At 42.3% G+C, this 61,116-nt stretch overlaps 6 protein-coding genes and 2 non-coding genes across 15 annotated transcripts in view; 6 read left to right on the top strand and 2 right to left on the bottom strand.

The window, feature by feature from the left end:
• The window catches only part of LOC112230801 (ceramide transfer protein-like), a 36,451-nt gene extending 27,328 nt beyond the window's left edge, over positions 1 to 9,123 (top strand). For both annotated transcript variants that reach the window (XM_042311141.1, XM_042311140.1), the window contains 12 exons: positions 2,626 to 2,733; positions 2,811 to 2,946; positions 3,826 to 3,909; positions 4,101 to 4,351; positions 4,497 to 4,583; positions 4,706 to 4,798; positions 5,328 to 5,423; positions 5,587 to 5,719; positions 5,823 to 5,893; positions 6,027 to 6,155; positions 6,392 to 6,521; positions 6,978 to 9,123. In XM_042311141.1, the coding sequence (XP_042167075.1) occupies positions 2,626 to 2,733; positions 2,811 to 2,946; positions 3,826 to 3,909; positions 4,101 to 4,351; positions 4,497 to 4,583; positions 4,706 to 4,798; positions 5,328 to 5,423; positions 5,587 to 5,719; positions 5,823 to 5,893; positions 6,027 to 6,155; positions 6,392 to 6,521; positions 6,978 to 7,105 (1,446 nt within the window). In that variant the 3' untranslated portion in view covers positions 7,106 to 9,123. The remainder of the gene's footprint in view (positions 1 to 2,625; positions 2,734 to 2,810; positions 2,947 to 3,825; positions 3,910 to 4,100; positions 4,352 to 4,496; positions 4,584 to 4,705; positions 4,799 to 5,327; positions 5,424 to 5,586; positions 5,720 to 5,822; positions 5,894 to 6,026; positions 6,156 to 6,391; positions 6,522 to 6,977) is intronic.
• A 4,535-nt stretch (positions 9,124 to 13,658) lies between these two features.
• On the top strand, positions 13,659 to 25,368 carry atp6v1g1 (ATPase H+ transporting V1 subunit G1). The gene is made up of 3 exons (XM_024397125.2): positions 13,659 to 13,834; positions 23,652 to 23,752; positions 24,593 to 25,368. Exons 1-3 carry the CDS (start codon positions 13,753 to 13,755, stop codon positions 24,764 to 24,766), a joined length of 357 nt encoding a protein of 118 aa, XP_024252893.1. The 5' UTR covers positions 13,659 to 13,752; the 3' UTR covers positions 24,767 to 25,368.
• Positions 25,369 to 29,063: 3,695 nt separating this feature from the next.
• Positions 29,064 to 42,179, top strand: slc31a1 (solute carrier family 31 member 1). 4 transcript variants are annotated; one of them, XM_024397122.2, is made up of 6 exons: positions 29,064 to 29,285; positions 30,497 to 30,605; positions 38,794 to 38,920; positions 39,190 to 39,262; positions 39,417 to 39,585; positions 40,042 to 42,179. In XM_024397122.2, the coding sequence occupies exons 3-6, from the start codon at positions 38,807 to 38,809 to the stop codon at positions 40,241 to 40,243; spliced, it is 558 nt and encodes a 185-aa protein (XP_024252890.1). In that variant the 5' UTR covers positions 29,064 to 29,285; positions 30,497 to 30,605; positions 38,794 to 38,806; the 3' UTR covers positions 40,244 to 42,179. The 4 variants fall into 4 exon arrangements, with proteins under 4 accessions (XP_024252890.1, XP_024252889.1, XP_024252888.1 ...); XM_024397120.2 differs by lacking the exons at positions 29,064 to 29,285; positions 30,497 to 30,605 and adding exons at positions 33,255 to 33,414; positions 33,649 to 33,722; XM_024397121.2 differs by lacking the exon at positions 30,497 to 30,605 and having other exon boundaries at positions 29,065 to 29,285.
• Positions 42,180 to 42,263: 84 nt separating this feature from the next.
• On the bottom strand, positions 42,264 to 43,693 carry cdc26 (cell division cycle 26 homolog). The gene is made up of 3 exons (XM_024397124.2): positions 43,553 to 43,693; positions 42,976 to 43,076; positions 42,264 to 42,809 (listed from the first exon to the last, which is right to left on the bottom strand). Exons 2-3 carry the CDS (start codon positions 43,054 to 43,056, stop codon positions 42,624 to 42,626), a joined length of 267 nt encoding a protein of 88 aa, XP_024252892.1. The 5' UTR covers positions 43,057 to 43,076; positions 43,553 to 43,693; the 3' UTR covers positions 42,264 to 42,623.
• Positions 43,694 to 43,835: 142 nt separating this feature from the next.
• On the top strand, positions 43,836 to 56,085 carry prpf4 (PRP4 pre-mRNA processing factor 4 homolog (yeast)). Of its 4 annotated transcripts, none has more exons than XM_024397116.2 (14): positions 43,836 to 43,973; positions 50,838 to 51,044; positions 51,131 to 51,317; positions 51,587 to 51,674; positions 51,784 to 51,863; positions 51,976 to 52,069; positions 52,152 to 52,246; positions 52,648 to 52,706; positions 52,839 to 52,962; positions 53,225 to 53,314; positions 53,513 to 53,635; positions 54,517 to 54,624; positions 54,808 to 54,926; positions 55,502 to 56,085. In XM_024397116.2, exons 2-14 carry the CDS (start codon positions 50,885 to 50,887, stop codon positions 55,693 to 55,695), a joined length of 1,521 nt encoding a protein of 506 aa, XP_024252884.1. In that variant the 5' UTR covers positions 43,836 to 43,973; positions 50,838 to 50,884; the 3' UTR covers positions 55,696 to 56,085. The 4 variants fall into 4 exon arrangements, with proteins under 4 accessions (XP_024252884.1, XP_024252883.1, XP_024252880.1 ...); XM_024397115.2 differs by lacking the exon at positions 43,836 to 43,973 and adding an exon at positions 50,291 to 50,435; XM_024397112.2 differs by lacking the exon at positions 43,836 to 43,973 and adding an exon at positions 50,361 to 50,511.
• LOC112231528 lies at positions 54,226 to 54,361 on the top strand. The gene has a single exon (XR_002950487.1). It is a non-coding gene; the product is annotated as a small nucleolar RNA SNORA47 (small nucleolar RNA).
• Positions 55,246 to 55,379, top strand: LOC112231527. The gene has a single exon (XR_002950486.1). It is a non-coding gene; the product is annotated as a small nucleolar RNA SNORA47 (small nucleolar RNA).
• Positions 55,879 to 60,603, bottom strand: rnf224 (ring finger protein 224). The gene is made up of 3 exons (XM_024397118.2): positions 60,138 to 60,603; positions 58,966 to 59,242; positions 55,879 to 56,910 (listed from the first exon to the last, which is right to left on the bottom strand). The coding sequence occupies exons 2-3, from the start codon at positions 59,239 to 59,241 to the stop codon at positions 56,611 to 56,613; spliced, it is 576 nt and encodes a 191-aa protein (XP_024252886.1). The 5' UTR covers position 59,242; positions 60,138 to 60,603; the 3' UTR covers positions 55,879 to 56,610.
• Between the last annotated feature and the right edge of the window lie 513 nt (positions 60,604 to 61,116).

Genomic DNA, 61,116 nt, shown 5'->3' with positions numbered 1-61,116 from the left:
TGTGTCTCTCTCTCACTCTGTCTCTCTCTCTCACTCTGTGTCTCTCTCTCACTCTGTGTCTCTCACTCACTCTGTGTCTCTCACTCACTCTGTGTCTCTCACTCACTCTGTGTCTCTCACTCACTCTGTGTCTCTCACTCACTCTGTGTCTCTCACTCACTCTGTGTCACTCACTCACTCTGTGTCACTCACTCACTCTGTGTCACTCACTCACTCTGTCTCTGTCTCACTCTGTGTCTCTGTCTCACTCTGTGTCTCTGTCTCACTCTGTCTCTCTCTCACTCTGTCTCTCTCTCACTCTGTCTCTCTCACTCTGTGTCTCTCTCTCACTCTCTCTCTCTCTCTCTCTCTCTCTCTCTCTCTGTCTCTCTCTCTCACTGTCTCTCTCTCTCACTCTGTCTCTCTCTCTCACTCTGTCTCTCTCTCTCACTCTGTCTCTCTCTCTCACTCTGTCTCTCTCTCTCACTCTGTCTCTCTCTCACTCTGTCTCTGTCTCTCACTCTGTGTCTCTGTCTCACTCTGTGTCTCTGTCTCACTCTGTCTCTCTCTCACTCTGTCTCTCTCTCACTCTGTCTCTCTCACTCTGTGTCTCTCACTCTGACACAGACGTTTTACTACTGTAGCTATGTGTGTGTTTAAGTTATATTCAGACTGGGGCATTGCATATTTACTCTCTCTCTCTCCATCTCTCCCTTCCCCATCTTTCTTGGTCCTTGAGTGGCGCAGCGGTCACATCGTCTCTCACCATTACACAAGCACCCCTGTGTGTTTCAGGAGTGTGTGCAACATCACCCTGACCACACAGTTCTCTCTATGAGCCTGACACAGCAACACAGTGGGACCATAGCAACAGTGACCACGGCGACCATGGAACACTGTCACAGAATGGAGTATTGGGTGACTTCCTCAAACAGAGGATAGAATCCTGGACTTCTTACCGAACCCTGACACTTAAAATAGAGAGAGCGAGTGAGGTGGGAAAAGAGGGAAGATCTGTCTGGAGAGGACATAGTGATTCACCCAGTGTGAATTAGCACTCAGAAAAGAGTACAGACACGGTGTGGGGCCATAACACAGGGTTAAGGGTTCAAGTGGAACCGAGCGTGTAGCCTAGTTAAACGAAGATGAAGACGGCGTCACTACAGACCCAGGTTCGATCCCGGGCTGTATCACACCTGGCTGTGATCGGGAGTCCCGTAGGGTGGCGCACAATTGGCCCAGCATCGTCCGGGTTAGAGGGTTTGGCCGGGGTAGGCGGTCATTGTAAAATAACACCTGACTTGTCTAGTTAAATTAAAAAATAAATACAATTTCTGGTGAATGTGTTTGTATAGACTGATAGCAAACACACTGCTTCTTTGATCTTGTGGCCGATTTTGTCTTTATCAACCAGCCAGATAAGAAACTGCATTATATTCATTAGCAGCTCTGTGATTTGGCAGATAGCGGCTGTATTGAATGGTCATTGTTGAAATGGGTATAGCTGAGAGGGCGACAGTAGTATTGAAAGCCCTGGTGGAGGCAGGAAAATGGTTACTCCTGGTCATTGACCGATAGTAAGCTCTGGGTGGGTGATGCAGGGCCAGGCAGCGGCCATGGGAACAGTCTGCCACCTGGTGGTGAGGAATGGAAGCACATGCAGTCTTCATCTTCGTTTAACTAGGCTACACGCTCGGTTCCACTTGAACCCTTAACCCTGTGTTATGGCCCCACACCGTGTCTACTCTTTTCTGAGTGCTAATTCACACTGGGTGAATCACTATGTCCTCTCCAGACAGATCTTCCCTCTTTTCCCACCTCACTCGCTCTCTCTATTTTAAGTGTCAGGGTTCAGTAAGAAGTCCAGGATTCTATCCTCTGTTTGAGGAAGTCACCCAATACTCCATTCTGTGACAGTGTTCCATGGTCGCCGTGGTCACTGTTGCTACGGTCCCACTGTGTTGCTGTGTCAGGCTCATAGAGAGAACTGTGTGGTCAGGGTGATGTTGCACACACTCCTGAAACACACAGGGGTGCTTGTGTAATGGTGAGAGAGGATGTGATTCTCATTTAAGTTAAGACGTTGTTTTTAAGTTTTAAAAATATGCGTTATAACACATCCTCTCATACAAGATGTACTGGCTAAACCTTGTTTACCACACCCGTAGAACCGTGGTCGTATGAAAAGACACGTGAATAACATGTACACAGAGGAAAGAGTCATGTGAAAATGTGTCAGCATGACCTGTCAGAAACACGGGTAGTGATAGGGAGGGGAGGACAGAGCTAGAGATGGGACACACGGAGAAAAGAAATGGGGTCAGAGAGTGTTCAACGGTTCACCTCATACTCTGTCCCAGTGTGACAAGTAACGGTCAAGGTGCTTGGGGATCAGGAAGTTTACTGTCGGGAGTGTTTGACTGAACACACCGTGGGTCTGTCTGTGACTGTGTGACAGGGTGAGTTGAGATGCGTTACATGTGGTGGTAGATGTAGTGGCGTGATACGGTGACTTGTATGTCACCTCCCCTTGCTGCTGCTGACGAAGCGCTTAGGACACTTCATGTTTTGGCTAATGTGTTAAGTTGATAGCGATGTGGATATATACTTAACGTTATCGTCACTCTCTTCCCTCCCTGTGTCTAGGCGGAGTCTGGGTATGGGTCAGAACCCAGTCTGAGGAGACATGGCTCCATGCTGTCTCTCACGTCTGCTACCAGCGGCTACTCTGCCACATCCACATCCTCCTTCAAGGTGAGACCTAAACACACACCACACCACACACACACAGTGTTTGCTGACTGTGCCGCTCCTCTGTTTGGACCCGAAAGGGTCACAGCCTGAGAGAGAAGCTGGCGGAAATGGAGACGTTCAGAGACATCCTGTGCAGACAAGTGGACACGCTGCAGAAGTACTTTGACGGCTGCTCCGACGCTGTCTCCAAGGATGAGCTGCAGAGAGACAAAGGTAAGACGATGAATGAACCTGTCAATCAATCACATGCTTATGTCAGACAATAAATTCCTAAGTGCTGGACAGCCACAGGTCTACAATCCTTTGTGTAACTGTGGAGGAATATACTTCCACATGCACTCTGTGACAGCAAAACCAATACGTTCCTTTCTACTTATTGCTTAACTTGCAAATGAACAGAAAACACCACAACAGCTACCTCCAAAAAACAATGGCAAAGTGCCACAAAAATGTCTCTAAACATTATTTGGTGTTCCCAGCAGAAATGCTAAGTGTGTGTGTGTGGATCATGAAAATATTCAGAGCTTTGGGGAAACATTTGCAGAATCTTCAACGGAATGTGTTCCGTCAACCCCCTCGTTGAGATGCAGTCATTTCTCTGTCCCTCTCTCTCCCTTTCTCACTCTCTCTTTCTGTCTCTCACCCTCCCTCTCATTCTCTTCCTCCACCCCCTCTCTCTCTCTCTCTCCCCCCCTTCTCTCTCCCCCTCTCTGTCTGCAGCCAGAACATTTGCTCATGGTGGAGTTTGCGCTTTGTCACCGTGCCGAACGATGGCTCTGAATGACCACGAACAATCAAACCGTTCCTTTGTTACCCATCAAATCCCTTCCTCGTTCCCTCCTCTCATGCCCCCTCAGTCCATCCATCCCTTACTCCTGAATAAGAGGCCAGGCCATTGTTGTTCTGAGGACAGTAGAGTTCTGTTAGCGTGCCGTGCTGGGTGGCTGCATAGGCAACTCTTGGCACTACTCTGGCTCTATTGATGACTCTTTGCAGGGGCTTTATAGGGACTGGTGTACTACTGTTTGACTGATTTCTATCTCTCTTTTGCGCTCTCATTCCCTCTTTTTCTCTCCCTCCTTCTCTCTCTAGTTGTTGAGGATGATGAGGATGATTTCCCCAACACTCGGTCAGACGGAGAGTTCATCCACAACAACAACGGCAGCAAGGAGAAGGGTGAGTACAGCAGAATCACTTCTATAGAAAGGTTACATAGCTCAAAGGTTACATTAGCTTTTGAAAACTATTTGTAGTCCATGTGTGTGTGCATGTAGTAAACATGAAATAGGATTAGTGTCCTGAAATGTTTCAAAACACCTAGCTATGTTTAAACGTGTGTTTTTACACGCACATTCTTCTCTGTTCAGTGTTCCGATCTCTGAGCCCTAAGGGCATCAATGGAATAGACTTTAAGGGCGAGGCGATCACGTTTAAGGCCACCACAGCTGGGATTTTGTCCACCCTGTCCCACTGCATCGACCTGATGGTGAAGAGAGAGGACAGCTGGCAGAAGCGACTGGACAAGGAGACGGAAAAGAGGAGGAGGATAGAAGAGGGCTACCATTCCGCTCTCTCTGAGCTCAAGAAGAAGTCTCACTTTGGAGGGCCTGATTACGAGGTGAGACGAGTGAGTCGGTTCTATGATGGTTTTGAGCCAGGTGGGAAAAGACACCCGTCATTCCCGTTCTCAGTAGGTAATGAGCGCCGTGTTGCTCTTCCCTTTTCTTATCCTTCTTTTCCTCCACCCTCTCCTCTTCCTCCAGGAGGGGCCTAACAGCCTGATCAATGAGGATGAGTTTTTCGATGCCGTTGAAGCCGCTCTTGACAGACAAGACAAGATGGAGGAACAGGTACAGGAGCCAGGGCAAAACCCCTCCGCCTCTATTGATAGAGATGAAGTCCAATTCTATGATGATAATGATCAGTCTTCATATTAAATTGAGTGTTTCATCCTGGCCGCGTGTGTCTCTAGTCTCACACCGAGAAGTCGCGGATACAGAGATCCAGTCCAGTTCCCCCGGGAGATGTCTACTCCACCATAGGATCACACAGATTCGCTGACAAGGTCATTCGCCTCATTTAGTCCATGAACACATCACTTTAACAGTCACCCTCACGCTATGATCGCTCTCTCTCTCTCTCTCTCTCTCTCTCTCTTCCTTTCCCCCTCATCTTTTTCTCCTTCCTTATCTCACTCTTCCCGTTACCTCGTTCTCTTTTTGTTTGGTCGTGTTCTCTTGTTTTCCTTCCTCATCCCTCTCTCTTCTCATCCTCCCTGTACCCATAGTCACTGCCCCCCCCAAATCAGTGACACCAATCCTCGAGGACTGGAATTGCCCACCCCTGCATTATATTATTGGTTGCCACCCTGAGTCACTACACTATATTTAGCTAGCATGCTTTTGTCTTTGTCTGCTAGTACAGAGATTGACTGGCCTTTGCAGTTTGCATGTCATAGCTGTTACCTCACCACAGTACAATCAGTGGTTTGTCTTTCCTTTTAACACATTAGTGTTTGTCAGTGAGCTGTTATTTCCATCTGACATTTAACCCCATCTGTCCCTCATGTTCCTCTTCCTGGTTGCTTTTAATAGGTGGAGGAGATGGTGCAGAATCACATGACCTACTCGCTGCAGGATATGGGCGGGGACGCCAACTGGCAGCTGGTGGTGGAGGAGGGGGAGATGAAGGTAGGGGGAAAGGAGAGAGAGAGAGGAGTGATTTGATTTATGCATGTGCCTTATGTGAAAGAAAGAACCTTTGTGTTGCCAGCACTTCAACTAAGCCATTCTGTCTTCAATCCCATAGTTGAAGTAAAGTAGTAACCACGGTACCCCTCTCTGTTTTGTGTAGGTGTACAGGAGGGAGGTAGAGGAGAATGGTATTGTCCTGGACCCCCTGAAGGCCACCCATTCTGTGAAGGGAGTCACGGGACATGAGTTGTGTCACTACTTCTGGGACACAAACGTACGCAACGACTGGGAGAGTAAGTCTCATCTGAACATTGTAAACATTAAATTCTGTCATTTCTTGTTCCTTATTTTTAGTGGACATGTTCTAATCTCTTTCTCCGTCTCTCATTCATTCAGCCACCATTGAGAACTTCAACGTTGTGGAGATGTTATCGGACAACGCTGTAATCGTCTATCAGACACACAAGGTAAGAGGGAACGTGTAAAACACACACACAATCTATGGGCTCTGAGAAAAGATTGGGTTTTTAAAGGAAGGAGACAAAGCCAAAACCTGAAGACTTGTGATGTAAAGCAGCATACATGTGAACTGTATTGCAGAGGGTGTGGCCAGCATCCCAGAGAGACGTGCTGTACTTGTCTGCTATGAGGAAGATCCTGGCTAACAACGAGAACGACCCAGACACCTGGCTAGTCTGCAACTTCTCTGTGGACCACGACAACGCCCAGGTCATTTGACCCCATCCTACCACTTATGAGCTCCAAGATTTTTGGGGTGTTGTATTGATTAGTTAAACACTTATTCAGGTCCATCTTTGACCAGGTCTCTCTGGCAATAAATATTTGTGTCTCGGTGAGACAACCCAAATAATGATAACAAAATGATGGTTAATTAAAATATTCAACTTGGTAAGAATCTCCTATGCTTGTAATTGATCTTCCTCTATGTCATTGTCGCCCTGCAGCCCACCAACAGGTGTGTTCGTGCCAAAATCAACATTGCCATGATATGCCAGACCCTGGTTAGCCCACCAGAGGGCGATCGAGAGATCAGCAGAGACAACCTTACCTGTAAAATCACCTACGTCGCCAATGGTGAGCTCATCTCTTTAACCGCTCTAATAGGCACTAGAGATGGCCATGTTAGAACGGGCAAAATAAGCAGTATTACAATGGCCATGTAGTACATTGCCAGTAACTACGTATTCTTCAATTAGGATTTGAGTGACTTCCTTTTCGGAATAATAAGGTTAGGGTCCGGGTTAATGTTATAGGGTTAGTGAATGTTAGGCAAGCCAACAAGTGCAGAGGCAAGCTAGCCTACTACTAGCTATTCCTGCCTCCCCGCGGTGGCGGTGTACGCACCCACTCCACCAGGGGTGACTATAGGAGATATTTGTACTGCGGCAAGTAGTTAACCACAGAAAACCATGTGACTAACTCGATTCTTTATCGTTTGACAGCCCTAATTAAATATGAAGGTGTTGTGAATGAAACTGTTCTCTGTGATATCCTGTGTAACGTGCATTTTCTCTTCCTTGTCTGTCACAGTGAACCCAGGAGGCTGGGCTCCTGCCTCAGTTCTGAGGGCTGTGGCCAAGAGGGAGTACCCCAAGTTCCTCAAACGCTTCACCAGCTATGTCCAGGAGAAGACAGCCGGGAAACCTATCCTCTTCTGAGTTTCACAGGACTCGCAGCACCCCTGTCCACACAACAGACTGTTCCGAACATTGTGTACCATTTCAACCCAACTCTAGCTAGCCATCATGCTAAGTGCTAGGGTACAGCTAGGCCTTTTCAGACTAGCTTCCATGCGAGCTCTCTTGCTAGGTCTTCAGCTAGCTTCAATATAAGGCCTCATGCTAGCTTCAATGCTAGTTTCCCATTCTATACCTCATGCTAGCTTCCTATACTAGCTCTCATGCTAGTTTCCTATGCCAGGTCTTATGCTAGGTCCTTTGCTAATTCTCATGCTATTTCTTATGCTAGCTCCCATGCTAGTTTCATTAGCTAATGCAGAAAGACCTATAAGAAAATGTCAATTGTGAGATATATTAATATAATATATAAATGTACGTATGTGTTATAAGAAATTTATAAGAAAGCAGTTTAAGACTGGAAGACAAAACATTACTCTGTTTTAGTCCTGCTTTTTGTAGTCCTTTTTTAAGAGATGGAGTTTGTTCCTATTTTCTGTTGATTTAGCTTTTTATAATAATCAGTGGTGTTGCTGCTAATTTTCTTAGTACAACTAAATCAGATTGCCTTTTTTCCAGAATGATCGTCTTGTTTGTAAGAAACAAAAAAACGACAAAATTCCAGAGGGCTGTCATTGAACTATGACCCCTATGACATTGTCTTCTGTCTCTCTGGTGAAAACACTACTTTGCTGGTGCTGATGGAGGGACGAGGCTAAAACTTATTTTATTTTCAAATGTTGAAAATGTATTAAATCTTCACATGTCTTTATTTTGGGGTTGTACTTGGGTTTCAATGTTATACTATAACACAATTTTGATTTGTGATTTTAGATATCTGGATTATAACTGTATATAATGTCAACAACCATTTCTGCTTCACAGCCAGCTGTAAAAATGTTTGCAAATGCTTTTTGTGACTGAATTGACTCTATGCCTTAGACTGGGGGAGATAATACAATACGTTTTGGGTAGGGGAGAGGGTGCTGATAGACAGTACACCCATATGAAATCACTAGAGACGTGCCAAGGGCCTAGTTCCAATACATGATTATCGTCCCTTTCTCTCCTGACGATCCCTGATATGACTGAGTGAGAAACTTAAACTTGACCCTTACTTATCCAATCAGGATGATGTCAGGGCAGTTATTAGTAGGAAGGGAGGAAGTAAGGAGGTCCTTTTTAAGCAAGGCATGGGGTAGCAAACTCATTCCATGGAGGGCCTAGTGTCTGCAGGTTTTTGGTTTTTCCTTTCAAATAAGACCTAGAGGACCAGATGAGGAGTTCTTTACTAATTAGTGACCTTAATTAATCAATCAAGGGAGGAGCAGAAAAACCCCAGACACTCTGCCCTCTGTTTAGACAGTTTCTACATTTTACAGCAGACTGATGCTTTGTCGCCTGCTGGGTACTTCAGTGAAAACAATGATGGTCTCCACATAGTGAAGACTTGTCTTTAATTTCAGATAGTTTCATATAAATAGGTAGTCTAAGGGGTTAATACGATGACTAATTCATTTCAAACATTGTGATATTGCAATCAGCAGAAACTGATGTTCACCGAAAGGCCAGGTCATTGGAGGAGCTATATGCCAATCAACTTTTCTGTCCAATGGAGAGATTGGTTCAAATCCTTAGAGGATGATGGTGTGGCCTGTATGCTGGCTTTCATTCCAACTGATCCTTGATTTGGTCACGTGATTTTAAGTTATGTTCACCCCTTTGTGAAGAAGTCCAATAAGTTATTTCTAGACTAATTTATAAAGCCACGTGGAGAAATACCTGGTTAGAAAGACATACTAAAGGCTGGTTTCCCAGACTCAGATTGAGCCGACTTCTGGACTAAAAGCATGTTCTACATACAATTTAGTCCTGGAATCCGCATAATGTGGGTCTCGCAAACTGTCCCAATAAGTTGTCCCTCTCCTACGAATGAAGATACATTTGCACTGAATGTAAAATGTTTGTAAAATCGTGTAAATAAAAGTGTTCACACTAAAGCTGTTGGGATTGACTTAACTGTACTGTGAAATTCTGCCACTTATTTAGTCCTGTTTAGAAAGAGAAGTTTGACATTTCTCCAGTCTGGTATGCTTTGAATCATTGTTTTCCCTCTTCTCTCAGGTTCTCAAAACGCAGGATTTCACTAATTATGCAGAATGCCAAACAGTCAAGGTTTTGATTGGAAACATATTGCATTAGTGTTTGTTTTTGTGACTAAATACATTTGAGTAGAAAACCAGTTGACAGTGACATGGATTCCAACACAAGCCGTAAGGCCAAGCGTCCCAACAATCGATAGGCCACTAGCGAGCTACTTTGTAATTTATTTTATTGCAAACATGAAACCTTGTAATTTTCCAATAAATAAAGTAAATGTCTATTGTTGGAGCCAATGTGGGTGTATCTTATAGTCTGGTAATATTCAGGCAATTACACTACAGACAACTAGGTGCAAATAAATGGTGGTGGTACACACACATCAGGTGATGTGTGTGTGTGAGCTCATGGTTTTCACAGCCAGGGTGGCAACTCACTGGGTACATGCCCCCAGCCCCCCCCACACGCGTTCTGAAATTGCATTTGTGTCTCCCCCAGTTCTATCATTGGAATGTGATCCAAAACAAGGCTGCGGTGTGCTTTGAGACGGTGCGGACGACCACCGAGCGGTCAGGTAGACTGTTCGGAGTGTTTAACCGACTGGATTTAGGACCACACGGACACCTGAAGGCAAAGCTTCTGGAAGGCTGGCTGGACCAGAACGGGAGAGCACTGCACTCTTTCACGAGATGTAAAAAGAACAGAAACATGCTACTCTGTAGTTGACTGATGTAGCTGGCAAGGTAACTGCTGTTTAACTTAACAGAAGAAAATAACTAAACTAGTGTTTGCAATGCTGAGCTAGTATTGTAACTGACATGTAACTTTAGCTAATGTTTCTTCCACTCTTGACTGAGGTGAAGGAATAGGCTACGCTAGTGAGAAGCTACCACAGCCAGGTCAGCTCTAGCCTCTTATCAGTCAGATGGTGATTATTGCTGTCTAACAGCCGTTGTTTGTATGGACATTTTGTAGCTTTTTTGTTGTCACATTTCAGAATGAAATAAACTTGGCAAGCTTTCGCCAGTTGATGTACTGTTAGAGAAAGCTGGCCAAAAGTTGGCTTACATTTGCTATTATTTTTGCCTCAATCAAACTAGACCTGAATCAAACGATGTAACCATCAGCCATTCGATTGAAGATTTGATATTCTGATGTTTTTTCAGTGCAGTGTGAGTTGTGTTACTCAGTATGCCAATGTAACGTCTGTCAGTTTCCCTAGCTAATTCCCTACTTTTCACAGTGACCCAGTAATAAACCGCTCTAACGTTACAGGCTTCACTGTCATGGTGCCCAGTAGAAGTCTGTGCGGGAAGATTTCTTCATCCTGCCTGCACCCGCTAGCTTTCTGTCCAACTCGCACTTTCTCTTGAGCTATTTTTATAACCTACCTTTTAGGAGTGGATGATTTTCAGACAGAAATATGGGTGACCAATATTTAGGCCTATTTCTAGGCAATGTAGTAAACTATAGCCTAATCATAGGCCTATTTAGGTCGGACTTTTCCTTGGAAAGATGACTGTCCCGTGATTCTCTGCCCATGTACAGTGCATTCGGAAAGTATTCAGACCCCTTCTTCCACATTTTATGTTACAACATTCTAAAATGAATTGTTTTCCTCATCAATCTACACATAATATGCTATAATGACAAAGCAAAAACAGGTTTTTAGAAATGTTTGCAAATGTATAATTTAAAAAAAACAGAAATCCCTTATTTACATAAGTATTCAGACCCTTTGCTATGAGACTCGAAATTGAGCCATTGATCATCCTTGAGCTCTTTCTACAACTTGATTGGAGTCCACCTTTGGTAAATTCAATTGATTGGACATGATTTGGAAAGGCACACGCCTGTCCTATATAAGATCCCACTGTTGACAATGCATGTCAGAGCAAAAACCAAGCCATGACTAAAGGAATTGTCCGTAGAGCTCCGAGACAGGATTGTGTCGAGGCACAGATCTGGGGAAGGGTACCAAAACATTTCTGCAGCATTGAAGGTCCCCAAGAACACAGTGGCCTCCATCATTCTTAAATGGAAGCAGTTTGGAACCACCAAGACTCTTCCTAGAGCTGGCCGCCCGGCCAAACTGTCAGGGAGGTAACCAAGGATCTGATGGTCACTCTGACAGAGCTCTATAGAGTACTTCTGTGAAAATGGGAGAACCTTCCAGAAGGACAACCATCTCTGCAGCACTCCAACAATTAGGCCTTTATGATAGAGTGGTCAGAAGGAAGCCACTCAGCAGTAAAAGGCACATGACAGCCCGCTTGGAGTTTGCTAAAAGGCACCTAAAGACTCTCAGACCATGAGAAACAAGATTTTCTAGTCTGATGAAACCAAGATTCAACACCTTGGCCTGAATGCCAAGCGTCATGTCTGGAGGAAACCTGGCACCATCCCTACAGTGAAGCATGGTGGTGGCACCATCATGCTGTGGGGATGTTTTGCAGGGACTAGGAGACTTGTCAGGATCGAGGCAAAGATGAACAGAGAAAAGTGCAGAGAGATCCTTGAAAACCTGCTCCAGAGAGCTCACCTTCCAACAGGACAATGATCCTAAGCACACAGCCAAGACAATGCAGGAGTAGCTTCGGGACAAGTCGCTGAATGTCCTTGAGTGGCCCAGCCAGATCCCGGATTTGAACCCGATCGAACATCTCTGGAGAGACCTGATAATAGCTGTGTAGTAACGCTCCCCAGAGTTTGAGAGGATCTGCAGAGAAGAATGGGAGAATCTCCCCAAATACAGGTGTGCTAAGCTTGTAGCATCATACCTAAGAAGACTCGAGGCTGTAATTGCTGCCAAAGGTGCTTCAACAAAGTACTGAGTAAAGGGTCTGAATACTTATGTAAATGTGATATTTCTGTTTTTTATTTTTTATAAATTAGCAAACATTTCTAAACCTGTTTTTGCTTTGTCATTATGGGGTATTGTGTGTAGATTGATGGGGAGAAAAAAAACAATTTAATCAATATTAGAATAAGGCTGTAACCTAACAAAATGTGGAAAAAGGCAAGGGGTCTGAATACTTTACGAAGGCACTCTAGGTCAGATAATATGTCTATACTTTAAAGTATTTTAAGTGTGCTTGATATACATTGGAGTTTGCACTTTTGGGACTATTCCGTTAGTTCCATTACACAGCTAAAATTGTTATTAATCAAAGAAATTGAAATGATGTCAAATATGAAATAATTAAGTTAATCCTGTCTCTACCAATGGGAATATATCCCTTCGTTTCCAGGCTTGATCACCATCGGTCTGTTTTTTCAGGCTTGTAAAAGTCATGAGCTGACTAACTGAACGTAAACTGTAGGCTATAAAAATAAAAAGTCACACACTATGCTCCCAGAAATGTAGTGGGTGAACCACCAACATTTCAGCATCACATTGCCTGCTTCAGGCTTAGAGTTCTTCACCCTCCCTGAAGAAAATGTGAACATAAACAAACATTTTATGCTAAAGAAAGTCAAGGGAAATATTGTTGGAACAATGTGTGTTACTCAGGCTATTTTTCTGCCCCAAACTGATGTAATATGGCACCTGCACCCACTGAAGGGATGTCAACAGTATCCAGCTGCAGCCCCTTTCCAAGATTCCTTTACTCCTTTCCTCACTCCCTTTCTTTTCTTCCTTTCCTAGATTCCTTTCCTCCTACACTAACTTCCTTTCCTTCATCCTTTACATTCCTCTTTACTGGCCATGGTAAAGACCACATACATCCTACCACATACATTTGAACTCTTCCTTTTCTTTCCTTGATTCCTTTTCTCCTTTCCTAGATTCTCTTTCCTCCTTTCATAGATGCCTTCATTTTATTCCTTTCATCTCTCCCTTTCCTATCCTCCTTTCATAGCTTCCTTCCCTACCTCAATTTCCTCTCCTTCCCCATCTTCCTTTCCTTCCCTACCTCCCTTTCACACCTATCTTCTTTGATCTCCTTTCCTAGCTCCCTTTACTTGCTCCTTTTCCTCCTTTCCTTGTGCCCTTTCTTTTCCCCCTTTCCTAGGATTAACCACAGGTAGTAGAGATGAAAGTAAGAAGGAAAGGAAGTTAAGAAATTAAGCTAGAAAGAAGGAAAAGAAAGGGAGTTAGGAAAGGAGGAAAGTGAGTGAGGAAAGGAATCTAGTAAAGTAAGAGTTCACATGTATGTTGTAGGGATTAACCACAGCCAGGAGAGAGGAAAGGAAGCTAGGAAAGGAAAGGGAGCCCTGAAAGGAAGCTATGTGAGGAAAGAAATGGTAGTGTTCACATGTATGTGGTAGGGTTTAACCATTGTCAGTATATGGTTATAGTATTGGTTTTAGTGACAAGGCTAGATTTAGTCACAGGCTGCTGCGGGGTGCATCTCGGATACGCCGCGAGGCAAATCGACCGCACTCCCAGTCACGTGGTTTGAGCATGACAAAGGTATGACGCGTTGTCAGCTGACTGCAGTAAATTCCCCGACCTCTGCAAACACAGACCAGCAGCTGAAACCCCATCTTCTTTTCCATCTAGACCTCTCTCTCCTAACCGAATAATGGCTAGCCAGTCCCAAGGTATCCAGCAGCTACTGCAAGCTGAAAAACGAGCTGCAGAAAAGGTAGCAGAAGCCCGTAAACGTAAGTTAAAATCTGATATTCAACGGTTTGTGTAAACTAAACTAGCTAGATAGCAGTTAACTATCTGACTTTAGCTTGATTGGCTAACATTTTGCTGGAAGGTAACGGTAACTAGCTAATGGCACAACCAACATTTGATCAATCGATAACTACTCGAATATACCCCAGATAGGAATAAATTCATTGATTGGGTAACGGCAGAATGTGGAGATGGTAAGGCATACAAAGCCTTATTCAATCCAAGCTAACTAGCTAGCATCATCTGATGACTACGTTAGCTACCAGCAGGTAAAACAAAAACAACAAAAACATACTAACTGGCTTATTGTCAAGGTCTCTCTTTTTTTAGCTAATTATTGCCACCTGTAGTAACTGTTAGCTACTGTTATTTCTAGTAAATGTCTATACTCAAGGGTGTCGTGCACATGATGGATGCCAACCAAATTGGCCTACTGCTGTGTTTTTATTTTTTACAATTGGCATTGGCTGGCTGTTCCATATCATACACAACTGAGCTAGTAAGATGTGAAATGTTCCATAGTGGTGGCAATTAAGCGATAGCAATCGGTGTGTAGGGTAACTCACCTATACTGTCCCCTTAGTAAATTATCTTGGGAAAGACACAGATTCGTAGATATCATCTGATCTCACACTTACCATAGGCCTAGCTCTCAAGAACACGGCAAGAGGCCTGTCAGACCTAACGCTTCGATCACACCGACAGCGTCATTGCATTTTGGTATACCGGATCGTGGACTATAGGAAAAGGCGGGGTGAACAGACCCCCATTTTTTTCACGTTTATTTAACCAGGTAGGCCAGTTGAGAACAAGTTCTCATTTACAACTGCGACCTGGCCACGATAAAGCAAAGCAGTGCGACACAAACAACATCGAGTTACACATGGAATAAACAAACATACAGTCAATAACACAATAGAAAAGTCTATAAACTGTGTGCAAATGAGGTAAGATTAGGGAGGTAAGGTGATAAATAGGCCATAGTGATGAAATAATTACAATTTAGCAATTAAACACAGGAGAGATAGATGTGCAAGTTAACCATTAACATCGACAGGGCTGTAGTGGAGCGGGTCGAGAGCTTCAAGTTCCTTGGTGTCCACATCAATAACAAACTATCATGGTCCAAACAAACCAAGACCGTCGTGAAGGCACGACAAAACCTTTTCCCCCTCAGGAGACTGAAAAGATTTGGCATGGGTCCCCAGAAGGCCAGCATCCTGGAGTCGCCTCTTTACTGTTGACATTGAGACTGGTGTTTTGCAGGTACTATGTAATGAAGCTGCCAGTTGAGGACTTGTGAGGTGTCTGTTTGTCAAACTAGACACTAATGTACTTGTCCTCCCACTCTTTCTATTCTGGTTAGAGCCCGTCTGCAATGTTCTGTGAAGGGAGTAGTACACAGCGTTGTATAAGATCTTCAGTTTCTTGGCAATTTCTTGCATGGAATAGCCTTCATTTCTCAGAACAAGAATAGACTGAAGAGTTTCAGAAGCAAGTTCTTTGTTTCTGGCCATTTTGAGCCTGTAATTGAACCCATAAATGCTGATACTCCAGTTCCTCAACTAATCTAAAGAAGGCCAGTTGTATTGCTTTTTTTAATCAGAACAACCGTTTTCAGCTATGCAAAAGGGTTTTCTAATGATCAATTAGCCTTTTAAAATGATAAACTAACACAACGTGCCATTGGAACACAGGAGTGATGGTTGCTGATAATGGGCCTGTGTAGACATTCCATGAAAAAAAACAAAATAACAGCCGTTTCCAGCTACAATAGTAATTTACTACATTAACGTCTACACTGTATTTCTGATTAATTTGGTGTTATTTTAATGGACAAATTTGCTTTTCCAAAAAATAGTTTTCTAAATGTCCCCAAACTTTTGAACGGTGTACATTTTTATTTATCATAATTGTCTGTGATCACACTAAAGAGGGTTTTTATTCTCTCTTACCGCAGAAAACACTTTGTTCGGTCTTTTCTGTTGAGTTGAATTTCAAGAGCTGGATTAAAAACTAGCTCAGTTTATGGTATAAGCTATTTTCACATTAAGTTGACTAAAATGGTGCAGATCTCTGATCCTTAAAGCTTATGTTCACTGCTCCTATGTTTTTGACTCATCCTGCAGTTTATACTTTTTTGTCATTGTCTATAGTTTCTCTTAATGCTAGGGGGTTACGAAACAATGTGAAGCGCAAGGCGTTTTATTTGCTAAACAACTTCGAACAGATTTGATGTATTTTTTTCCCCAAGAGTCTCACTCAATTTCGGCTGATGTCAACTTCTGGAAGTCACATTGGGGCAACGATATTTGTCTTTCTCGTGGCTCTGAACTCTCCACTAGGGTCATTACAATGAAAAATACCTTTGGTGATATTCTACACTTGGATTGTGACCCCTTTGGTCACTATTTGTCTAGTGATCAGTTACAATGACATTATGCTTATTACTGTCAACTTCTACGGGTACAACACCAAACATGAGAATGAAGAGTTCCTTGAATCTTTAGAGAAACAAACTGAATTGGTTTATCTAAATTTCCCAATTTGTTATCGTTGATAGGAGAGGACTTTGATATTACTATAGATAATTCAACTGATAGATGGCCCCCTGGTACTTTTTATGGGAAAGTTTAATCTTACTGATATATGGAGAGAGGTTTCCGGCAGACGGATCATTCACTTGGAGTAACAAAACGGGTTCCACACAGTCCAGAATCGATTTGTCTTCTGTCGAAATGGATTGATGGTGAGTGTTTTGCTACACATATTTGTACTACTCCCCTCACAGACCATAGGGACATTTTATATTGATGTCAAAATATTTACCCCTGATACTACACTTGGTAGAGCATCCTACTGGAAGCTAAATAGCTTCTTATTAAATAATGATATAGTTAAGTTTGAGGTTAAAGATCTGCTCTCACACTTTTGGGAAAGAGCTTGTGGTGAGATCTTGCAAGAACTGGGAGATCTTTAAATTTGAAATGGCCAAATACCTTAGCAAGATTACTACCATATTTTCTAAGACCAGAAGAGCTGAGAAGGGAAAAGGTGATCGTTTAACTTCCCTTTTCTCAGAGGTCCCCAGCCAGCCTGTCGGGGAGAGGACATGGAACTGAGTTACAAAATAAACTGGATTTTATTTATATATTAAAAGCAGAAGAAGACTTTTATTAGATCTAGGGAAAAATGGCTTGTGGGAGAACAGAATTCATCCTATTTCTTTAGACTTGAGAAATGCCACTCTACAAATAACACTATCCATAATTTAAGCATTTATTACAGATGACCAAAAATTAATCGTTAACTACTGTACCAATTTTTACTGAAAATTGTATAGCTCTATGTACTGTAAGGAATCCAGATGTTTTTTGTCGACCTGAATAATGTTAACTCTAAGTGATATAGAATCTAAACTGTGAGATTAACCCATCATAGTTGAAGAGATTATAGAGTCTATCAAACATCTAAAGAACAATAAATCACCAGGTGTTGATGGAATTACGGCAGAATTGTACAACTTATTTTCTGAACAAGTAGCTCCCTTCCTACTTGAAGTCTTTTTAGAGTGTTAAAACAATGTTCTCCCTCCTACAATGAATCAGGGGTTAATAACACCGGTACCTAAGCCTAAAAAATAACTGCTGCTCATCGATAGCTGGTGTCCAATTTGTCTTTAGGTATTATTAAAATATTACATTTACTACTTGCAAAAATACTTCAAGAACTCCTGGATGCAATCATTGAAATACACTCTGGCTTTATGAGGAACAGACATTTCTAACAATAGCAGACTAGTATTACACATAATTGACTACACTAGCCTTAAACAACCTCTTGTAACTACCCATCCCAGATCCGGGGGCGTAATCATCAACTGACACTAATTAGCATAATGCAACAGACAAATATTACTAGAAAATATTAATATTCATGAAATCACAAGTGAAATATATTGAAACACATCTTAGTCTTTTCTTAATCACCCTGTCTTCTCAGATTTTGAAAATGTGCTTTACAGCCAAAGCAAGACAAGCATTTGTGTAAATGTATCAATAGCATAGCTTTATGCCTAGCTAGCAGCAGGCAACCTGGTCACAAATCAGAAAAGCAATCAAATTAAATCGTTTACCTTTGAGCTTTGGATGTTTTCACTCAAGACTCCCAGTTAGATAGCAAATGTTCCTTTTTTCCAAAAATATTATTTTAGTTCTTCACATTTGGCTGAGAAAACGACCGGAAATTGCGGTCACGACAACGCCGAAAAATATTCCAAATTAGCTCCATAATATCCACAGAAACATGGCAAACGTTGTTTATAATCAATCCTCAAGGTGTTTTTCAAATATCTATTCGATAATATATCAACCGGGACAGATGGCTTCTTAGTAGGAAAAAGAGAAACAATGACCGCATTTGTCCCTTGTGCACAAAACACTCTGAGAGACTCCAGCTGACCACTGACGCAATGTTGACGTTCAGGCAAATTTTTCAAAATAAAAGCCTGAAACTATGTATTGTAACACTAGACACATTAGGGAAGCCATAGAAAAAGGAATCTGGTTGATATCTCATTCTTTGCTCAATAAGGACGCATGGGAACACACAGGTTTCTAAATAAGAGTCACTTCCTGATTGGATTTTTCTCAGGCTTTCGCCTGCAATATCAGTTCTGTTATACTCAGACAATATTTTTACAGTTTTGGAAACTTTAGAGTGTTTTCTATCCTAAGCTGTCAATTATATGCATATTCTAGCATCTTGTCCTGACAAAATAGCCCGTTTACTTGATTCAAGAGGTTATTAATAACTGAGCATAGCTTCATATTTTATAAAGCATTTGACAGTGGAGCATTTAGTTTCTCTTCCACTCCCTTGAGAAATGTGGCTTTGGGGATTTTTCTTCTGTAAGGGTAAGACTCTATAGTCTATACGAATGGTAAACGCTCTATCAAACTGAAACATGGCACCTTGCCTAGATTTAATTTTTTAATAGAGGAATTAGGCAAGGTTGTTCTCTCACCGCATCTATTTTTATGAATCACCCAACTTCTTACAAATGCTTAGTAATAATCCTGTACACGGTATTTCCATAGCTGGTAAAGAAATTATTATAAGCCTGTTGGCTGACGATGTTTTACTTATTTATTTTTGTATTTATTTTTTCTGAAAGACCCTAGTCAGATTACTGTATCGATCAATGTGATAGACCAGATGCTTTGGAAAAGGATTCTATGTTTTAACATGAATAAATGTGAACTCATGGCTGTCAAGGATTGTGACACCCTCATTTTATGGTATTCCAGTGAAAGAAGAACATATATTTAGGCATAACCCATTACTAAGGATCAGAAGTCTAGAGGCTTACTAAATTTTAAACCTCAAATAAAAAAACAGAAGCTAAATCAATGGCTACAGAGGGACCTACCTTCAGCCTTGGTTATTAGGGCTCTTCCTTTTAAGGATATCTCTAGAGAGCGGCATGTTAGTCTTTTATATCTTGAAGGTAAAATAAGCAAAGAGCGAGACCAGATGCTTTTCAACTTTCTGGGACTTTATTCCCCATGTCTTTACTTTTGGTGGCCTTCATGTTGGTTTGCAATTTTAATATTGACAAAGTTTCAGGAAAACTCTGCTTTTCATCAGCAGGTGTTCTTGTTATGGTCCTTAATTTTTAAGCATAATTTTCTCCACACAGATATTATAAAGAGAAATGTCCCTTTTTCAGGACCGACAGATAATTAGTAAAATTCCAAATAACTCCACAGATCTTCATTGTAAAGGCTTTTAAACACTGTTTCCCATGCTTGTTCAATGAACCATAAACAGTTAATGAACATGCACCTGTGGAACGGTTGTAAAGACACAAACAGCTTACAGATCTAAGGCAATTAAGGTCACAGTTATGAAAACTTAGGACACTGAAGAGGCCTTTCTAAAAAGAAGCCCAGGGTCCCTGCTCATCTGTGTGAACATGCCTTACACGGAACCCAAACTGGCTGCGCGCGTGCATAAATGTATTTTGTCCCCCTACACCAAACACGATCACGACACGCAGGTTAAAATATTAAAACAAACTCTGAACCAATGACATTCATTTGGGGACAGGTTGAAAAGCATTAAATATTTATGGCAATTTAGCTAGTTAGCTTGCACTTGCTAGCTAATTTGTCCTATTTAGCTAGCATGCTGTTGCTAGTTAATTTGTCCTGGTATATAAACATTAGATTGTTATTTTACCTGAAATGCACAAGGTCCTCTACTCCGACAATTAATCCACATTAAAACAGTCAACCGAATTGTTTCTAGTCATCTCTCCTCCTCCCAGGCTTTTTCATCTTTGAACTTATATGGTGATTGGCATCTAAACTTTCATAGTATTACCACGACAACCGGGGAAACAGTTCGTCTTTCAATCACCCACGTGGTTATAACCAATGAACAGATGGTACATGGGTGCCTGCTTCTATAAACCAATGAGGAGATGGGAGAGGCAGGACTTGCAGTGCGATCTGCGTCAGAAATAGAAAGGACTTCTATTTTAGCCCTTGGCAATGCAGACGCGCACAGTAATTGAGTAACAGATTTCAAAAATGATTTTGCAACGCTCGCACCAGCAAGCGGTGTAGTCAGGGTATTAGGCATGCTGCAAGGAGGCACGAGGACTGCAGATGTGGCCAGGGCAATAAATTGCCATGTCTGTACTGTGAGACACCTAAGACGGTGCTACAGGGAGACAGGACGGACAGCTGATCGTTCTCGCAGTGGCAGACCACGTAACAACCCCTGCATCCGAACATCACACCTGTGGGACAGGTACAGGATGGCAACAACTGCCCGAGTTACACCAGGAACGCACAATCCCTCCATCAGTGCTCAGACTGTCCACAATAGGCTGAGAGAGGCTGGATTGAGTTCTTGTAGGCCTGTTGTAATGCAGGTCCTCACCGGCAACAACGTTGCCTATGGGCACAAACCCACCGTCTTTAGACCAGACAGGACTAGCAAAAATTGCTCTTCACTGACGAGTCGCGGTTTTGTCTCACCAGGGGTGATGGTCAGATATGCGTTTATCGTCGAAGGAATGAGGCCTGTACTCTGGAGTGGGATCAATTTGGAGATGGAGGGTCCATCATGGTCTGGGGTGGTGTGTCACAACATCATCGCACTGAGCTTGTTGCCATTGCAGGAAATCTCAATGCTGTGCGTTACAGGGAAGACCTCCTCCTCCCTCATTTGGTACCGTACCTGCAGGCTCATCCTAACATGACCCTCCAGCATGACAATGCCACCAGCCAGCCTCGTTCTGTGCGTGATTTCCTGCAAGACAGGAATGTCAGTGTTCTGCCATGGCCAGCGAGGAGCCAGGATCTCAATCCCGTTGAGCACGTCTGGGACCTGTTAGTTTGGAGGGTGAGGGCTAGGGCCCCCCACCCCAGAAATCTCTGGGAACTTGCAGGTGCCTTGGTGGAAGAGTGGGGTAACGTCTCACAGCAAGAACTGGCAAATCGGGTACAGTGCATGAGGAGATGCACTGCAGTACCTAATGCAGCTGGTGGCCACATTAGATACTGACTTTTGATTTTGATCCCCCCTTTTGTTCAGGGACACATTATTCCATTTATGTTAGTCACATGTCTGTGGAACTTGTTTATGTTCATACAAATATTTACACATGTTAAGTTTGCTGAAAATAAACGCAGTTGACAGTGAGAGGACGTTTCTTTTTTTGCTGAGTTTATATGGAATACACTGGACATGTTTAAGTACTTTGTTTTTAGAATATTGGTGTCTTTTACTTAATTATAAGTAATTCTTATTATTTTACAAGATCCCAAAGATCTTGCAATTGATTTGGATGCCATTCCCTCAGGTGTTGCTTTATTGTTCAGGAACGTGTCAAGACCTGATCCGTAGAACATTAACCCTGTTGACTCATCAGATTTGTATTTTATTTTAGTCCAATCAACAGAGCTATACTAGCCTCATTTCAGCAGGATGTTGTATTTATACCTTATGTCATGCCTTATTGGAATGGTTTTATTGATATCTGTTGGGGGGGAATTGGATATTGCCACACACATACCTACTTAACAAAATTAAGGAAGTTTCTTTTTAAAGTTATTCATAAATATTATCCTGCCAACCACTATATGAAGTAGTAAAAATAACATGAATTCAAATTGTACCTTTGTAATGACCACCCAGAAAAAGTGTTGTATCTTTTTTTATTTTTGTACAATGTAAGGAATCTGTGGCTAGACATCAGTAGATTTATAATTGAACACATTTATAAAGATTTTACATTATTATGGAGAGAGGTGCTGCTTGGATTTAAAAATGACTTATGATAGAAATTAAGTTGGAACAATTTGATGTAATTTCACTATTCTTTAGGCCAAATGTCATATTCACAAATATAAATGTACAAACCGAACACATTTTATTACCTTGCAAAAAGAAATCAAACTATTTTAAGAAAAATAATAAATTCTATGTGTGTATGGTGTAATGTGATATTTTACCCCCTAGTCCAAATGTCCTTTGTATATTTTATATATTGTGTTTTCCATGTACTTGTTGTATTGATTTGTTGTTAATAAGAAAAAGATGCCAAAAGTTCCCGGATGTTGTACTACATTCGCCAAAATACGAAGTGTACAAGCAGTGGACACTTTCTGTGCTTTTAGGGTCCTTAATGCAGAAAATGGGCATGGCTTCGCATTATTTTCAGATTTGAAAAAAAATGGCGGAAAATATGCAGCCGATGTCCGAGAGCGGATACCAATTCATTGCTTTAACTAATTATGACAAATGTTGCGCAATGTAATGACTTTTCTAATAAGTTACCTTACACATTGTGTTGGCTGACAATTTGTTAGCTACGCTATCCGTACGAACCACATAGCATATCATTACAAGCAGTATGTGGCGGTAGGTTAGCTCGCTACCTAACGTTATTTGGCTACTATTACACATTTGCCAGTATATGAACTGTATGCGATCTAACTACCCAACGTTTGACTTGATAATTCATGTCGTTCTTAGTTTAGCAAAGTTGTTGTGTTCTCAATGGACATTTGGGTGCTTTCGTAAATTCGCTCTGGCTATCTGCTCTGATGTCAAAGCAGTCTTGTCTGACTGTACCAGAGCGCAGAATAACTGAATTTACAAACTCTCAACACCCGCTGAATGTGGCCAGTGTCGGCAAAAAAATGAGTAATTAAATTGTTGCCAGCAGCACAGTTAGTCACCAACCCTCTGGATAACATAACAGCTTAACCAGCTCTGCTAGGGCGAGTAAAATGGTCAGTGAGGTGTTCTCTCATTTGTGCCTGGAAGTAGTTGGGACAGAACGCTCGAATCAACCCTACTCCTCAGCCAGAGCATCCAGTGTGCGCTCTGAGGGTGAAACGCCTTAAATTTGCAAACGGCCAATCTGACAATGCTCTGAATTTATAAACACCCAGAGCGCACTCTGGCACACGCAAAGTTGTAAAATGTCTAGCTAGTCATTAGTTAGATATTGCATAGCAACAGCATCAACTTCCGGTAGACAGGCGAAGCGTTTTGTATGCTCAACTGAAAGGACAGTTTGTTTACAGTATACTAACATGAACTTGTAGTATGGGTATTCGACCACAGTTTTAGGTCTCATTTCCCACTTCTTCTGTTGCCAGGAAGCACACAACCAACTGCATAGTTATGGTTGACTTAATGGGACTGGCAATTCAGTGTCTGCTCCAATGCATTTGACTTACTAAGACTAAGTGCAGATTTGTTTGTGTTTGTCAGGTAAGAACCGTCGGCTGAAGCAGGCCAAGGAGGAAGCCCAGGCAGAGATTGAGCAGTACCGTATGCAGAGGGAGAAGGAGTTTAAGACCAAGGAGGCTGCGGTGAGTCACTGGAGAGACTGTTTGAATTGGCAAAGGAGAAACAAGGCATATGCTTTCCTAGTCAAGGAGAGGTAGTTGGTAACGATCAGAGTGAGGGGAAGTAGCAGATAAGCGAATTGTTTTTGCTACTTTATTAACCAGAGTTACGGAGAAAGGGGGCGGAGGCACAGAGTGAGCAGCTGTGGCTACTAGGGAGCAGGGGAAGAGGTTTGAATGTGTAAGATGCAGGAGGTTCAGATCACCGGAGCCGGCACGGAGGAAGAGGGAAAGCAACCAACCAATTAATTAACTTTTGCTAATAGACAAACTTCTTGCAAGTTATTTATCATCCCATGTGATTACATAATACCTGCCTTGACTGGTATTTTCGTTCTCATTTTCCATTGATTAGAAATCTCCTGACTTGCTTGCTACACAAGCATAGCAGCCATGCAATTCTCTGTGGGAAGAGCCAGGATCAGAGCACATGACCTTTTGCAACTTCTTCCAATTCATTAATATTGTGTAGCATCATGCAGCCCATATGTTTTGATTTCTAAAACATTGTTCAATCACAACTAAAGTTACCAATTAACTCTGATTTAAGTGTAAGACTATAAGACCTGTTTCAAATTTATTTAAAAAAAAAAAAATGTGATCGTATATATTAAATGGATGCATAGAAGCCTGGAGATGCTAAAAGTGTGGAAGTTTATGGTCAATTAACATTATACTGGCAGTCATTTGCCTGAGTTACCTGTTGACTTTCATGACCGCCACAGCCCTACTTTGTACTCACTGTATGTTTGTGAAGTGGTTTGTCTTGTAAGGTGGCCTTAATCACTCTCATTCCTCCATTAGGCTCTTGGATCTCATGGTAACTCTGCTGTGGAGGTGGACAAAGAGACGGTGGGCAAGATGGGCAGCATCCAGACTAGCTACCAGCGGAACCGCGAAGGGGTGCTGGGCAATCTGCTGAAGATGGTGTGTGACATCAAGCCAGAGATCCATGCCAATTACCGTTTTGCTGGTTAGGACACCCCCCCATCCCTTAAACTAAGGAAGCAGTGACACCCTCCCATTGCACTGCCATCAGTTTACATGCTTCATTGATACATGCTTCATTGATACATCTGCTACACCCATGGAGCAAACTCCTTTCTCTGCCAGCTCACGGGAATGCTCTATTCATAAGTCTAATTTCTCCAGAAATTGAATCATCAGATGGGTATAAGATTCACATAGGTAGGCTATACATTTATCTAGTCAAATATAAAGCATAGTGACTCAATTGATTAATCGAAACAGGCAGAGGTTATTTTGGTCTGATGCAGTGCAATGTCTCTGTGGGTTCTGTCTTATTGGCGTCCTGTATCAATGTCTTTCTCTGATGGTTAGTGTGTATGTGTCGCAGTGTGATATTTATTTATATGGACTTATTTGTGGAGACCAATAAAGTACTTATTCCAATTAATAGAATTTTAGCCCAAAAATAATCTTTTTTGAAATTCAATCTGTTTTGTTTTAAATGTTTTCCTGCTATGAAAATAAGGTTGTGTGTGTAGTGGACATTCTTGTGTTTAGACATCGTGACATTATGAAACTTTAATAAAGTGTTCTGGTGACTTTCATCTCAATTGCTAAAATGTCCATATGTGGTTTTCTTAATTTATACTCAACAAAAATATAAACGCAACAATTTCAACAAACAAATTCTCTAAAATGACGAAATGAACATTCAATTCTCAGGCAATAGCTCTGATTCATTCCTGCAGTCAGCATGCCAATTGTATGCTTGCCAACTTGTGACAACTGCAGATTTTAGTGGCCTTTTGTACCCAGCACAAGGTGCACCTGTGTAATGATTATGCTGTTTCAGCTTCATATGCCACCTGTCAGGTGGATGGATTATCTTGGCAAGGAGATGCTCACTACTGGATGTAAACAGATTCTATTTGTGCACACCATTTGAGAGAAATAATCTTTTTGTGCATATGGCACATTTCTGGGATCTGTTATTTCATGGAAAAGAAAATGCTGCTGATGCTCCCAAGTGGTAACGTTTCCACTCCTAGGTCTTCATCTTATTTCAGCTCATGAAACATGGGACCAACACTTTCCATGTTGTATTTATATTTTTGTTCATTATATTTCCCCAGGCTACCTTACGGGCTATTTGTTTCCTAGGTTACAGCTAATGTAGAGTTAGCTAAAGGTAGTGAGATTTCTCCCTCCAAGTTCCTTGTTGTGTAACCAGCCAGAGGGGTCGCCTATGAAGCTTGTTTGAGGCGTTAGCGAGGTCATTTTCGTCAACTCGGGATAGCTGGTAATAGGAAAGTGATTCACCTTTTAGCCAGGTAAATTTCATAACTAACCTGCTCCACCTGGTCAGTGTTATCCAGAATCCTTTGGACATCCTTACCTTAATCCTTAACCATTTGAAATGTCAACTTCAATCAGGTATTGACCAACTCCACTTACCTTGAATTAAATGACTGAGCCACAAGTTTGACTATTCCCTGCCTCTTGCAAAGATTTTCTTAATCCCCTTCATTTGAGGACTACAGATTTAAACAATCAAATTATTTTTTGGTAAATAGTGACAGAATGCATCTTAAACTTCACGCAATGTAACACTTGTATGATTTAATTTTAAAAATCTATAGGATAGAGAAATGTGCTTGTGCAAAGGCAGCATTAACGATAAAATAAAGACAGCACTTGTAAAAGCCTTTTTCACACCATAGCCTCATTTAACTTGAAAAAGCTAAAAATGTTTATTTTGGCACAAATTAAAATGTGGTGCTTCATCGCCCATGGATTGATGTTTCACCATTGTCTCAATGAAAATGCCCTGGCTTTCGACTAGCCACGTGACATGCACGTGCAGTTACAAACCTGGTAGAGTTAGCGGCAGGTGGATTAGCAATATCAACCGTCGTAGTACGAAGGAAGCCTGAGCTGGAATCTGAAGCTGGTTAGCTTTAGAAAACCCTGAGATCTAGCTGAAACCCTAGATCTAGCTTGCTTCGTACGATACCCCTCTGATTGCTGTGTTCACTGAAACAGAATGGTGAATGCAGTGATAAGGCTGCTTCCTCCAGGCTATTGTTCAGCAGCCCAATACTGGAACGGACCAAAGAAAGCAGAACACCTGCAGCCATGTCTGTGACTTCTTATAGATAACACAATGTTATGTACATCTAGGCAAACTCAATATCTGCCCCTGCTGAGGTTGTCACTGTTGTTCTCAACTATTCAAGTACCCAAATTGTTCCTCCAGAGGTCACTACAACTTGCCTGACGACTCAAACTAAATTCTTCTACTGCTCTGTTTGTTACATATGTCAGTGAGACTGCCATTATTTAAGTCATTTGTGGTGATGTCAAAAAGGGGGGTGTTGTACAAAACAAATTCATCAGTGATTGGATCATCTCTAATCAATCAGAGTATCAAAGCCAATGACACATTTTTAAAACTCTACTCTGCTTTGTGTTCTGGACAAAAACATTGGTTTCAGGGACCAATCAGAACGGTTAGAATGTGTTTGCATTCTTGGGGAGGTACTCCGATCCAGACTCAAACGCGGAGAAGAATCTATAATGTCTGTGGTTGTGGCGTAGCGTTTGGCCCAATATGTAGTTCTAACAAAGACAGTACAGGATGAAGACAGGCAGAAATCAAGTAAAAATTGAATCAAAGAAACTGCTTCAATAGAAATCTCCAATAATGCTTGTAGGTGATGTCATGGCAGAGTTGGCTAGCTAAGCCACAGAGACGTCATCGGGGTCGATGCATATGCGTTTTGCTGGATGTTTAGCCTGCATTTTTCATACTTGACGCACATGTGTTTCGCTTTACAACTAGCTAAACCCTAGATAATTGGAGTCTCTGTGTACTTCCATTTGTACCACTGCACGATATTTTAAAGGCTTAATTTTAGGGGCTTAATCTGTGTCTGGGAAACTGGCCCTTAATGAGCAAGTACCCCAGACACCAGTCGTAGGGTCAATACAGCAGGGGCGGCAGGGTAGCCTAGTGGTTAGAGCATTGGACTAGTAACTGAAAGGTTGCAAGTTCAAATCCCCAAGCTGACAAGGTACAAAATCTGTTGTTCTGCCCCTGAACAGGCAGTTAACCTACTGTTCCTAGGCTGTCATTGAAAATAAGAATGTTCTTAACTGACTTGCCTAGTAAAATTTAAAAAATAAAATACCAAGTGCATTTGACTGCTTGGCATATTGTTTACAACTGACATATAGTACATGTAGTCTAATCCTTTTCATATTGTTTAACCAGTAATTTATGTAACCAAATGTATAGTCTAATCCCTTTCTGTAGTGAGTGTTTTGTACTTGTGATTTAATCTAATTCTGTTCTTTACATGGTTACATGGTTACTGACAAAAGCTAGATAAAGGTAAAAAATTACTGCTGGCTGTAGTGATGATGAAATGCGATCAATTACCTACAGTAAGAATATTTGTGGACGGTTACAATTCCATGTTGCACAATCACAAATAATGAGGAAAGTACAAGGTTCCATGTCTGACATTTAACGTTTCATAGAAGAAAAAAACAGAAGGTGTCAGATAGCAAACTGTCAGTGCATAAATATGTACCTCCCTGACTTTACTCGTTGATTTACGTCTACAATCGGTTTATCACTAAAACGCGCACATTTACTTCTCAATCCCAGGCCTGATCTGTCTGCTTGGTCACCCTGAGTGGGTGTACAATGCAAACGAATAGCAACCCAACGATTGTAAATTCGTATCTCTTTCTGGACAACTTAAGCTTTTTAGCTAATTAGCAGATTTTCAACCACTTACCTACTTTGCAACTACGTATTATGTTAGCTAACCCTTCCCCTAACGTTAGCCAGACAGCTAGAATTTGTAATTTATTACATGTTTTGCAAATTCGTAACATATTATGTTAAGCAAATTCGAAAATATTGTACGTTTAGAAAATTGGTAATATAATCATACGAAATTATTGATGGACTTCTACAAATTAATACATGCCATATGAAAGGTAACATATCAGACTAAATGAGGTGTCTCAGATTTACATACAGAATAATACGAAATACTCTGAGACCAGGTTGCCATCCAACCCAGCCAGTGAAGAGACCACCACGAAAATACATACATTTTCTGAGAATATCTGTGAATAAAAAATTACATTCGGTGGTATTTTGAGGGCAACAGTAAATGTAAAATACACACAGGGATGTTATAAGGCGTTATGTAGGCTTACGGGCTGCCATGTGGCGGCGGAAGTGCCCACCCTGAACGGGTCGCCTGATGAGCTACTACATGAAAACATCCGTGCTACGTCAACATTTTCCTGCATTGTCAAATGTCAGGCTTGCTGTGCTTTCGGCGTTTTGCCAGTAGAATAAACGGGAGTCTGAAAGTTCATTTGAAAGCTCATAGTTAATGATTAGGTTGTGAGTTATCTTGGCCCAAGAAAATCACGCTAGAACCACAGCGTTTCTAAACGTACTGTACTGTCGACGTTGCTGCCACCGTGTTATCTATATTGTGAGGTAAGCGTGTGCGTGCTCTCCTAGACTAAGTTAAACTGTATCGTTCTTTTGGACTTGTTTGACCTCTAGCTACTAGATAAGCTAGTTGGCTAGCAAGTACCGCGACTATCTAGTTCATTAGTTAGCAAAGTCGTTTTTTGTTATTATGCAACTTGAGCCATCTCACAATTTCAAACAAATGTGCATATGTTCGAGATCCCATTTTTATTTTTATATATATACATATACTTTTTTTAAAAAGACAACCCCATACAGCTAGTTAGCTGCCAACAAAATAGATTTCTAGCGTTTGACTATAATTCTACTATTCAGACGGTCAGTTATTGTCGAGAAACACTTGGCTTTTGTATTTGCTACAGTACACAAAATTCTACTTTGTTGCCAAAGACTCATTGATCTTAGTCTCTCTCCACTACCTCAAGGTTTTACTTTGCTCTTTTGCATCGTACTCTCATATTGCGAAACAAGTAAGCTATCAATATCTATCACATTGTCATGCACATTAACTTGTCATAAAGCACAAACATGCAATATTACCTATTCCAATGTCATACCTATTCCACAACTAGAAATTAAGCTACAAATTATGCAAAATAATAGTTTTTTTCAAGCTATTTCAATTGCAGCCTTTTCAGAGCGTGTTGAGCTTTGATGATGATGCTAAAACAGAACCAATTGTACCTCGGTCCTTTTATACTCTTTTCACAGCCAAGTACAGCTTAGAACATATTACCTGTCACAGTTATCCCCTTTATAACAGATTTTTAAAAAGTGAGCCTCTAAAGCCAGAAAGTTCCATGACCTGGTGGTCATTATTTATGTCGATCCAAAAGTGCATTAAAAAAATGGTAGAGGCTGGTCAACCACAAGAAATGTATGGAACTTTTGTCTTTCAAATGGTCGGTGCTCACTGATCTTATTGTGGGAAGTCTGCTATTGAGTGGCACTCAACAACCACGGCAAACTCTGCCACGACTCTGCCAAGACTTGAACCCCAATGCACAAAAATCTATGTGACTTAGATGCTGTTTTAAAGATCTGCTTTACCCATATTTTGGATTTCGCTTTCAGTTCAACTGCTCGGGGAATAACAGGGTCACTCATAGTTAACTGACTTTGTTATATTTTCATTTACTCTCAGATATGTGAATGGGAGGAATGTTTATGAGTGGGTCTGAGTGAAACAGTGCCCAATTGTCTTTATGTATCAGGAGGACAGTGACTGTATCCAATGGGCCAGGCTGTCCTTCAGCTATGCTGCTATAGTTGGCCCTCCTTCCCTTTGGCATCACTCCTACATGACTGAACCTTGTTTGCCTGGTAAGGGTTTTCATTCTCAACAACCGGTTTACTTTACAGACAGACTTATACTTCGGCTAGTTGATGATGGAGGCAGCAGGGACCAAGTGTATTTGAATACAACTTGTCTGACCTCTGCCAAGCTTAACTGACCACTTTAAAAATTGAAGTGGATTGTTAGTAATTGTTTTTTGATCTTTGTTATTGATTGAAATGTTGTCATAGTTACAGTAGAGAAAATCAATCCCCTCCTGGATCAAGATCCCTGCAGCCTAAATAAAAAATTTTACACTTGAAAAGTAATAGCGCCCCTTGTGTCCACTGCCAGTAATACAGTATACCACGGGATGCTACAGGAACAGTATGCAAATCTGGTGACCGCCCATTCCTAGTCACATACAACATTCCATGAATGGAAAGCAGTGTATTGATAACACAGACATGACAGGTAAAATAAAACGAGGCTTAAACAACATCTGTAAATCAAAGATGGATTGATGAGAGCGTGATCTGAATCTAATGGTGAAATTCAAGTTTGAAGTTTGAATTGAAAACCTTTTGGTTATTGTACCTCAACCGGTAATGTTCTGTACCATCTTGTTTTAAAAGGTGGAAAGTAGGCTGACTTTGCCATTGTACACTCTTAGCTAGCCTGTGTACCCTTTATTGTACTGTATTTGCATCAGGTAGTGGGTCTTGTGCATTCATTAGGAATGTTTTAAAGTCTGGCAATTATGTAGCAAATTAGGTCGGTGGTGTACTTTTAAATGTGAATGGATTAGGCTTAGGTCTATATGATCATGTGAGGCCAGTTAGGGTCATTGATGGTGATATGGTACAGTATTTATTTAGATAAGACTGATTAATTGCACACTTTCAAATTGCAGGTCAAGGGTTATCTTTACTGTCCACTGAAGTGATTAGTGAGTTAGGCAGACCTTTCCAAATGGCATGTTGCCACATTGACAGACGCAGGCACAGAATGGTTTTGAACATTGTCTTCTCTACTCAGCTTGTCTTTGTTCCATCAAGGTACTGAACTTGAGGATGCAGCTTTTACTAAAGGCAAGAGCTGAAGAAAGTTAATCTCGCTCTCTGAACAAAGCTACAGTACACAAACACACACACACACAAACAGTTGAGTAAATAGTAGGCTTCACTGAGTAATCATCACCTCTGACCTCTAATCACAATGTTTGAGTTGCACAATCATGGAATGTTTTGTTGGTCAGTGGTTGTTGATGCTATTTTCCGTTCCGTAATTTACTGAATATTTCATCATTGCTTCAGTCACTTTAATCGTTGGTGATGATTATTATGAGTATGTTTTATCAGCGCCTTTGGCTTTCATATAATAGGCCTACATCGGCCTTGACTTGACATGCACTTTTACGTCATGTTCCACAAAGCTGGAGGTCGGACTGTTCTATCACAGTCACACTAACTCCTTTTAGACTAAAGGTGCAAGTACATTACATGTACAGTGCCTTCAGAAACAATTTGGCTGCAGGTAGCCTAGTGGTTAGAGTGTAGAGGCAGCAGGTAGCTTGGTGGTTAGAGCGTTGGACTAGTAAGCGAAAGGTTGCAAGATCAAATCTCCGAGCTGACAAGGTAAAAATCTGTCATTCTGCCCCTGAACATGGCAGTTAACCCACTAGTCCTAGGGCGTCTTTGAAAATAAGAATTTATTCTTAACTGACTTGCCTTGTTAAATAAAGGTAAAATAGAAAAACGTACTTTTCCCCCGTTTTGTTGTTACATTGCTTAAAGTTGAGGTGTTGTGTTACTGATCTACACACAATACCCCATATTGTCAGGAGTTCAGGAGTAAAACATTTGGTTAACAAATCCCATAAGTTGCATGGACTCATTCGGTGTTCAATAATAGTGGTTAATGTGATTTTTGAACGATACCCCATCTGTCCCACATACAATTATCTGTAAGGCCCCGCAATCGAGTAGTGAATTTCTAGCACAGATTCAACCACAAAGACCATGGAGGTTTTTCCAATGCCTCGCATTTTTCTTCCACTTTGACATTACAGAGTATTTAATGTAGATCGTTGACCAAAAATTTCAATTAAATACATTTTATTCCCACTTTGTAAAACAACAAAATGTGGAAAAAGTCCAGGGCTGTGTATACTTTCTAAAGGCGTCTTCGCTGTATCCATTTTCCTTTATCTTTGTCTCCGATTGGTCGCCATAAAGTCTAATGATTAACAATTCCCTGTACATGGACCCAAGCACAGGAAATGGCATCATTAGTTGTGTTCCATGCATCAGCATTCAGTTTATGATCAATTCTTTTGATCAGGAAAGTGTTCTTGTGTTACTGTATCGGCTAGCTTATGTGGGTTTTACCAAACACGGATGAACACAGCCTACACTGTTTGGTCCTGACTGTTTGTCTGGTCAAAGGACAGTTTTATGAAGTATAAAAGACTGTCTGAGCAGCAAACAAATAAGTGAGTGGACATCCCATTATTTCGTCAGCTAATGTTATGTTTTGTCCAGCACTTGTAGGGTATGCTTTGGATGTGTTTAAAGTATTTGCTTTTGAAATGTCTCTTTTCCTCATTGGGGGGGGGGGTGCAAACCCATGTGATTGGCTGGATCAGAGGAAATGAGAGGCAGATGAACAGTCACATGAGGAGGGCAGTCATGAGAGAGAGCAGCTTATTGCACAACACGCAGTCACTTTCCCAGACTCAAGCAGGAGAGCACACACAGGATCAGACTACACACCTGTACGCATTGATAGGTTGCATGAACACACACTTATTGACAAGTATCTTGTCATTGATTTGGCTGTAACAGAGACATTTGGGTAAGTTGTAATGTGGTGAGACATTTGGGTAAGTTTTATAATCTCACCCAATTTTATCTGGAATGAAACTATTTCATATAAATGGTCGAATCAAGAATGTTTAGGCTACCGTTTAATGATATACATGTTCCTTGTTATGAAATGTATTTCAGCTGTTTTACTTCTGCAGTCTGACTGTTCTGGGGGGAAAAGCATGGACTCTGTTAATTATATGTTTCCTGTTTTTATGTATAGCTCAACCCGAGGAGGCGAATATATGCGGGGTTTAGGCTTTTGTCCACAGTACTTTGAGAGCAGTCGTTTCTAATGTGAGTCACATCTATATGGTGATCACCGTTGTTTTTTTATTGAAGGGGCTAGATCAGCTTTAATTTTGCAGATAGATGCTGGGTTCTATCAATGTCATTTTTGGCATAATTTCCAATCCCCCAAAAATATTTTTGTAACATTTATATATTTTTTATTTATTTTACCTAACCCTCCCCTCCCCCAATTGGAGTAATCCAAGGACAACTATACTTAGGCATCTACTTCCAGCTTATACATACTAAATCCATTTTACGGACACGGTACATTTTATATTGGTTCACTTAATTTTTTTTCATCCTTCAGCCACCCTCAACCCCTAAAAACGATCCAGTCTTGACTTATTTCTGCTGTGCTGTTTCACAAAAGTTCTGAACCTTTCTATTCTCAAATTTCCACAGATTCTAAATGAAAGATGAACACCTTTACTAAAAGCACTATTATATTATTGATCGACTAACCATGGCTTTTCAAGTCACCCAGCAGTGCTATTTGCAAAGATAGATTTAAGTAAATGTTATGATTTTTTTCTTCTTCAGCCATTCCTGAACCTGCAACCAAAAACAAGCTACATATGGGCAGTACCAAAACACATGATCTAATGATTCTCTTTGCAGCAAAATCTTCAGAGCTGGGATGGTGGTATCCCCCATATAAACTCAGCAAAAAAGAAACGTCCTCTCACTGTCAACTGCGTTTATGTTCAGCAAACTTAACATGTGTAAATGTTTGTATGAACATAAGATTCAACAACTGAGACATAAACTGAACAAGTTCCACAGACATGTGACAAACATAAATGGAATAATGTGTCTCTTAACAAAGGGGGGGTCAAAATCAAAAGTAACAGTCACTTTCAGGTGTGGCCACCAGCTGCATTAAGAACTGCAGTGCATCTCCTCCTCATGGACTGCACCAGATTTGCCAGTTTTTGCTGTGAGATGTTACCCGACTCTTCCACCAAGGCACCTGCAAGTTCCCGGATGTGCTCAATGGGGTTGAGATCCTGGCTTTTCGCTGGCCATGGCAGAACACTGACATTCCTGTCTTGCAGGAAATCATGCACAGAACGAGCAGTATGGCTGGTGGCATTGTCATGCTGGAGGCTCATGTCAGGATGAGCCTGCAGGAAGGGTGCCACATGAGGAAGGAGGATGTCTTCCCTGTTAATGCATAGCATTGAGATTGCCTGCAATGACAAGCCCAGTGCGATGATGCTGCGACACACCGCCCCAGACCATGACGGACCCTCCAACTCAAAATCGATCGCGCTCCAGATTACAGGCCTCGGTGTAACGCTCATTTCTTTGACGATAAACTCAAATCCGACAGTCACCTCTGGTGAGACAAAACTGCGACTTGTCAGTGAAGATAACTTTTTGCCAGTCTTGTCTGGTCTAACGACGGTGGGTTTGTGCCCATAGGCAACGTTGTTGCCGGTGATGTCTGGTGAGGACCTGCCTTACAACAGGCCTACAAACCCTCAATCCAGCCTCTCTCAGCCTATTACGGACAGTCTGAGCACTGATGGAGGGATTGTGCGTGCCTGGTGTAACTCGGGCAGTTATTGTTGCCATCCTGTACCTGTCCTGCAGGTGTGATGTTCAGATGTACCGATCCTGTGCAGGTGTTGTTACATGTGGTCTGCCACATCTGCAGTCCTCATGCCTCTGGCATGTTCACGCAAAAGAGCAGGGACCCTGGGCATCTTTCTTTTGGTGTTTTTCCAGAGTCAGTTGAAAGGCCTCTTTAGGGTGCTAGGTTTTCATAACTGTGACCTTAATTGCCTAGGAGTGGGAGGTGCACAACTGAGCACGAGGACAAGTACATTAGTGTCTAGTTTGAGAAGCAGAGTTGCAAAGAAAAAGCCATATCTCAGACTGGCCAATAAAAAGAAAAGTTTAAGATGGGCAAAAAACACACACTGGACAGAGGAATTCTGCCTAGAAGGCCAGCATCCCAGAGTTGCCTCTTCACTGTTGACTTTGAGACTGGTACTATTTAATGAAGCTTCCAGTTGAGGACTTGTGAGGCGTCTGTTTCTCAAATTAGACACTGTAATGTACTTGTCTTCTTGCTCAGTTGTGCACCGGGGTCTCCCACTCCTGTTTCTATTCTGGTTAAAGAAAGTTTGCCCTGTTCTGTGAAGGGAGTAGTACACCGCGTTGTACAAGATCTTCAGTTTCTTGGCAATTTCTCGCATGGAATAGCCTTCATTTCTCAGAACAAGAATAGACTGACGAGTTTCAGAAGAAAGTTCTTTGTTTCTGGCCATTTTGAGCCTGTAATCGAACCCACAAATGCTGATGCTCCAGATACTCAACTAGTCTAAAGAAGGCCAGTTTTATTGCTTCTTTAATCAGTTTTCAGCTGTGTTAACATAATTGCAGAAGGGTTTTCTAATGATCAATTAGCCTTTTAAAATGATAAACTTGGATTAGCTAACACAATGTGCCATTGGAACACAGTAGTGATGGTTACTGATAATGGGCCTTTGTACGCCTATGTAGATATTCCATAAAAAATCAGCCGTTCCCAGTTACAATAGTCATTTACAATATTGTCTATACTGTATTTCTGATCAATTTTATGTTATTTTAATGGGCAAAAAAAATGCTTTTCTTTCAAAATCAAAGGTATTTCTAAATGACCCCCAAACTTTTGAACGGTAGTGTATGTAAATAAGGTATTTCTGTTTTTTGGGGGCATTTATTGTGGGCATTTATTGTGTTATAAAGGCAGTTTTTACGGATGTGGCCTTGGGTTGTTTAGACATTAGATTAGTAAGGGTCCTGATGGTGCTCTCGACTCAAGTGGCAAATTCTTCCTCTTCGAATGATTGCTCTCCTTCTTAAGTAGGGAGTGAAGGTGATTTTCAAGGTGACCTGTCTACTAGATTTAGATTTAACCTGAAGCGTGTATGAAATAGCCTTGGCACACACTGGTCCGAACTGGCTTCACAGTTCCATGTTGTTTTATCTGTAGCCTAATATGTGTCTGTTCTTTCCTCAATTTAGGCACTCTTCAGATCCAACAAACGCAACTATAATTAGCCTAACTATTGTAATTGCATTATCAATAACTCGATTACAAAATGGCAACGCTGTAATCGTCATCTTGACCTATAAACGTTTATGGTCTGGGTACTGTGTTTCCTTTTGCACGTACTTGATGTCCAAGAAAACCGTTTCAATCAGCGTTTACAATAGACCCCGGCCACCAGTGGGTTCAGTACAGTAGGTTGAGGTTCATGGTTAAAACACCTCTCAGCTGAGTCACACCATCACCGTCTCTCCATAGCAATAACACTGGGTACGTTGGAGTCTTTGACTGACTCGTTTTAATTATGGTCCTAACTTGTTAATCGGTGCTAACCAAGGAGCATTAGAGAGGATCTGGGGCTTGTCCTCAGGCTAGTGGCATGGTGCCAAGCCAAGAACCAGGCTACTCCAATTCTGAGTGATTACCCACTTCATCCCTCTTTAAGCTCACAGAGTCAAACACGGACCAGTGTCCTTACAAATCTGGAAAATTTGGTTTGAGAGGACCTAAATTCGACGTGCAGGCCTACACCTGCACACTATGCATTTTTCTTGGACGATAATAAGCATGAGTCCTACACTGTGCTGATAAGGGTGGGGCAGTGTTCCCTCTAAGCTGTGTGTGTGTTTGGGTGCTGCGCAGCTCCCCAGGACTGCTGTGCAGAGGAAATATCAGCCCACAGAGAGAAGCACGAGATTGAACTTGACTTGAAATAAGGGCTGTGTTTCCTGTAGGCTTACCCTGGTATGATGTTTTGATAACATGTAAATCTCCCTTGGACATGGTGGACTTTTATCAATATATTCGTCTATATTTACTTCCGAAAATGCTAATTGGCATCAAAGTAGACATCATTGCAAGACTACAAATCCCTACAAGCTCCTGCACGTCATCTCTAGCTGACACCTTTGCTAACAGGTATTGTGTCAATTTAAAACTTGCACAAGACAGTTCACAGAATTGTACTGTTAAAGAAATGTAGCCAATTTATTAATTACAAAATGTAGCTAACTTTACATAGTTAATCCAGAGATTCTTACCTTTGCCTCAAATCAGGCTGTCGCATCCAGACCATGGCATTTGTAGTTCTTTATGATAGCCACATTAGCAGCTTATTAGCATTTCAATTTTGGGGGATAAATACAGGGAACTATGTTGATATAAATCACCTTGTCCTAGAGAGATTTACATGGTTATCAAAACATCACGCTAGGGTAAGCCTACACGAAACAAAGCCCTTATTTTAAGTGTTTCTAAAACCCCCTATAGGAAAAATGAATGTTGGAAAAAAGATTAGACCCATTTCCTTGTTTGACTGCACGGTTTTATGGGTATTATGACTTCTGCTCTGGTACTCTATAGGCAGCAGGTAGCATAATGTGTCTGATACTCTGTAATAATGGAATGGGAATAATAATGCATTTTATTTTGTGAAGTGGTTTCTTGTGTCAAACAACACATTTTCAGTCCCCTCCTTGTCTATTGGACAAGTGGATAAACAGGTTAATGTCAAGCCCTGCATGTTTTTTTTTTACATACATCTCAAGGAATATAGGCTTACATTGAACCCACATTGGCTGCTACTGTAGGCTGGATGATAGAACAGCTATTTCCATGTTAAAATGTTATGGGATGCATTTTCTCCATTATTTTGATGGTAGGCCACTCTGGTAGGTCTACATTATGATCAAATAGACACAGTAGCCTACTTGGCCACTTGTTAAAACTGTAACTTACAGCAGGTACAGCCTCAGTGTTCACCGTATACGTGTGATGGAAGTTGTACAGAATTTTCACTACGTTCAAGTTTGGGCTCAGCAGACCTTAAATATGCTCAGTGCCTAATTTATTTTTAGTGAACATTTTGGGGTGGGGTTTGTTTATTTTTGGCTTGATGTCTTTTTCCGTCTTGGCTTCACAATAATTTTCTGAACACCTTTGGCACTGGCAAATACCTACCACCTAACGTGGACAAATAATTGTGTGTGTGACTGATGTGCATTTTGTCTCTGTATTTCCTGGTTCTTGCAGTCCTACAGTACAGATGAACATGGACATGCACCATGATCACCACGACCACGGCACCATGGCTCCTCCCACAGGGACCGACTCCCATGGGGATGGAGCAGTACACAGTGCAGGAGGAATGATGATGATGGTGAGTGGGCCTGGCACTCAAAAAAAATATATCACACACTAATTTCTCTCTGTTACAGTGTGGGATTTACTTAGGCTTGGCACCCTGTCACTGCACATTCTACCACCAAAGTTGCAAATCTGCTAATCTGATTTAAGATTAATGGTTTTAAACTCTCTTAATTCAAACGGCCTGCTTGACATTTCTCTCTGCTGTGTGTGAGCTGAATCACTAAACCCCTTGGCTCTGTAGGTGTGTGACACAATTTGTTTTCTATTCCTCTTCTGAAGCAAATGACCTTCTACCTTGGCTACACAAACGTGGAGCTGCTGTTTGCCGGTCTTGTCATCAACACACCTGGAGGTAAGAGTGTGTGTGTTTTCCAGGATGCATTTTTAGACTTGAAATGTAGTGCAAAAAGTATTTTATGACCATGGCCATTACCGGTTCATTATTATCCCCCAAAATAAGTTTAATATCTAACCAACATTAACATCTCAATCATGTCTCCTCTCAGAGATGGCAGGGGCCTGCATTGGTTGTTTCCTGCTGGCTGTGCTCTACGAGGGGCTGAAGATCGGCAGGGAGTTCCTGTTGAGGAGGAACCAGGTCAACGTGCGCTATAACTCCATGCCTGTCCCAGGAGCAGACGGTACCATGCTCATGGAGACCCACAAGACTGTAGGGTGAGTGAGACCAAATATGCAACAGGCCTCCTCACTAAACGGACACACAGTATTGCAGTGAAGTGTTCCGATTTTATACCCCAAATGTGAGACTTCTAGACGTGGCAGCCAAAAAGGGCTACTGGCTCCACATGAACTTGTAGTAAGACATTTTGAAGCTTATTTGTCCCATTTCACACACGTACACGTGTGTATTAATACGCATGTGTGAGTTGTAAATGTGTTTTTTTGCATATCCCAACTCTCCCTGAGACACACTTGTAGACTGGCTCAATGCTCGAACCACTAGGCTACCTGCTGCCCTGCCTTACTGTTTGTGGGGAACGTTGTAGCCATAACAGGAATTTAAAAATGCCTAAGTAGCCACTAACACCCGACTTGCAGAGTGCTGTGAATGAATTGATTGAAAACATGACTCTCTTAATATTCCTGTTAACTTCTCTCTCTCCCCTGCAGCCAGCGGATGCTGAGTCTGTCCCACTTGCTGCAGACGGTGTTACACATCATCCAGGTGATGGTCAGCTACTTCCTTATGTTGGTCTTCATGACCTACAACGCTTACCTGTGTATCGCCGTGGCAGCGGGGGCTGGGGTGGGATACTTCTTATTCAGCTGGAAAAAGGCTGTGGTTGTTGACATTACCGAACACTGTCACTGACACCCCCATCTGGTCTATTCATCCTACCACACACGTAAAACACACACACACACACACACAGGCATTCTCCTTTCAATCCCCATCATCATGTATTGTTTTTTTGTTGTTGCATGTGTATCACATTTGGACAGTTCACTTTGTCACACTAAAGCTTGATGGTAAATCTGAATTATGACCATGAGCTTTTACATTTGTGACCGTCTGTCCTATTGGTAGCTCTAAGACTACCCATGTCACCGTAACGCGATGTTTGTATTCCAAATTCTTACGCCTCCTGTCTCAATCTCCACGTCTCTGTCAAAAGAGCTGACCGTTCACTCTTCCCCCAGTCGTGCCATTCTCAATCAGTATTTTTATTATTGCGCAACAATCGGTGAATGTTCGTCCTTACAGCATCGGACCTAGGGTTTTCTGCTCATACAGGGCATTTGTGACATTTACAACCACTTTCTCCTTGTAGAACAGTGTGCTGGTACAAGCAGGGAGTAGTTATATGAATAGGGCCTATAGTATCTCCTGACCAGGGACAATGCTGGGCCCTAGTTGAAGCATTCTGAAGCCAAGTCCTCTGCATTTCATCTGACTGTCCGATGGGGGTCATACATAATCACTGTCTCACAACGGGGGTCAAAGGTCATACTTGAGATTGGCTGTATAACTGAGCCTTAGTAAACCCTTTGCCTTAAAGGAGGAAAACGTGTGACAGCCTAGGCCAACTGTAGACAGGACCCATAGTCTACTGATAAGTGCCAGCACCATTTTAAATAAGTTTGTCCTTGTATTGGTCACGTGATTATATGACAACCCTTAAAACCATCATGATACCCACTGCTATGCAATGTTCAATTTTGGATTATTAATTTTAAAAACTCAGTATTTACAAATAACTCTTCACTTAAGAGTAGACTTGATCTGACCCATAAAGGTACAATAACAATTGGCTCTTGCACATTAAGAAGCCAATGTAAATAGAAATATATGTACATGTCAAACAAACCTACTGCTAGTATCACCTCCAACGAAGATCATTTTACATCTAAATTCAAGTGTCTGCCTTTCTAAATCTTCACTATCATAAATTGTTGCTGGCCAAATCTTTCATTTGCTTGTTTCAAAGAAACTAATGTTGAACAGATTGCTGGGTCTAATCTGAGTACATAAGGAGGTCCCTCAACCTCAACCTAAAAAGGGTTAACTTTATCACTTCATGAAGTGGGATTCCCCACTATAATTTGGGAGTAACTTTTGGTGTGTTTATTCAATAGGCTTAAAGTAGCACATGTCAACACAACATGGATACTAGTGTCCTTATTGGAGCAAGTGCTCAGGTCCCAAGGACAAGCAGATAACTCTGGGAAAGTAAGAGGCTGGATCCAGTGCTTTCTCAGACTGGCCTAGTAACACATGATTTCTGCACTACTCTGTGACCCATCGGTGCTTAGGCCACACACTACATACTTTGACAGAAGGGTGATTTTCTATGAAGTAGAACCTAAAAGAGAAAATATTTCCCTTTTAGGTATGTCTTTTTAGTTTGTTAATGGTTTACTTTTTTTTTTTCATTTGAGATAAATGACTGTAGTAAATGTTTATCAGTTGCCTGAGTGACATTGTGTTGGGCCTGGTTTGGGGATCAAATTCCTAGTTGCTATAACTGGATGTAACAGCCACGTGTTCTCATTAAATTACAATAAAGCCAGGGACATTAGTATATACTTGAACATATAACTGTTTCTGCTTTACCATGTGGGATCAATGTATAAACAGGATATATTAGTCTACTGTACAAATGGAGTGTTGGCCAATTGGCCAAAAACAAGTGGGAATCTGACCACCACTCCAGCCCAGCATCGGTGTGAACATGTCTGTATAGTTTTACATATTTATAGTGTTGTAATCTTTTTAGAGAAAACAAGTAATAAATTGTATCATTCAAGAACTGTATTTGTTAGATTCTGTTGCAGTCTCCTGTCCTTGACCTAATGCGGCATCGAAGGCAAATAAAAGCACAAGCATACCATTAAGTAATGACTGATTTAGTTAAAGTCCATTCAGTTAATCCATCTTTCCACAGATGCTACCAAGTCTGGATGTTTGTAATAAAGGAGGGAAACCACTGTACACACCCCTCTCATCAAACATTACATTGTACAAAAGGCCACCCTTTGCATCGCAAGTCCTAACTTTTCAGGTAAATGCAGAAACATTACTTTAGACTTATGAATGCAATATGATCCTCAAAGTACACATTTTTTTTTGTAGGGATACACTTCTCAGGTAAACAAATACCCCTGACCATTTCAAGAGCACAGTCACGGTGCCAACCACACACCAGCTGGAGGGACCAACCATTTTAGCGGTCTCTGTGTCCGTTAGGAACCTAAAATTGCAGGTTTCCAAAGAGTGATGGCAAGGTGTTGGGTTTAGGATGGGGCTTGTAGCCTATTCTCTCATTGATCATCTGTTCCCGTGTCTTCCCATCCCCTGTTCCACTACCGGCCCCCACCATGTCACTCGACATCGCCACGCCAACAACATCCACCTCATCTCGCTGTTTCTTCCGACTCTGAAAGAGGAAACCAGTGTGGGTGGTAGTTAGACACATGAAAGTTCTGCTAATCATCAAGCTTTTCTTGCAAAGATAATGGGGACTGCATTGTTCATACACTAATAAGATAGTATTTTATACCTGCAAATGCTATAGAGATTATTCATGATGTTGCGGTACTCACCTCAAGCTCTTTCTTAACGCTCTCAAACTCCTCGGTGTCATCCAACTTCAGCTCCAGACGGGTGGGCTTTCTGCGCAGCATCTTCTACCCACTAACGTTAGCTGGGAAGCAGATGTGCCGTATCAATGACTACTTATTCACACAAGTGCCATAGGAATCTGTTGTACTATTATAGCTGGCTAAAGATAAAGGTGATAAGTCAAGTGCTGAGTGCAATAGGCAACGTTAGCATTAAATCACTTATAGTACTGTATATGAAATGACACAAAATGAGTAATTGTTAACTCTGCATGGTTGAAAAAGGACACGTAAGTATGAATGTCACTGTTAGTCTAGACCTGTTGATTACGAAGCCTGTGACGAATAACGTTTTGATTTAGGCTGCCAAATAAATAAATTGCGCCCATATCTCTGCAGCGTCCTACTCCTAGCTAGCTAAACAGCAAGCTGGCTAACTAGAGCTAAGACTACAGTGACGGACCAAATTTGGCAAAGGAGACCAAAATAGCGAGTTTCCCACGTAAATAGTTTGTCTCTGAGACCCAATGAAACAGGCAAATCGTTCATATTTACTTACATTTTGTTGTTGTTGATTTGGATAGTAGCTAGCCAGGCTCTGTAGATTCCGCCATAAATTGACAGAGCTTCTGGGTAAAGTAGTTTTTCAGCAGTGCTTTGCTTCGGCGAGTTTGACCCTTGATTAGTCAGTCGGCTTGTTCGACATAGAGAACGCCATCTTGTGTTCCTAAAACACAGAAAGTAGTTACCTCTGGTTCGTTCAGCCATTTAATGGCGAAAATGAATAGGAAACTATAGGCTTTTGGGATAAATGCCGAAAATAATGTCTGCGGTTAACACAGGCTTAATATCAGTCAGTTAACATGACCTTTTATGAATTCTTTCCCCATACATTTTTGTCATTTGAATGGCTGAACGAACCATATGTAACTAATTTTCGGATTACAAACTGGCGAGCTCTATTGCAGCCGACTTTAAAGGTGAGTCAAGACTGACTGGTTTACAAATCACCTTATAACCAGTGGTGTGAAGTACTTAAGTAGTACTTTACTATTCATATTTTTGACAACTGTGACTTTTACTTCACTACATGCCTAAAGGAAATAATGTACTTTTTACTCCATACATTTTCCCTGACACCCAAAAGTACTAGTTACATGTTGAATGCTTAGCAGGACAGGAAGATGGTCCAATTCACGCTGTTCTCAAGAGAACATCCCTGGCACCTCTACTGCCTCTGATCTGATGGACTCACTAAACACAAATGCTTTGTGTTGGAGTATGCCTCTGGCTATCCATAAATTTAAAAAACAAAAACATTGTGCCATCTGGTTTTCTTAATATAAGGAATTTGAAATTATTTCTACTTTTACTTTAAATTTTTATGTATATTTAAAACCAAAAACGTTTAGACCTTTACCCAAGTAGTATTTAAGTGGATGACTTTTACTTGAGTCCTTTTCTATTAAGGTATCTTTACTTTTCCTCAAGTATGACAATTGGGTACTTTTTACACCACTGCTTATAAACTACTCAATGGGCGTACGAAAGTAGATGACTGTAGGCAGAAGTATATGAATGAACCAACTGCAAGTCTGACAACTTCAACTGTTTCTAGGAAACGTTAAATGGCAGACATGGCATTCGCCTTTGTTATTGCCGATGAAGTGGATGCTGTCAAAATTCCACTTCTACACAAGGCTTAACATAATCAACATGGTCCAAGGAATGAATGTCCTGATAAAGAAATTAGATTCCAGCCCAAGCTCGTTCTAATATTTACAAGACCAGGTAGTGAGTGCATAGGCTACTAGAATGAGAGGTGTTTTTGCAGCATATAGGATATGCTCTGTTGTTTGTCATTACTTCATGCCCTTGTACCTTTTCTCATTATTATTTGTGAAGGTGCAACATCAGGATTCTTACTGTATGGTAATTGTTGCATGTCAGCATCACTACAGCATGCAGTGTATTTCTGTAATACTCAACCTTTATGTTGTTTTTGTCAGTAAGCGTGTAAAGAACAGAATTTGATTAAATCACATGAAAGACAAAACACTCACTGTAGAGAAAAGTATTAGACTATTATTGTACAACAGTTCACATACTGGGTAAACAATACGAATACGATCAGTTCATATAAGTTACTGAGTAAACAATATGCCAAGCAGTCAAATGCACTTGGTATTGACCCCACGACTGGTGTCTGGGATACTTGCTCATTTAGGGCCGGTTTCCAGGACACAGATTGCTAGTGTAGAAATGTTTGACAATAACCCATGTGTAGCCTACAATATATATTCAATTTTATTCACACTTAATAGACAATCAACCAATTAGAATTTGTTTGGTGACAACAATATTACAGACGACAATTGTAGGCTGTAACATTGGACACAACATTACAGTAACATCTAGATAAATACATTAGCTAAATTGTCACAAGTAAGATATTTCATTTATTTATGTTAGAAATGTGGATCACATGTAGGCCTATGTAATTAGTGAATCCAAGATGGCGTAGCAGTCGGACATGCGTGTTGATCTTGCCCCATGTAAATAGTCGGTCTTATTGTTTTTTTTCTTTGTATATATTTTTTCTATTTTAATCTCACTTTCCACCTAGTAGCTAAATATACTTCCTTGCAACCCGCCCCATCCAATGTGGTACGGATCTGCTATTTTTATACGTTATAACTGGAACCTCTATCAGAACCTAGCCAGCTAACTAGCTACTAGCTAATAGTCACTGTTAGCCCTGCTAGCGGACTTCATCTTTAGCTCGGTCAATACCTGCAAGTCTGCACAGCGCGATATCGGACTGCTTTTCTCCACCACGTCATCGGATTCCTGCCGCAAGCTCTGAGCCATTACACCGGATCATCGCAGCTAGCTAGAGGCAAACGAGTGGCTACCGCTGGCTAACGCCTCTGTCCGGAAGCAATGCCCCTTTTATTCTCTGTTCCCAACGCACTAGACGACCAGTTCTTTAGCCGTACCCTTATCCTACTCCTTCTCTGTTCCTCTGGTGATGTAGAGGTTAATCCTGGCCCTGTAGCCCCCAGCATCACACCTATTCCCCAGGCCCTCTCATTTGTTGACTTCTGTAACTGTAAAAGCCTTGGTTTCATGAATGTTAACATCAGAAGCCTCCTCCCTAAATGTGATTTATTCACTGCTTTAGCACACTCCGCCAACCCTGACATCCTAGCCGTGTCTGAATCCTGGCTTAGGAAGGCCACCAAAAATTCTGAAATTTCCATCCCCAACTACAACATTTTCCGTCAAGATAGAACTGCCAAAAGGGACGGAGTTGCAATCTACTGCAGAGAGAGCCTGCAGAGTTCTGTCATACTATCCAGGTCTGTGCCCAAACAGTTTGAGCTTCTACTTTTAAAAATCCACCTTTCCAGAAATAATTCTCTCACTGTTGCCGCTTGTTATAGACCCCCCTCAGCCCCCAGCTGTGCCCTGGACACCATATGTGAATTGATTGCCCCCCATCTATCTTCAGAGTTCGTACTGTTAGGTGACCTAAACTGGGATATGTTTAGCACCCCAGCTGTCCTACAATCTAAGCTAGATGCCCTCAATCTCACACAAATTATCAAGGAACCTACCAGGTACAACCCTAAATCAGTAAACATGGGCACCCTCATAGATATCATCCTGACAAATTTGCCCTCTAAATACACCGCTGCTGTTTTCAACCAGGATCTCAGCAATCACTCCCTCATTGCCTGCGTCCTTAAGGGGCCCGCGGTCAAACAACCACCCCTCATCACTGTCAAACGCTCCCTAAAACACTTCAGCAAGCAGGCCTTTCTAATTGACCTGGCCCGGGTATCCTGGAAGGATATTGACCACATCCCGTCAGTAGAGGATGCCTGGTTGTTCTTTAAAAGTGCTTTCCTCACCATCATGCCCAATTTTTTTTTATGTAGAATTAAGAACAGATATAGCCCTTGGTTCACTCCAGACTTGACTGCCCTTGACCAGCACAAAAACATCCTGTGGCGTACTGCATTAGCATCGACTAGACCCCACGATATGCAACTTTTCAGGGAAGTCAGGCACAAATATACATAGTCAGTTCAAATAGAAATTTTCATCCTGTAACACTAATTCCAAAAAGTTTTGGGACACAGTAAAGTCCAAGGAGAATAAGAGCACCTCCTCCCAGCTGCCCACTGCACTGAGGCTAAGAAATACTGTCACCACCGATAAATCTACGATAATCGAGAATTTCAATTAAGCATTTTTCTATGGCTGGCCATGCTTTCCACCTGGCTACCCTTACCCAGGCCAACAGCTCTGCACCCCCCGCAGCAACTTGCCCAACCCACCCCCCTGCTTCTCCTTCACCCAAATCCAGATAGCTGATGTTCTGAAAGAGCTTCAAAATCTGGATCCCTACAAATCAGCTGGACTAGACCATATGGACCCTATCTTTCAAAAATTACCCGCTGAAATTGTTGCAGCCCCTATTACTAGCCTTTTCAACCTGTCTTTTGTATCTTCTGAGATCCCCAAAGATTGGAAAGCTTCCACTGTCATCCCCCTCTTAAAAGGTGGAGACACTCTAGACCCAAACTGTTACAGACCTATATCCATCCTGCCCTGCCTTTCTACAGTCTTTGAAAGCCAAGTTAACAAACAGATCACCGACCATTTCGAATCCCACCGTACCTTCTTCGCTATGCAATCTGGTTTACGAGCTGGTCACGGGTTCACCTCAGCCACGCTCAAGGTCCTAAACGATATCATAACCGCCATCGATAAAAGACGGTACTGTGCAGCCGTTTTCATCGACCTGGCCAAGGCTTTCGACTCTGTCAATTACTGTATTCTTTTCGGCAGACTCAATAGCCTTGGTTACTCAAATGACTGCCTCGCCTGGTTTACCAACTACTTCTCAGATAGAGTTCAGTGTGTCAAATCGGAGTGCCTGTTGTCCGGACCTCTAGCAGTCTCTATGGGTTCAATTCTCGGGTCTACTCTTTTCTCTGAATATATCAATTATGTCGCTCTTGCTGCTGGTGATTCTCTGACCGGGGGTGTCCTCGGATGGGGCCACAGTGTCTCCTGACCCCTCCTGTCTCAGCCTCCAGTATTTATGCTGCAGTAGTTTGTTTCGGGGGGCTAGGGTCAGTTTGTTATATCTGGAGTACTTCTCCTGTCCTATTCGGTGTCCTGTGTGAATTTAAGTGTGCTCTCTCTAATTCTCTCTTTCTCTCTCTCGGAGGACCTGAGCCCTAGGACCATGCCTCAGGACTACCTGACATGACTCCTTGCTGTCCCCTGTCCACCTGGCTGTGCTGCTGCTCCAGTTTCAACTGTTCTGCCTTATTATTATTGGACCATGTTGGTCATTTATGAACATTTGAACATCTTGGCCATGTTCTGTTATAATCTCCACCCGGCACAGCCAGAAGAGGACTGGCCACCCCACATAGCCTGGTTCCTCTCTAGGTTTCTTCCTAGGTTTTGGCCTTTCTAGGGAGTTTTTCCTAGCCACTGTGCTTCTACACCTGCATTGCTTGCTGTTTGGGGTTTTAGGCTGGGTTTCTGTACAGCACTTTGAGGTATCAGCGGATGTACGAAGGGCTATATAAATAAATTTGATTTGATCCACCTCTACGCAGATGACACCATTCTGTATACATTTGGCCCTTTCTTGGACACTGTGGTAACAAACCATCAAATGAGCTTCAATGCCATACAACACTCCTTCTGTGGCCTCCAACTGCTCTTAAATGCTAGTAATACTAAATGCATTCTCTTCAACCGATTGCTGCATGCACCTGCCCACCCGCCTAGCATCACTACTCTGGACGGTTCTGACTTAGAATATGTGGACAACTACAAATACCTAGGTGTCTGGTTAGACTATAAACTCTCCTTCCAGGCTCACATTAAGCATCTCCAATCCAAAATTAAATCTAGAATTGGCATCCTATTTCGCAACAAAGCATCCTTCACTCATGCTGCCAAACATGCCCTCGTAAAACTGACTATCCTACCAATCCTTGCCTTCGGCAATGTCATTTACAAAATAGCCTCCAACACTCTACTCAGCAAATTGGATGTAGTCTATCACAGTTCCATCCGTTTTGTCACCAAAGCCCCATATACTACCCACCACCGCGACCTGCATGCTCTCGTTGGCTGACCCTCACTACATATTCATCGCCAAACCCACTGGCTTCTGGTCATCTATAAGTCTTTGCTAGGTAAATCCCGCCTTATCTCAGCTCACTGGTCTCCATAGCAACACCCACCTGTAGCACGCGTTCCAGCAGGTATATTTCACTTGTCATCCCCAAAGCCCAAAGCCATCTCCTTTGGCCTCCTTTCCTTCCAGTTCTCTGCTGCCAATGACTGGAACTAATTGCAAAAATCACTGAAGCTGGAGACTTATATCTCCCTCATTAACTTTAAGCATCAGCTGTCAGAGCAGCTTACCGATCACTGTACCTGTACACAGCCCATCTGTAAATAGCATACCCAACAACCTCATCCCCATATTGTTATTTTTTGTTATTGCTCTTTTGCACCCCAGTATCTCTACTTGCACATCATCATCTGCACATCCATCCCTCCAGTGTTAATGCTAAATTGTAATTATTTCACCACTATGGCCTATTTATTGCCTTACCTCCCTACTCTTCTACATTTGCACACACTGTACATAGATGTTTGTATTGTGTTATTGGCTGTACGTTTGTTGATGTGTAACTCTGTGTTGTTGTTTTTGTCACACTGCTTTGCTTTATCTTGGCCAGGTTGCAGTTGTAAATGAGAACTTGTTCTCAACTGGCCTACCTGGTTAAATAAAGGTGAAATAAATAAAATGTTTAAAAAATTGATTGTATGGATAAAGATGTATTTAAGCTCTAAATAATCATCCATCCAAAACAGTAAACATTCACTGATAATAACCAATGATAGAATGTGACATCAACCATTTATGAGCATGTAGTGCCCTATCCTTCCAAAAAACAGAAGCCTGTCTCCCACAATGCTTTAGTTCCGACTTCATGTTGCAGTTGGTGAGGGGCAAATGCAGAAATTTCCAGTTGACTGCAGTCAAGGTTAATTACCTTTGATCACATGGTTGTTGTAAAGGTCATGCAGTCGACATGTCATCGCAAATCTGACCTATACCCATAATGCAACACACTTTGAAAGGCGGTGACCAACGTTGGTCAACGTCTTGACAAACGTGATCTGCTCGAACGCGCCCAATATTGTTTCTAGATCAGTCAGTCAGAATTTAATGTCACGGGTTGGATGCTCTCGAACACGCCCATTGATTTGACCCAGAGGAAGAAATTTGGTTTGACTCCTTTACACTAGATGTCGCTGTGAAATTTCTAACCAACTTTATCGATAAACAACTTCCTGTTCCCAGACCGAGATACAACGCGGCGACCACTTTTGTAATTTGATTTTGCTAGTTACTTTTCTTTTGTAGTTGCTTTGCTATTTCAAACCCAAGAATGAAATACAGCTAAAGTAATCCACGTAATGTTGAGCATTTTGTTTGGTTGGGGGATGCTTTTGCTGTTGGCAAACTCTTGAGTACTGTTTGCTAACGTTAGCTAGCCAGAGTAGCTAGCTAGGCTATGTCAACGTGCTCTTGTGTAGGAAGGCAGCGCGAACTCCCAATATTTTGTCAATGCATCTTATCCATTTGATTTACTGATTAGGGACTTAGCTATTGTTGGTCAGCAAATTGCTAGGTATAATAGTTTTACACCTTGCCTCATTAATTATAGCGATTGAGGTGGTTGGCGATCAAGTTCTCATTCTTTAATCTGCGCATGTCTTGTCTATTCCAGGCCAGTATCTTTGTGGTAAACAGTGGGACTATACATAAGGACCAGAGATGTCCGACGATGAAGAAGCTCCGCTGGTGAAGAAGACCAGGATCTTCTATGGCAGTTTGGAGGAGAAGGAGAGGGAGAGGCTGGGACGAGAGGCTTCTGGGTCAGGCAAAGATTCTGTCAAAGCAGGAATCGAGGCTGGCAACATTAACATCTCCAGTGGTTAGTATACCAAACACAAATCTGTATTTGAAAAGGGTTATGAAGAGTTTGTTGAGGTATCATCTAAGTTCTCCTCTCCCCTCAAGGCGAGTCCCTTGAGCTTGAGGAACGTGTGACTGAGCGCCAGTCTGAGGTATTGGCTGACTTTGAACGCAGAAAGAGAGCGAGACAAATCACAGTATCCACAGACGATGCAGAGGTCAAAGCCTGCTTACGGGCCCTCAGGGAACCAATCACACTGTTTGGGGAGGGGCCTGCTGAGAGACGAGAGAGGTGAGGGACACAAGCATGGCTCTGTCAACCCCTTCTAATATTTGAATGTGTGAATCAACAATTAGATAACAATCCACACGTCTGTGACCCTTTGATGCTTTTACAACATGTTAACTCGCCAATTAAAACAGCCGTTTTGAGGAATTGCCTTAATGCTTTAACACACTATCGCTAGTTATATTTCACTTGCATTATGTCCACCTTTTTAATCTTTGCTCATAATCTCTCTTTCCCTCTCCCGCTCAATTTTTACTTGCTCTCTTTTCTAGGCTAAGGAATATCCTCTCTGTAGTGGGTCCAGATGCATTGAAGAAATCGAAGAAGGACGATGAGAAATCCAAACGCTCCCAAGAGGAGGTGTGATATGTGGCTTGACTCTCCTATATCTTTCTCTCTCTACTTACAGTCCATATTCATTCAATATGGAGACACGCGTTTGAGGTCTTCTCCTGTTCCCCTCTTTCAGTGTCAGCAGACATGGTACCATGAAGGGCCGACCACTCTCAAGGAGGCAAGGCTTTGGTTGGCCAGATACTCTCTGCCCAGGTACAGCGTGATTCTAACGGTGGACCATTGTTACCATGATGACAATGATAGTTTCAAAGGTTGTTTTGCAGCAAAATCATATTAATAAAAAACGTGCACGTTGTCTCAACAGGGCTGTGAAAAGGTTAGAAGATGCCAGAGCTCACAGGGAGATCCCAGAATCTACACGGACAGTCAGGACGCAAGAACTTCACAAGACGCTCAGGGTACGTCCTCCATCAGTCTCCAAAAGCATTTGTCTTGTTTGTGAAAAACAGTTGTAGAATGACATTTTCTCTGTCTATCCAGAACCTGAATAACTTCTGCAGTCAGATCGGTGACGACAGGCCTATATCCTTTTGTCAGTTCAGCCCCAACTCCAAAATGCTGGTGACTGCATCTTGGTGAGTCCCTTCTCTCACTCCTCTCTCAGTGCACCGCACAGGCAGCAGTGAGCATGATTACATGCACACATTAATATGATTATTGTGGATAGTCAGATTAATATAACCGTTTGTTTGAAATGTTTACGTACTTCTCCAAACCCACTGTAACTCGCGCACAAGAGGGAGGCTTGCGCTACCGGTGCAGGCACAGATCAGATACTCCGTTGGACAGCTGATTTTTATCAAAGCTGTGTACATGTCCTAATAATTCCAAAGATAGTTCAGAAAACCGTTTAATATCAAATTATTAGTGTGCATGTAAATGTACTGTTTGACTTTGGGTGTTTTTTGTATTTAAAATGTTGCTGTCAATAAAGGTATTTGTGACACTTCCTAATCTCTTCCTGACTTTTCTCTAGGAGTGGCCTGTGTAAACTGTGGAATGTTCCTGACTGTACCCTTGTCCGTACCCTTCGAGGTAAGAACAATCTCTTATTTTCCCCTTTCTTAGCCCTTTGCAATTACTCTTTGCTTGGGCTACTGTAGTCATATTAATTGTAAGTATTTCCAACCCCAATACTTCCTTATCATTCTCTTTCCCTTCTCACAGGCCACAATACCCACGTGGGGGCCATCTGTTTTCATCCTCAGGCCACTCTGACTCTGGAGGACTCTGATGTTAACATGGCCTCCTGTGCTGCCGACGGCTCCGTCAAACTCTGGAGTCTGGACAGGTCTGCTCCGATTGCTGTCGTTGCTGTGTTTCTGTCTTTATTGCAGTCTGTCAAATAAGGGAGGCTACCAAATATTATTCAGGCAAAAAAGGGGTGAGGGGTCGACCAAGAGCAGTGTAGCTTTTTTCCCAAATGTTCCTCGGGTATCATCATAAACAGTAGCTGAGGTTGTGGAGTGCGCTGCTGACATGTGGCCATTTAAAAAAAGAAGGGGGAAAAGCATGTTGATGTATTGTAACTGTGGTAACCCCTCTCTTTACAGCGACGTGCCTGTCGCTGACATCGAGGGCCACTCCATGAGGGTGGCGAGAGTAGCCTGGCATCCCTCTGGAAGGTTCCTGGGCACCACCTGGTGGGTGAATTTAATCCTTAGTATTATTTAACCCGGCAACGCCAGTTGAGAACTTTTATCGTTTTTAGAACGGTCCATCCAGGCAATACAATAAAAACAAACATGGTCACTTGCCTCCACCATAGATAAATTGTACTCTGGCCAGACTGGCATTGTTCAAATTGAATCTAAAGTGAGGCTTAATCCTCTCCCTGCCAGCTATGATAATTCGTGGAGGCTGTGGGACCTGGAAGCCCAGGAGGAGATCCTGCACCAAGAGGGACACAGTAAAGGAGTCCATGACATGCAATTCCACCCTGATGGATCTCTGGCAGCTACTGGGTAAGATCTCACGGGATATGCTATGAAAGTCAATGTCTGTTGTCAATATTTGTTCACACTACATCATTATTGGAGAGACTGTTGAAGAAATCTCAAACGTTTTTTTTTTTAAATCGCATTCATTTCTGTGTTCTCTTTTGCTTGTCTCTAAACATTCTGTTGCAATGTATGTTTCCAGTAAATCTAGCACTGTTGTAGAGTATTACCCTGTTATTTCTACAACACATCCTGGCTTCAGATAACCGGGATCTGTGTCCTCCCTGAAACGAAAATACTATCTAGAAAACTGCCAAAAGAAAGATCAACCCCGTAATTTAAGTGCTGTCATGTCAAAGAGCAGATCTAGATTAGCCTATTAAAGGGGATGGTTGCTATAGTAAAACAATGGTTGGATTCAGTAGTCTGTTTTAATGAAGGCCAGTAGATGTCCACCCAGTTATCTCAATTAGAGGTTTGGCAGACCAAGAGCCTCTGCGGCTGGCTTGGTCTGAAACATACAGGAATGTTCCCTTCATGTCCCCTAATGATAACATGCTTCTTTACACCCACACACACACTACTCTTTCAGTGCACATTTTTTCTGAACAATTTGGAGGACTGAGAAGGTTTAGCAGCTTGTTCTGTGCTGTTATAACTGGTTATAACCTCCTAAATGAACATAAGTCAGATGCGACAAACCGGCTACATGTGACACATTAGAGCTGGCGTTGTGTTTGTGTACAGATCCATCTTATGTTTGTTGTAAAGCATCTTGACTGGTGCAATTCAGAACCGAATCATTTACAGTAGAAAGAATTACAGATCCCTACTTACCCCTCATCAGCAGTGCTGTTGGCTGAATCCTAGTTTGCCTCAGTACACAGTATTCATCTCTTCCTAAGGGGTCTGGATTCATTTGGCCGTATTTGGGACCTTCGGACCGGGCGCTGTGTGATGTTCCTGGAGGGCCACCTCAAAGAGATCTACAGCATCGACTTCTCTCCCAACGGGTAAATGACATGGAAGATACTGTGTTATTCATATCTTATGGATAGGGCCAGATATTCCTCAACGTATGATCTAGAACTACAGCCTGGAGTTATTCAATGGTCAGGAAAAACTCCTGGCCCTACTTGATGATAAGCCGGAGTGTGTTTTATAGGTCCACTAATGAAACCATCTTCTCCGTTTAGTTACCACGCAGCAACAGGAAGTGGGGATAACACCTGTAAGGTGTGGGACCTGCGCCGCAGGAAGTGCATCTACACCATCCCCTCCCATCAGAACCTGGTGTCCTCTGTCAAATTCCAGCGTGAGTTTCTCCAGGCCCCAGCGACCTCCTTTTTAATATTTAATCAAGCAATTGAGTAATCACAGGGTTCACAGTTGTCAGTCACTGTGACAGATTTCTGCCATGTGGATGACCCGTCAGGTTTAAAACGCCTACAACTGGTTAGAAAGTATGAGGAAATGAGAATGGACCTAAATATTTTCAAATAGCTGCCGTTTTTCTGGCCCGCAAATCCAATTTGTCCAATAAATCGGCCATGAAAACATCTGTGCTGGCCTGTGTTGAATTGGGGGGGGGGGTGTTAACCCCTGTAATCAGCTCAGTCTATCTTATACACTTTTGGAGGACTGAGAAGGTTTAGCAGCTTGTTCTGTGCTGTTATAACTGGTTATAACCTCCTAAATGGAAAATAAGGCGAATGCAACAACCGGCTCTGAGACACTTAAGAACTGATGTTGTGTTTGTGAACATAATTTTGGACTAGTAATACCACTGTTTTGAACCTTTAAAAAAGTCTAACTGGATTTATAAAAATAAACGGTTTTCTTGCAATAGTTCTGTGCTTACATTTCCCTCCATCAATCTCCCTCTCTTAGCCAATAACGGTCACTTCCTCCTGACTGGGGCCTATGACAACACAGCCAAGGTGTGGACCCACCCGGGCTGGTCTCCCCTGAAGACGCTGGCGGGCCACGAGGGAAAGGTGATGGGCGTGGACATGTCCCCTGACGGACAGCTCATCGCCACCTGCTCTTACGACCGCACCTTCAAGCTCTGGATGTCAGAATGAGGAGGGGAGGGATGACAACCCGTAGAAATAGAATGACATTCTATGTTACATTCTATTTCTATGGCAATACCTGACTGTCATTCCATTCAAGGAGAAGAATGTGGAACCAAGATCTGCAAAATGTTAACTTCTCGATTGATGGATTAATCTGAACATCCTAAATATTCGGAATTTGTCTTATTGACACTTAGTAGATTGTTTGATTTATTATTGAACAACATTTGAGGCTATTAATATCTACAACTTTGAAGCTGTGGGTATACTTTCTGTCCTTTCTCCCAGATATTTTTGTCTGTTAATAACATTGTTTTAGGTGATTTTAAACACGAGTCATTTGGTGTCAGAAGTTGATCCAATTTTTTGTTTTTTAAATAAAAACAAACTCCATAATATATTTCATTATTTTACACTTGCACATTACAAAATGGTTATATATATTCATTAAACACACTTACAAATGGTACTATAACTCAACAAGGTGTGCATATAATGATTAAACAGTTGACTGTACCACAAGGTACCAATAGCCCATATGTCCTGTTGCCTATTTGAAAAGAGGCAGCAGGGGGGTTGTAGGCAAGCTCAAAACAGGTCCTTATCAAGCATCCCTTTTTGAGCGCTGAAACATTTTTCCATTAGTCTTCAAATCAAAGTATCTTTGTAAAACGATAGACTCGATGTTGTCCCCCGCACAACTTTGTCTCCTGACCACTGTTTTTCTCAGTAGTGTAATCACACACACAACTAGGGCCTGGTGTCTGTCCTGGTCAGGTCAAGGCAGACAGGCGTTAGGTATTTTCCACTTTGTAGCCTTGGAAGCCCAGGTGTCTATAATCAGCTGCAGGAGGTACTGTAATGGGAATTCTTGGCCAGATGCTTTAACCAACTCCTGTCATTCATACATGCCTGAGCAACCTAGCAGCACCACCAGCAGCAGAAGAAGCACCTACAGCAGGGGCTCCTATGGAAGCGAGGCTCAGCCAATCCACCATGGTTCCAGGTGGCCTGAGGCTGCTCTATGATGGACTGCTTCCCAAAAGAGGGCTTGTGCTCCAGCTGGGTGCCTAGCTCTCTTCTTTCCTGCCGTGAGCAAGACCTCTGGTTTTCCATCTCTGCCTTGACCCCCAAGAAGGCTACTAGGTCCAGGTCCAGGGCTGTAGCGCCCCCGCGTGGGAGGGGGGTGTTCTGCCGACACTGTGGACAGGGGATCCACATCTGCTGAGGGTAGAAGAGAGGGCAGGGTAAGGGTTGTTACTTGGGATATGTCAGTGTCTAACTGAACATAACTCTTTTGTTTTCTAAGTGGTCTGACTGTTGTGCTCAATACAGTCTCTCCTTAGAAAAGTACAGTTGAAGTCGGAAGTTTACATACACCTTAGCCAAATATATTTAAACTCAGTTTTTCACAAATCCTGACATTTAATCCTAGTAAAAAAATCCCTGTTTTAGGTCAGTTAGGATCACCACTTTATTTTAAGAATGTGAAATGTCAGAATAATAGTAGAGAGTGAGTTCAGCTTTTATTTCTTTCATCACATTCCCAGTGGGTCAGAAGTTTACATACTCTCAATTAGTATTTGGAAGCATTGCCTTTATATTGTTCAACTTGGGTCAAATGTTTCAGGTAGCCTTTCACAAGCTTCCCACAATAAGTTGGGTGAATTTTGGCCCATTCCTCCTGACAGAGCTGGTGTAACGGAGTCAGGTATGTAGGCCTCCTTGCTCGCACACGCTTTTTCAATTCTGCCCACACATTTTCTATAGGATTGAGGTCAGGGCTTTGTGATGGCAACTCCAATAGCTTGACTTTGTTGTCCTTAAGCTATTTTGCCACAACTTTGGATGTATGCTTGGGGTCATTGTCCATTTGGAAGACCCATTTGAAACCAAGCTTTAACTTCCTGACTGTCTTGAGATGTTGCTTCTATATATCCAAAATGTTCCCTCCTTATGATGCCACCTATTTTGTGAAGTGCGCCAGTCCCTCCTGCAGCAAAGAACCCCCACAACATGATGCTGGCACCCCCGTGATTCACGATTGGGATGGTGGTGTTCGGCTTGCAAACCTCCCCCTTTTTCCTCCAAACATAATGGTCATTATGGCCAAACAGTTCTATTTTTGTTTTATCAGACCAGAGAACATTTCTCTAAAAAGTAGAATCTTTGTCCCCATGTGCAGTTGCAAACCGTAGTCTGGCCTTTTTATGACGGTTTTGGAGCAGTGGCTTCTTCCTTGCTGAGCAGCCTTTCAGGTTGTGTCAATATAGGACTCGTTTTACTGTGGATATAGATACTTTTGTACCTCTTACCTCCAGCATCTTCAAAAGCTCCTTTGCTGTTGTTCTGGGATTGATTTGCACTTTTCGCACCAAAGTACGTTCATCTCAAGGAGACAGAACGAATCTCCTTCCTGAGATGTATGACGGCTGTGTGGTCCCATGGTGTTTATACTTGCGTACTATTGTTTGTACAGATGAACGTGGTACCTTCAGGTGTTTGGAAATTGCTCCCAAGGATGAACCAGACTTGTGGAGGTCTACTATTTTTTTCTGAGGTCTTGGCAGATTTCTTTAGATTTTCCCATGATGTCAAGCAAAGAGCCACTGAGTTTGAAGGTAGGCCTTGAAATACATCCACAGGAACACCTCCAGTTGACTCAAATTATGTCAATTAGCCTATCAGAAGATTCTAAAGCCGTGACATCATTTTCTGGAATTTTCCAAGCTGTTTAAGGCACAGTCAACTTAGTGTATGTAAACTTCTGACCCACTGGAATTGTGATACAGTGAAATAATCTGTCTGTAAACCGATCACTTTGGAAAAATTACTTGTGTCATACACAAAGTAGATCTTCTAACCGACATGCCAAAAACATAGTTTGTTAAGTTTGTGGTGGTTGAAAAATGAGTTTTAATGACTCCAACCTAAGTGTATGTAAACTTCCGACTTCAACTGTATATTGATGCAATCCATTGCTCTGCAGCTTTGGTTATCTTCAAATTAGTTTGAGATGATGCGTATTGGCTGATCTTCAACAAATTAGTGTTCCTTTTCATGAAGAGAACAGGTGAGCTATAGTTTGACAAATTACTGCACGTTTTTGGGAAAAGGCCCAGTCTGTTTGAACTAGTCTGGAACTGGTCCAAAAATAGTGAATATCTATCAAACATCTTTTACAGTTTAACTAGCGTAGCCTAGTCCATTGAGATAGATCCTGCCTCTGTGTGAGTCTATGGTGGGACCGGTGTCGTGACAGTCAGTCAGACCCACCTGTTCATTGAGGATGGTGTCGAGGCGTCTCAGGCAGGCCTGGCAGAAGGTGTGGCTGCAGTAGAGCTTGCGTGGCAGCCTCTCAGTCAGGTTGAAGGCACAGTAGCAGATGATACAGTCCAGTTTACGGCTGTCTCTGAATGGCTGAACTCCTCTGGCCTCCACACCACCCTCTACTGGGGGATCTTCTGGGGCCCCTAGGTAAGGGGCCTCTGCTGGGTCCTCTGGGACAGGAAAGTCTGGGGCATCAGGAACTGGGGCTTCCTCTTCATCCATCCTGTACAGGAGAACAGATTATGAATGGGTGCTTATTGCTATGGCCCAGAGTTTTTCCTGGTTAGGTTAGATTCTCAAGAAAAACTCAGGGCCCTTTAGTGACATTACTACTACTACTTTACAGTTAACATTTCAGATAATCAAACACACACGCAACCAAATTACTGAAGTAAACGGTTGCAGTTGATCAATACAAAAACAGAGGAATTGAATTGCTAGTAAATTTAGACTCAAGGAAAGGATTTGAGACCCAGATGTTTGCTGTTAACTTCCCATTCCAACATTCTCTGTCCGTGCAGTCAGTTGTGGGACGATACGACACAACAGGCTGGTTGTAAGCAGAGACACAGATATCTATTCACTGGCTGAAACTATGTCACCGAATAGGGGAGATGGTTACCCTGATGTGCTCGGTGGTTCTCCCTTTCTGCCGTGTCTGCATCGAATACTCCATTGAAATGGTCCATACTATTCAAAGTATTTTTAAACTCCTAGCTAACAATCTGTTGGAAATTTATTCACTACATTTGGACATCGACTCGGTGAGGGGAAAAAATGTGTCAGGAACATTTGGACATCGACTCGGTGAGGGGAAAAATGTGTCAGGAACATTTGGACATCGACTCGGTGAGGGGAAAAATGTGTCAGGAACGTTTGGACATCGACTCGGTGAGGGGGAAAAATGTGTCAGGAACATTTGGACATCGACTCGGTGAGGGGAAAAATGTGTCAGGAACATTTGGACATCGACTCGGTGAGGGGAAAAAATGTGTCAGGAACATCGAATGTGTCAGTCTCACTCAGATCTTCTTCCCTACCCGCTGATAGAAAACTGGCCTCAACCCAAAAGCATGGGTAACAGAACTGGGGGGAAACCATAACAAAACATTACATACCTTCTAGTTTGTCCTCCAAACCCCCTGAAGGTCCTTGGTAGTTCTCTGGAGTCCTGCCATGGCTTCTGTTTTCAAAGCAACCTTCTCAGGACTAGTCCAGTGTCGTATTCCTTCACTCTTTCCCACTATGACAAACTAATGCTGCACTACTGATGTACATTATAGGATCAGATAGTAGAGAGAGAACCTTTATTACCTAGTCCCCGTGGATCCCGAGCACAGCCCGCTGGGGGGTACGTCCTCCCTTCATCTCCCCCTGCTGCTCTGCTCTTCCACAGAAACGGCTCTCCTCTCTAATGAAGGGCAAACAATGTGAGCCTGCAGCAGGTCATCAGGCCCTTTAATATTTCAGGCCGCCCTTCCATGTGAACACCCACTCGTAGGCCTGTCAATGGAGCGTGTTACATATTATAGAGGCCACAGAGAACAATGGGGTTCTCCAGGGGGAGAGCGGCTCCGATGGGATGGTCCCTCTGCTTCTCTGCCCTAGCATGTATGCAATCAAGCGCACATTGGCACAGGTGAGCATGAGAACACGTGTGCGCTAACAACACATACTGCACTGCGAGCAAACAGGCGTAAATGTGCACGCGCTGACACGTGCGCACGCACGCATACACACACACTGAGCTGGTTGTGTCACAAGTCCATTCCCCCCTTTTCCACCTCCTACTTGTTGTTGTGAGTATCCCAACAGTCTGACCAGCTGAAAGGCGAGCCCGGCTCACATTCCTGTATGGAGGGAGCAGGCAGCAGATCAGCTTACACTGGCAACAATAGACCAGCAGGAACCCTACACTCTCGATCCACCAGCACTCACAGGAGCCAGTTGCCAGCACAGTGGGTTGGTCAGCTGAGTCCATAAGAACCAGTCACCCAGGGCCATAAAGCAAAAATACTGCAGGTGTCCTAAAGTAACCTTTACAATGAGACGTTGCCTTGTCCAGGCTGAAAATGACCCTAGCCCCCATTAGCCTCT

The sequence above is a fragment of the Oncorhynchus tshawytscha genome, linkage group LG33 (assembly GCF_018296145.1).
Source record: "Oncorhynchus tshawytscha isolate Ot180627B linkage group LG33, Otsh_v2.0, whole genome shotgun sequence".
NCBI lineage: Eukaryota > Metazoa > Chordata > Actinopteri > Salmoniformes > Salmonidae > Oncorhynchus > Oncorhynchus tshawytscha.
Note: the sequence above shows the minus strand (reverse complement) of the source record. Positions and strands in the feature narration are given on the sequence as shown.

What these genes read in the sequence shown, in the direction of transcription:
- cdc26 (XM_024397124.2), bottom strand. Translation starts at nt 43,056, where the DNA reads ATGCTGCGCAGAAAGCCCACCCGTCTGGAGCTGAAGTTGGATGACACC. An exon ending in GCGTTAAGAAAGAGCTTGAG is followed by an intron (nt 42,810 to 42,975) that starts GTGAGTACCGCA and finishes TTCCTCTTTCAG; the next exon opens with AGTCGGAAGAAACAGCGAGA.
- prpf4 (XM_024397116.2), top strand. Translation starts at nt 50,885, where the DNA reads ATGTCCGACGATGAAGAAGCTCCGCTGGTGAAGAAGACCAGGATCTTC. An exon ending in CAACATTAACATCTCCAGTG is followed by an intron (nt 51,045 to 51,130) that starts GTTAGTATACCA and finishes TCTCCCCTCAAG; the next exon opens with GCGAGTCCCTTGAGCTTGAG. An exon ending in GCCAGATACTCTCTGCCCAG is followed by an intron (nt 51,864 to 51,975) that starts GTACAGCGTGAT and finishes TTGTCTCAACAG; the next exon opens with GGCTGTGAAAAGGTTAGAAG.
- atp6v1g1 (XM_024397125.2), top strand. Translation starts at nt 13,753, where the DNA reads ATGGCTAGCCAGTCCCAAGGTATCCAGCAGCTACTGCAAGCTGAAAAA. An exon ending in GGTAGCAGAAGCCCGTAAAC is followed by an intron (nt 13,835 to 23,651) that starts GTAAGTTAAAAT and finishes TGTGTTTGTCAG; the next exon opens with GTAAGAACCGTCGGCTGAAG. An exon ending in TTAAGACCAAGGAGGCTGCG is followed by an intron (nt 23,753 to 24,592) that starts GTGAGTCACTGG and finishes TTCCTCCATTAG; the next exon opens with GCTCTTGGATCTCATGGTAA.
- slc31a1 (XM_024397122.2), top strand. Translation starts at nt 38,807, where the DNA reads ATGAACATGGACATGCACCATGATCACCACGACCACGGCACCATGGCT. An exon ending in CAGGAGGAATGATGATGATG is followed by an intron (nt 38,921 to 39,189) that starts GTGAGTGGGCCT and finishes CCTCTTCTGAAG; the next exon opens with CAAATGACCTTCTACCTTGG. An exon ending in GAGACCCACAAGACTGTAGG is followed by an intron (nt 39,586 to 40,041) that starts GTGAGTGAGACC and finishes TCTCCCCTGCAG; the next exon opens with CCAGCGGATGCTGAGTCTGT.
- rnf224 (XM_024397118.2), bottom strand. Translation starts at nt 59,241, where the DNA reads ATGGATGAAGAGGAAGCCCCAGTTCCTGATGCCCCAGACTTTCCTGTC. An exon ending in ACACCATCCTCAATGAACAG is followed by an intron (nt 56,911 to 58,965) that starts GTGGGTCTGACT and finishes TACCCTCAGCAG; the next exon opens with ATGTGGATCCCCTGTCCACA.